This window comes from Papio anubis, chromosome 3 (genome assembly GCF_008728515.1).
Source record: "Papio anubis isolate 15944 chromosome 3, Panubis1.0, whole genome shotgun sequence".
Lineage (NCBI taxonomy): Eukaryota > Metazoa > Chordata > Mammalia > Primates > Cercopithecidae > Papio > Papio anubis.
The window spans coordinates 12,330,505-12,402,593 of record NC_044978.1 but is presented as its reverse complement, the minus strand read 5'-3'; the positions used below and the strand labels follow the sequence as shown (position 1 = coordinate 12,402,593).

Genomic DNA, 72,089 nt, shown 5'->3' with positions numbered 1-72,089 from the left:
ATAAAAGAAAAAGAAAAATAATTCACTTCTAAACAGATGGGAAAATACTAAATAAAATATTAGCCACATAAATTCAAAATGTATTAAGAATAATATAGTGTGAATAGGTAAGGCTTATTCTAGGAATGCTAGAAAGGTTTACTGATCAAAGCTCTATCAATGTAATTCATTACAGTAGAAGACTAAAGGAGAACAATTTATTATCTCAATAGATGTAGATAAAGCATTTAACACAATTTTATACTTATTTAATACAAAACAAAAGAAAAACTAGGAAAACTGGGAGCAAATGGGATGTCCTTTACTTGTCTTATGATCTGTTTCTATCCACAGGATACTTTTGGCACTGAATGTGTGGGGTTTGTTTCTCATACCAACCAATTGTGTGATTCTCCAGATACCAACTGGGAGTTCAACAATTCAATTCAACTTTGACACTAACCACCTAGGGTTAGAGCAGATCCCACAGTTTAAGGGCTCAGTCCCTCAAGACTGCCCCAACTCCAGATGCCAGTTGCAAGTCCCAGGTCTCCTGTACTTTCTGATGGCTATACATTAAGAATTCCCGTGACCTCCTCCGAATGCTTGATAATTTTCTAGAAAGGCTCACAGAACTCGGGAAGGCAGATAACTCACATTTACTGGTTTATTATAAAGGGCACAACTCAGAGTAAGGTATTGGGGGAAGGGTGCAGAGAGGCTGCACACACTCTCCTGACACCACTCCCTCAGGGCCTGGATGTGTTCACCAATCCAGAAGCTCATCAAATCTCTGTTGTTCAACAGTTTTCATGGAGTCTAATCTCATTTCCATGCCCCTTTCCAGAGGTCAGTGGGTAAGGTCAAAAGTTCTAACCCTCTAACCCTCACCTTAGTCTTTCTGGTGACCAGCCCCATCCCGAGGCTACCTAGGGGACCCATCCTAAGCCACTTAGAACCACTTATAGTAAACAAAAAGTATTTAACTTTTTAAGAAAAAGAAAACAAGATTGTGCTTACTGAAGAAATTTTTAACTCAACAAGACAAAGATATCATATATCTCAACTACTGTTCAAGGTACTACTGAAGGCCCTGGCCAACACAATAAGACAAAGAAAATAATTACTGACCTTAAGAATTGGACGGCCAGGCACTGTGGCTCATGCCTGTAATCCCAGCACTCTAGAAGGCTGAAACGGGTGGAACACCTGAGGTCAGGAGTTCAAGACCAGCCAGGCCAACATGGTGAAACCATGTCTCTACTAAAAATACAAAAATTAGCTGGGCGTAGTGGTGGGCACCTGTAATTCCAGCTACTAGGGAGGCTGAGGCAGGAGAATCACTTGAACTTGGGAGGAGGAGGTTGCAGTGAGCTGAGATGACACACTCCAGCCTGGGTGACAGAGTGAGACCCTGTTTCAAAAAAAAGGAATTGGAAAGGAAAAGATGTGACTGCCGTTGTTTGTAGATGCTAAGATGATCTCTACATAGAAAATCCAAGAGAAAAACCAAATTAGTGTATCTAATAAAAGAGTTAAGTAAAATTTCTAGATACAAGATAAACTTTAAAAATTATTAGTGTTTTTCCACACCACTAGTCTCAAAATATTAGTTCCTCTAAAAATTAATAAATAAAACTGTTAGGCTTGCTGTGGTGGCTCATATCTATAATTGTAGTGCTTTGTGAGACTGAGGCAGGAAGATCACTTGAGGCCAGGAGTTTGAGACCAGCCTGGGCAATATCACAAGATCCTGTTTCTACAAAAATAATAATAATAATAAATAAAATAAAATAAAAATACAACTTTGAAAAATATATAATCCTTATTTTTAAAAAGCAAGACAGGTTGGGTATAGTGGCTCATGCTTTATAATCCCAGCACCTTGGGAAGCCGAGCCGGGTGGATCACTTGAGGTCAGGAGTTTGAGACCAGCCTAGCCAACATGGTAAAACTCTGTCTCTACAAAAATACAAAAATTAGCAGGATATGGTGGCGAGTGCCTGTAATCCCAGCTATTCTAAGGCTCAGGAAGGAGAATCACTTGAATCTGGGAGGCAGAGGTTGCAGTGAGCTGAGATCGCACCACTGCACTTCAGCCTGGGCGACAGAGTAAGACTCTATCTCAAAAAAAAATTAATTAATTAAAAAGCAAGCCAACTCATTTTATGAGCCTATTATGACCCTGATATTTATTTATTTATTAGCTGCAATTATCTACTTCACATACAATATAACGCAGAGGCTAAGAGTGAAACTACCTTTGCAAAAATTATAACAGTGAGAAAAATCTAACCTAACTGACTCCATCTTGCTTCTAACCTCACAAGCTAATTGCTCTCACTCATTTCTGGGTGCAGACCAAGGTAAGTATGGAAGAAATTCAGTTTTCAGTTCAACTTTGAAGCAAGGATGATAATATTCCCTCCCAAAACTGACCCCCTCTGGGGACAGAAACTGCCTTTGGAAGAACACTGAAAGGCTCCAGGGTTAGGGTTATGGGAGGGGCCGGAATTCTGCAAAGATGTGGACATATTTAAATAAAAAGTAGCCATCGCTCCCTAGCTTGTTTTTCTATAATTCCTTACGGCTCAGGAGTCATGTGGCCAGATGTCCCTAGGTTTGTAACTTCTCTTGTTGCTCCTATAGATAACATTACTATTGATTGGTTTTTGAGATATTTTTCAGACTTTACATTCGGGCAGACCAACTGGTGCCACCTGGACCTGTGATTCATACCCAGAAACTGACTCAGCACATGAAGACAGTTTGGATGCTCTGATGATTTCATCCCCAACCAATGAGCAGCACCCGTTCCCTAGCCCCTTGCCTACCAAATTATCCTTAAAAATCCTAGGCTCCAAGCTGTTGGTGAGGCAAATATGAGAAACATCTCCCATCCTTCTGCTCAGCTGCCTTGCGATAATTAAACTCTTTCTCTGCTGCAACACTGCTGTCTCGATACATTGGCTTTAGCTGTGCAGTGGGCAAGAGGAAACCATTGGGGGTGTAATAAGAACAAGATTGCCCAGACTCAAATCTTGGTTGTGTCATTATCTGTATGAATTTAGGCAAGTTATGTATCCATTCCCTGCCTCAGCTTTCTCATCTGTAAAATGAGAACAATAATAATACTTATCACTTGGGATGCTGCAAGGATTAAGTGAATCATACTTGAAAAGCACTTAAATATTCATAGTACAAAGTCAGTGCCTCATAAATATTTTCTATTATTATAAGTATAGAGCTAAGTTATTAATCCATTAGGAACTACTTGCCTTAAAATTAAAATATTTTTAAGAAGAAAAAAAGTTTTTTAATATATAGAAATGCTAATATGTTTTTCTCTTCCCCAATTACATGTACACCTTTCGCATTGCAATCAAGTGCCTTTTATACAATTTAAAACAATAAAAATACAATAGAAAATAATATGGCACTCAATATATCAATCTATGAAATAACTAGGAATTAAGCCAATAAAGCACACCACATTCACAGAGAAACTTATAAAATTAATAAACTTCATCCAATGAGACCTTAATAAAAGAAGACACATTAACATTGTGAAGCTATTAATTTTTTCTTAAACTTATCTATAAATTTAATGTATTTATAATTAAAATCTCAGAAAAATTTCAGGAGGAATATGAAACTGATTCTAAATATAACCTGGAAGTTTAAACAGTCATAGAAAGCTAATATAATTTTGAAAAGAAAGACTAAAAGTGGGAACTCATTTTCCAAGATATGAAGACATATTATAATACCACTGTTATAAAAATAGTATTGAACTGGAGCAAGAACAGATAAACCAATGAAACTGAGGAGGAAGAACAAACAGACATATATAACTGTGAATTCTGCATGTAATGATGGCACCATACATAAAAGACCTAAATGTAAACATAAAAGTTTTAATCAAAGTTTTTTAGGTTTTCTGCATAAGAAACCATCCCAAAGTCTCAGTGGCTTCCAAAAATAAACTTTTCTTTTGAGATGGAGTGTCTTTTATGTATGTATGTATTTATTTATTTATTTTTTGAGTCAGAGTCTCAAGTCTCACTCTATTGCCCAGGCTGGAGTGCGGTGGCTCGATATCGGCTCGCTGCAACTTATGCCTCCTGAGTTCAAGTGATTCTCCTGCCTCAGCCTCCTGAGTAGCTGGGATTACAGGCGCCCGCCACCATGCCCAGCTAATTTTTTTGTATTTTTAGTAGAGTGTTTAACCAAGTTAGCCAGGCTGGTCTCAAACTCCTGACCTCTGGTGATCCACCACCTGGGCTTCCCAAAGCGCTGGGATTACAGGCGTGAGTCACCATGCCTGGACTAAAAATAAATATTTTATTTCTCACTCACAAATTTATGATCAGATAAGAGAACTCACATTCAATTGACTAAGGTAGTCAAATAGCCTGACAACAGTGTGGTGAAGTCTTATCCTCTAGAGAAAGACACATCAATGATAGCATTAATAAAACTGCTGTAAGGAAGCAAGTGAATGCGGGAAGCAATACTCAATTTAGCATAATAAAACTATAAAGTTTATTAAAACAGTGTGTATGAGGACATTTTTACGACATTGGTACTACCAAGGATTTGGGGGGAAAGAACAAATCATAGTATAAAATGTTGATAAAAATAAATCAAAAGTAAAAATTTATGTTCAGGATAGAAAAAAATAGCTGATATATGATAGAGGAGGAAAATAAATTAGCATTATACAAGAGATTATTTTCTAGAGTACGACAAAACCTCATATGATTCAGTAGTTTATATACTTGAAGAGAGCCGGAATTGTTATCACTATTATTTTCTGTATTGATCACTATTGTAGCTCCAGTGCTAAGATAAGTGCCTGGCAATATTGTTACTCCTCACTGTTAAACCTCCTTACTGTGTATCCTGTTTCAGGATTTGCTTCTGATCTATTCCTCTCTAAACCAGATATATTAGTTTCCTATCGCTGATGGAACAAATTATCACAAATTCAGTGGGTTACAACACCACAATTTTTTTCTCTTACTGTCCTGGAGGTCAAAAGCTCAACATCAGCCTCACTGGCCTGGAGTCAAAGAATCAGTAGGGCTGGTTCCCCCTGGAGGCAATGAGGGAGAATCGGTTTCCTTGCCCTTTCTGGCTGGCCAAGGTCACTGGTGTTCCTTGGATGGTGGCTTCTTCATCCTTCTTCAAAGGCATCAGCATAGCATCACCACCTTCCTTCACTAACTCTGCTTCTGTTTTCACATCAGCTTTTCTGTCTTTGACCCTCCTGTCTGCCTTTTATAAGGACCCTTGTGATTACATTGAACCCACCAGGACATCTCAAAATGTCTCAATAATCCCCCATCTCAAAATCTGCATGCAAGGACACATGCAGAGTCCTTGTGTCACATGAGGAAACATATTTACAGGTTCCAGAAATTAGCACTTGAACACTTTTTGGAGGCCCCTATTCTGTCAACCACCCCAGAGGATCTCAACCTTGGCACAATTGACATGTTTGCCTGGATAATTCCTTGTGATGGTGGCTTGTCCTCTGGATTGTAAGATATTTAGCAGCATCCCTGCCATGTGCTCCTTAGACATCAGTAGCACATCCCCATCTCCTAGTTGTGACCAAATGTCACCTGAGGGGCAATATTGCTCCTGGCTGAGACCCCTTCCTTTATCCTGTTCTAGTGATCTTTTTAAAAAGCAAATCCAATCATGTCACTTTCCTGCATAGAATTATTTGTTGCCTATTAGTTTCAAAACAATATTCACATTTCTTAATATATCATATTAGATTACTCACAATTGGGCTTTGCTCATTTCTCTTGGTTATTTCGCTGCCCTCTCTTTCCATCCTCTTGTCCTCCGTATATGCTTGCAGTTCCCCTGAATATGAGGTTCCCTCACATCTCCTGGCTCTGTAAATATCTTTTCCTCCATCCACCTAGAAAAGACCTTCTGTTGTTCATCTGATGAACTTTTACTTACTTCTCTTTAGGAGCCAGCTTAGATGTCTGAGAATCTAGGTTACTTTCTCATGTACGCTCTGAGCACGTTACCTCAATTAGAGAGCTAGTGTTTATTTCCTCCTTTCCTGGCACTAGGCTGTGAGTTGTTTAGATCTCTGACCATTATCTGTTTTTAAGGGTTTAACCCTCTTCCTGGAACATATTAGTTCTACAATAATTGTTTTTGGAATGATGGAGTAAATGGTGGATTTCATGTCTCAACTTGAATACACTCTCTGGTGGCTGAAACTGAGGAAGAATGTTGCTCCAAAATATGAACGGGTGATAACTTGCTTTTCTATTTTAAAATAGAAAAGAAATTAATTCTCCCATTCTCTTGCATGGAGAGAACCCCTCAAGAAGAAATGATTTTGTATTTTGTCACTATTTAGTTATTATTTTTTCCAAACTCAGAAGGTATTTTTCTTAATATGTTTGAATTTTTAAAAATTGGAAAAAACATCTCTTCCACCAAGAATTTGGCAAAAGAAAGCTAGAATTAACCACTGCAATCATAGATTTCACAACACTATGAAAAGGCTAGGTATGTCAGAGCAGTTTCCTGTATCAGGAGGGCATGGTTGATTTTGCAATTTAGATTTTTACTTTGCAGGCAGAAGACTGTCACTTGGGCACTTCCAGCCCTCACTGTGTAACAAAAACACTGATTTGCAAAGTCCCAACATTTGGTGTATGCTCCAAACAATAAAAGTGTCAAAATGGTTTCTGTGGCTGTGCATTTTAGTATTCTTCTGATAGCTGAATGTTAAAGTTTCTCTTAAATGTTTAGAAACTGGAGACTCTTTAGTAAATACCACTGAAAACACCTGCATAAAATGCTTGCTAATGAGGTTTCCTCACTTCAAAGCTCAAATTGAGAGGGTGCTGAGAGAGGATGGATGCTATCTCTGTACCTTTTAAATATATTCAGGTAATTTATGTAAAACGCCAAAATTAAAGGCATTTCCCCCATACTATACTTTTATCACTGCAGCTAAAAATCTGCCCACAGACACTGTAAGAAGGGTATAAACAAAGTTTTGTTGTCTGAAATACGTGAAAACATAATATGCTAAAAGAAGACTTAGATTGTCGTTACTTCCCATATAAGGCTGACTAAAATGTTTTCTTTTCTTTTAAACCACCTTTTTTTCTTTTAAACCACCTTTTTTTTTTTTTTTTTTAGGCTGTTGCTAAACATATTTGGTTGAGAGCCAGGGTCCCAAAATTGATGTTGCTGAAAATATTTGGCTAAGACTACAGCTTGCCTGGTTGAATCCTAACTCTGTAACCTTGCGAAAGTGGCTTCACCGCTCCATGCCTCAGATCTTTCATTTGTAAAATTAGGATAGCAATAATAGTTCCAGCCTCAGAACGTTACCGTAAGGACTAAGAGTCGATATTTGGGCCACGTTCCACGGCTCATGCCTATAATCCCAGGACTTTGGCAAACCAAGGCGGGAGGATCACTTGAGGCCAGGAGTTCAAGAGCAGCCTGGGCAACATAGCAAGACCCTATCTCTAAAAAAATATGTATTTTTCAAATTAGCAAGTCATGGTGGTGAGTGCCTGTAGTCCCAGCAGCTCAGGAAACTGAGGTAGGAGGATCACTTGAGCCCAGGAGTTCAAGGCTGCAGTGAAATATGATTGCATCACTGCACTTCAGCCTAGGTGCAAAGTGAGACCCTGTCTCTAAAAAAATAAAAATAGATTTAAAATAGTCCATATTTGCAAAACACTCCAAACCTTTCCTGGTACATGAAAGCACTAAGTAAGCCTCTGGGATTATTATTAGAGAAAACAGAGGAATTTTGTACTAAGGACTCTTTAAAGTGTTAAGAACTCAGCATCATGCAGGAAACTCTACCCACTTACTATGAGCAACTGTGAGATCCATTTGTTCCTTAATAAGAATAAGCAGATAAGGGGCCCAGACCACAGATCTTCATAGCCTAAAATGCAGCCCTGGATTCTGGTTAGTAAATGTATTAAATATTTCCATACTAAATCTGGGTTTCAAATTCAGTAAGAAGTTTTGTGAATTTGTGGGTTTGGGATCTCTACACTTGTTGAAAAATTTCATTGGCTGCGTATTATCCCAGGAAAATGAGTTCTACTTTCCTTGATTTCTGTTCTTGACAACATAGTTCCTAGGAGTTTTTTCAGCATCATCTACCATTACTTACCTACCTGACACTTCTGCTTTAATCATTGTGCCCAAATTATATCACATATTTTTCCACATTCCACTTGCTTAGAATTCCCTTAACCGACTTTTCTACTTCCCTAGAGTCCCCACTTCTGATGGGAACCCTCTTAGCTTCCATCTCTTCTCTGATCATATTTGTTAGATTACGTTGCTTCTGAGCGATCGGTTCCTTCGATGAATTCTCCTAGTATCTGTATCATTTTTTGCACATAGTATGAAATTCTTTTCCTTTTGTTACATTTTTGAACGCCTGTATCTCTAACTATATTGTAATTTCTTTGTGTACAAAGATTCCTCTATGTCATGTTGTACCCCAGGGCCTGGCTCTGTGCCCCAGACAGAGCAAGCATGAAGTACATTTTTTTATTAATAAAATCATTGGAAGTAAAATTTACATTTATTTTTAGCTCCCATCCATCTCCTTTTGGCAAATTGTTATCCCTTTCAACACTTTTTCCACTAGTATTATGTATTTATGTGCTGTATATTGCTTATTTGAGGTCTTGAAGAAAGCTATCTTTCCCAATGTTTTGGAAATTTTTATTTCATCAACACTTACCTGTGTTGTTAGTGAAAAAAGTACTGATCCAGGAGCAAAAAAATGTAGGTTATCTTAATAATGACTAACCTGAAATGAAACTGTTTCTTCATCTGTAAAATACTAAAGCTAATATCTTCCCTGACTACTATACAGGGTTATTGTGAAGACAAATACATACAAAATGCAGTCTTGTGTTGTGTGACAATATTTTGATAAACAATGGGCCACATATCCTACGGTGGTCCCAGAAGACTGTAACGCAGCTATTGCCTAGTGATGTCATCGTAGCTATCCTAACATCACAGTGCAATGCATTACTCATGTTTGTGGTGATGCTGGTGTGAAGAAACCTACTGCACCGCGGTCATGTAAACAATTATGTACAGTACATAATATTTGATAATGATAATAATTGACTATGTTGCTGCTTTTTATATATACTATACTGTGCATTTTATTATTATTTTAGAATTTACCCCTTGTACTTATTTAAAAAAAGGGTTAACCATGAAACAGTCTCAGGCAAGCCCTTCAGGAGGTATTCCAGAAGGCATTGCTGTAAGAGATGACAGCTCCATGCGTGTTACTGTCCCTGAAGACTTTCCAGTGGGACAAGATGTGGAGGTGGAAGACAGTGATATTGATGATCCTGATCCCGTGTAGGCCTAAGCTAATGTGTGTGTTTGTGTCTTCATTTTTTCAAAAAGCTTACAGGTAAAAAAAAAAAAAAATTAAATACAATAAAACTTATAGAATAAGGATATAAAGAAAATAGTTTTTTTGTACAGCTGTACGATGTGTTTATGTTTTAAGTTGAGTGCAATTACAAAAGAGACAAAAAGTTTACAAAGTTTACAAAGTAAAAAAGTTACAGTAAGCTAAGGTTAATTTATTACTGAAGAAAGAAAAATACTTTTTATAAATGTAATGTAGCCTAAGTGTACTGTGTTTATAAAGTCTACAGTTGTGTATAGCAGTATCCTAGGCCTTCCCATTCACCCACCACTCACTCACTGACTCACCCAGAGCAACTTCCAGTCCTCTAAGCTCCATTCATAAAAAGTGTCCTATGGAGGTGTACCATTTTTAAATCTTTTATACTGTATTTTACTGTACCTTTTCTATGTTTAGATATGTTGAGAAACACAAATACCATTGTGCTATAATTGCTTACAGTATTCAGCACAGAAACATACTGTAAAGGTTTGTAGCCCAGGATCAATAGACTATACCATGTAGTCTAGCTGTGCAGTAGGCTGTCCCCTCTGTGTTTGTAAAAGTGCATTCCATGATGTTCACACAATGTCAAAACTGCCTAATGACAAATTTCTCGGAATGCATCCCGTCATTGAGCCACGAATGACTGTAATGTACACAAATGACTGCACATACGGTTGGTCTTATTTCCTAGGGAATACATCAAGATTACTGGCTTGTTGCTCTAATAAAGAAAGCGTGTCACAGAGTAACTTAATGTATTACTAATTTTCCATAACATTTAGTTTAAAAGAGACCTTTGAAAACATCAAATCTGTATTCAAAAGAATGACAGTGAAGGCCTCTGGGAACAGATGGTCCAATTTTTCAACCTTAAGTTAATAATAATCATTCAATTAAACAAATATTTGTTGAATATCTATTATATACAAAAAAAAGCATCCCGGCTGCTATGGGAAGTGTAAAGATGAGCATCTCTTCTGTCTTTAAGGAATAAGAGTCTAGTTTAGAAGGAGACCAAAATGTACCAAATGTACACAAATTACTTTACCACAAGGTAACTTTGGTAAGTTCTTCGGAAGAACTAACTTCAGAAGATATGAGGTTAATTCTGACTGTATCAATAAGGTTTTTTTAGAGGATATCCATAAAACTGGGGCTTAAAAGTTGGAAAAACTTAGCTAGGCATGGTGGTCCCAGCACTTTGGGAGGCTAAGGCAGAAGGATCATGAGATTTAGAGATTGAGACCATCCTAGCCAATATGGTGAAACCCTGACTCTACTAAAAATACAAAAATTAGTTGGTTGTGTTGGTGCATGCCTGTAGTCCCAGCTACTTGGGAGGCTGAGTCAGGAGAATCGCTTGAACCCGGGAGGTGGAGATTGCAGTGAGCCGAGATCGTGCTACTGCACTCCAGCGTGGGTGACAGAGTGAGACCCCATCTCAAAGGAAAAAAAAAAGTTGAGAGAACTTCAACAAACTGGGAAAAAGAGGAGGTATTAAAAAGGCGAGAATAGGCCATCGACGGTGGCTCATGCTTGTAATCCCAGCACTTTGGGAGGCCGAGGTGGACGGATCACCTAAGGTCAGAAGTTCAAGATCAGCCTGGCCAACACGGCAAAACCCCGTTTCTACTAAAAATACAACAATTACCTGGACATGGTGGTGGGTGCCTGTAGTCCCAGTTACTCGGGAGGCTGAGGTGGGAGGATTGCTTGAACCGGGAAGGCAGGGGTTGCAGTGAGCTGAGATCACACCACTACACTCCAGCCTCAGAAAACAAAAACAAAAACAAAAACAAAACAAACATAAAAAAAACAGTGCGAATAATAGCATGAGCCAAAAAAAAAAAAGTACAAAATATATTCTGGGAATGGTAGGTACAATTTATCTTATGTTTTTAGAGTATTTCATAGTTTTCAAAGTGCTTTCACATAAGCTATGTTGTGTATGGAAATTAGAGCAATCATATGCAGGTGTATAGAAGAAGTATTATTTATTGTCCATATGAAGAAAGTGAGTTTTGGGAAACATGAATGACATATATATATATAGTTATCAAAGAGCACAATTTAATAAATTTAGCAAATTTGTTAAAATTAGTAAATTGTACTTAAGAAATTGTGAAGGTTCCTCTGGTAAGAGTGCACAAGAGAAACTGCAAGGAGGATAGCAGTTAGCAGGATCGTGCCATAGTCCAGCTGAAACGTAGCAAGCGTCTGCACCAGGGTAGGCTTGCTTGCAATGATGTGGGGAGTCTTTTTACAGACACTGTAGATACATAGCATATGCAAGTTTGCTTTTGATCGGATGTAAGAAGCGAGAGCAAAGAGATATACTAAAGGACTCAGAGGTTAGTCACATATAAACAAAATCTGGGCTGGGTGCAGGGGCTTATGCCTGTAATCCCAGCACTTTGGGAGGCTGAGGTGGGTGGATCTCTTGAGGTCAGGAGTTCAAGACCAGTCTGGCCAACATGGCGAAACTCGGTTTCTACTAAAAATACAAAAATTAGCCAGGTGTGGTGGTAGGTGCCTGTAATCCCAGCTACTCGGGAGACTGAGGCAAGAGAATCGCTTAAACCCGGGAGGTGGAAGTTGCAGTGAGCCATGGTCATGCCACCGCACTCCAGCCAGCAAAACAAAACAAAACAAAATCTGACTCGGCCTTTCAGTCACACCAGTGAAATCTCTTAATACCTTCAGTGTCAGTCCCCAACTCTTACTAATTAAAGATAGTATTTGACCCAAATGTGCACAGTACCCAACACCTTAAAGAGAAATGAGATGAATCAGATAAATGAACAGGTTGATATTTTTAAAATTTGTCCACAAACTCTTTGATATCCCTCCTTTCAAATCACAGCTAAATTCCCTTCCCCTTGTGTATGAACTGTATTTAATGGCTGGCTTCTAATGAATGGAATAAGGAGTAAGTTACCATAATAAACTAGGTAATAAAGGGTGACTAAGTAATAAAGGGCATTGCAACTTTCTCCTTGACTTCTCTCTTGGATCACACACTCAGCTGCCATTTCGTTAGAAGAGCCAAGCAGCACTGTAGAGAGACATACGAGGTGAGAAACTGAGGTCTCCTGCCAACAGCCATGAAAGCCACTGATCTCAGAAGTGGATCTTTTAGCTACAAAAAGCCTTTAGGGCACTTTACCCCTGGCTAATATTTTAACTGTAACCTCTTGGGAAACGCTGAGCCAGGATGACCCTGGCTAGTTAGACTATTGCCAAATTCCTGACCCACAGAAATTTTGAAATAACAAATGGAATAATTTATGAGGTAACAATAAATAACTAATACAACTCCGAAAAAGGAAAAGGTATATAGGACTTTTCTCCATCAAAGGACAGAGATTATTGAATTGAACAAGGGAGTAAAGTACAAATAGTCCTGAAATTGATCCAGCCAACTTTTGACCACTAATCTCTCCCTGCAAAGAGAAAGATTTAATACTTTTCAAAATTTCAAAGTCAAGTCTTCAGTATATTCAAATGCAAGTCTCTAGTATACAGATGCTCCTCAACTTATGATGGAGTTATGTCCTGATAAACCCGTTGTAAACTGAAAATATAGTAACTAAGTCGAAAATGCCTTTAATATACCTAACCTACCAAACATCATAGCTTCACGAGGCCCTCCTTAAATGTGCTCAGAACACTTACATTAGCCTACAGTAAGGAAAAATCACCTAACACAAAGCATATTTTATAACAAAGTGTCAAATAGTTTATTGACTACTGTACTGAAAATTAAAAACAGAATGGCTGTATGAGTACTCAAAGTACAGTTTCTACTGAGTGTGTGTCACTTTTGCACCATCATACAGTCAAAACACTGTTACGCTGAGTCATCCTAAGTCAGCAACCACCTGTGTATATGCTCTCCTGGTTTAACTGCAGTGCGGTGCTATGCTTCCGAAATCACTTAGAAATTGACATTCTGTTTTAATGTGTTGTATTTCAGTTTTCAAAAAAGAATACACTTTATAATTTATAAAACAATATGGAGTCATAAACCTCATAGATTTATATGTATGTATGCATCTTTGGTTAGGGTTGTGGGTAAATTTGAAAAGCTACGCATTACCCTCAAATTTATATGAAGCTCTATCTTTAACAAAGCAAACAAATGGGTGCATGTCGCCTAACAAAATGGGTGCATGGACTTGGGTAGGGCTCACTTAACTAATAATGGAGTTTTTAAATATAGACACTAGAATATATTCTGCTGTTTGTTCCAAAAACCCTCCTCTTCGTTTCTCTCATCCCACCCACGTCCAAATATAGCATACCAAAAACAGGGCCAAAAACTGGATTGTCTGTGACATATCTGTCCTGTCCCAGACAAGTACAGATTAAGAGGGCCAGATCAGAAAATGTGTGTATACTAAGTAGCTCAAAGACAAGGGCAAAACTTTAACGCACAGAAAATACATTCAGAACTTTCCGAGTCCCAATTTCCTCTGCTTTTACAGGTCAGCCTAGTTAGTTGTCCTCCACGCCCCACGCCCCACGCGCGTTTGCGTTTTCTTAATAAACTCATAGCAAGACCTAGGGCGGCGGCGGGGGGTGGGGTTGAGCCATAACGCATGCGCCGTAGGGAGCGACCCCCCCAACAGCTAGGACGCTGCTTCGGCGGGGCCTAGGCCGAGCCTGGGCCGGGCCTGGGCGGGGCCAGGCGCGCGCCAGATTTGAATTCCTCTGCGAGCAGTCAGTGCCCGCGCAGAGGTTGAGTTGCATAGCAGTACTCTCACCAGGTCCTGCGAGCAGTGGGCCACGGGTGCCGGCCACAGAGATGGTGGAAGGACCAGGCTGTACTCTGAATGGAGAGAAGATTCGCGCGCGGGTGCTCCCGGGCCAGGCGGTGACCGGCGTGCGGGGAAGCGCTCTGCGGAGCCTGCAGGGCCGCGCCTTGCCGCTGGCAGCCTCCACGGCTGTGGTCTCCCCGCAGGTGAGCTACTCCTGTAACCGGCCATGCAGTCAGCACGGGGAAGTGGAATAAAGACTCCATCAGGGTTCCAAGGTTTAAAGTGTCATCTCTTTGCTCTGGCCCAGGTTTCGTTTCCCAAAGTTTTTCGTCAATTTACTGGAGGGAGAAGTCTGTCCTAGGGCGCCTGCGCAGGAGAGAAGGGCTAGCGCTCTGGGCAGAAGCTGCCTGAGCAAGATGCCCTAGGGGAATCCAGTGAAGGTGTTTTATCCGAGTCACCTTACTTAACTCCTTTATGATACCCACATGGTTTCCCACGTCTACAGCTGCATTTTTTACTGTTGATAGTATCAAATCTCTGCTACCTCTGATTTGTTTTTTCGTCCCATTTTAAGCTTTTAGCATAAAATTCTAGTTTCTTGCTTGCCTAATATTCTGCAATTGGTAAGTATATCACAACTAGTATATAATTCTAAAACTACACGTAGAAAATGTAGCACTAACTTCTCACTCAGCTTCATATTGCCATCTAATAAAGGGGCAATGAAACCCAGTTCTGGTTCCCTTAAGTGAATTTATTTCTTTTTAAAGTAAACGAGCACAACTTTTTGCCACTCAGGCATTCATTGCAGTCGATGTGGTATTCATTTGGACAGAACTTGTACTAAAAATATTTTGATTAAGGCATCATGTTTTAAAAGCCCTTTAGATGTGTGGATGATTGTATTTCATGGATACATGGATACATGCAATATTGCTGTATTTCAATTTCTTCTGCAAAGCTTCCTCATAGCCTTTGGTCCTAGAAGAAAAAGTTGCCTGCTATGAAATTAGCATATGCTTACAACTTGAAAGAAATGAGGTTCTAAGTCTAAGAAAATATATTTTCAAACTTGGGAAAAAAGAATAAATTTTACATCTCCTTCCAATTGCCCTTTTGTTTATTTTGACTTGATATGCCAGTAAGTACTCTGTACCTATTTTTTTTTTATTATTGTTACAGTGTTTCTAAAATCGTTTCAGGGTACCAAAGATGGATTTTATATGGTTTCTTAAGAATATTAATATTTATGAAAATTACTCATTCAACAAAATTTGAGTACTCAAGGCACCTGGGGAGCAAAAACAAATAATTCCTCTTTTAGAGCCTATACTCTAGTTGGGAAGATACAAAGACATTCATTAAATAATCGCCTAAAGAAATATAAATTAAGTTCTGTGAAGGAGAGATACATGGTTCTTTAAGGGCTTGTAGGAGGATCAGGGAAGGCTTCCCCAGGGAAGTAGCAAAGCTGAGGTGTGGGCTGGGTGCAGTGGCTCACTCCTGTAATCCCAGCACTTTGGGAGGCTGAGGTGGGCAAATCACCTGAGGTTGGGAGTTCAAGACCCGCCTGACCAATATGGAGAAACTCCATCTCTACAAAAATAAAAAATTAGCCAGGCATGGTGATGTGTGCGTGTAATCCCAGCTACTCGGGAGGCTGAGGCAGAAGAATCGCTTGAACCCAGGAGGTGGAGGTTGCAGTGCACTGAGATCGCATTATTGCACTCCAGCCTGGGCAACAAGAGCGAAACTCTGTCTCAAAAAAAAAAAAGGCTGAGGTGTGCAGGGCGAGTAGCAGCTATACAGCTCAGAGACTGGAAAAGGAAAAAGAAAAGACTGAAAGAAAGCCAGAGTAGACACTGCCCTCTCATTTAGGAGACAACTGCAGAAATCCAGGTGACAAATTTGGTGTCAAGTGCTGGTGGTGGAGATGAAGACAAGAGAATCACTATTTTAGAAGTAAAGATGGGAGGGCTAAGCAGTGGATATGACATGAATATGCTTAGAGATATCATCATTTACATGATTCAACCACAGCGTATTTTGTGTTAGGTTTTATGCTAGCTCCTGTGGATATGAAGATGAGTAGGATATGCTTTCTGCTGTGAGAGTCAATGTTTTAAATAAATATCACCTCATTGGTATTTAGGAAAAATAGCTTAAACATTTCCTTTTAAGTTTTGTTGTGATTATCTCTGATGGTAAGGCATGAGATGCTCTTATATTTCATTCAGTCATGAAAAAGGATAACCCTATGATAAAGGATTAACCTGATTCTACAGATGAGGCATATGAATCTCAGAGTGAATTTAAATCAGTTTGCTCAAGATCACATGGCTAGTAAGAGGCTACACCAGGGTTTGATTTTTCTTTAAAACTCCAAAGCCAGGCCGGTCGCGGTGGCTCAAGCCTGTAATCCCAGCACTTTGGGAGGCTGAGACGGCGGATCATGAGGTCAGGAGATCGAGACCATCCTGGCTAACACGGTGAAACCCCGTCTCTACTGAAAAATACAAAAAAACCACAAAAAACTAGCCGGGTGAGGTGGCGGGCACCTGTAATCCCAGCTACTCGGGAGGCTGAGGCAGGAGAATGGCGTAAACCCGGGAGGCGGAGCTTGCAGTGGGCTGAGATCCGGCCACTGCACTCCAGCCTGGGCCACAGAGCCAGACTCCGTCTCAAAAACAAAAAAAACTCCAAAGCCTACCCTCTTAACATGCCGTAGCTCCTCTCAGCCATAAAAGATTCAGTAGGATCTTTATTGCTTTTTAGCATACAATGGTAGGAACACCATAATGCTCAGTATGTAGTAGTGGTTATTTATTAAATAGAGAAGTGCAACCTTGGATTTTTAGCTGTGTCTACTACCATTTTTAGTTTTGTTCGGTTTAGTGAAATCTCTTATGTCTATTCTGATAATTCTCTTCTAACAGCTTCCATCACCATGTTTGGATTGCACAAAAGAGTGCAGCCTGATGATGTAATACAAATGCTTCAGTACTGGTTAGGCAATTATTAACATCACTTGGCAGCAATATTCAGTAAGTTATACCCCACACATAAAAAGCCCGGCATTTAAAGGTATTATTTTTGATACCTTAATAGAAAGAGGCATTAAAAATTAGAATAGGTCTCTATGATTAGGATCAGGAATCTGGTTCTATGGACACTGGATTTTAAAATCAACATGGAAGGAATACACTCTTTGAGGCTGTTGGTAAACTTCTAAATAATTTACTATGGCTTCATCTTCTGGGGCTTTGATCAAAAAAAAAAAAACATAATTATAACCTTTTGTAAACATGAAGAGTCTTTTGCATTTTAGAGGGATCCTTAGTAAATTTCATTAAAACATGGTAGGTTGTCACAAACCTCTGGCAAGATCATTAGTGTAACAGATGATCCCATGTCTCCTAGGCATTTATGCCAAAGAGTTAAAGCTATTTAAATGTTTCTGCTACTGGCTTGCAATGATTAGTTTTCACAAGGCAGCATTTAAAAATAATTTAATAACTGCATACTGCAGTCTTTACAGTGCAGTAAACATGGAAAAAGTTACCAATGAGAGCTAAAGAAATATTTAATGGGCATTCAAAATAAAATATTTAAACCTCAGATAATCATACCAAAAAACAAACCAAAAAACACTACTTCAGTAGCTATTGCCGCAATGAAGTGTTACTCTGTCATATAGCATTCTTCTTTGTTCCAGTGTAAAGTTTATCGAGAACACACTTGAATGCATGTCTCCCTGTGACAACTGATCCTCATTTTGAGAAAACCTAGCCATAGAAGATCCCAGCATCTGCTAGTCATGGGTGCACTATATTATTGTTCTGAGTTATGATCCACTGTCTTGTCAGCATAAAATTGTGCAACAGTGCAAGCAAATTGCATAAAACTCTGCTGGAGATTGTGGAACCTTATGGTAAGAAACACTGTTGGAATATAAATGAACATAGCTGGTTAATGAGCTTTGAAAAGTCAATCCTTTGATTTTAATTGTTGGGTGGATACAATATTTTAGTGAAATATTTAATCTGCATGTGTTTTCAATTTCACAAAACAGGATATGAAACAGTTTATTTATAAGCATTCATTTTATTTGAAACATGGTCTGGTTATTTCCATCACTCCTTAAAATTTGGTACATGTATTTAATATGCCAGCTATGTGTCTTTATATATGCTTCACAGTGTCAGGAACTGAGGAGACATTTAATAAAAGTTGAATGGATGGAGAAGAGCAAGGTTTTGAATAGTGCAAAATGATTAAAGATTTAGAAATAAATTCCATTTGGAATCTTTCATTATGAGAATGTGTATATTTTGTTGTGCATGCTATATGGAAATTCCTACTACCAGAATATAAACCATGTAGTAAATTTTCCTTCTTCAAAGTGCGGGGAAAAAATCATGGCTCATTTTATTGCCATTATTTAAAGAAATGAGCTAATCTACAGAGATTCATTTTCCAGTAAAATGAGGCTCATTTCTTTAAGCAATTGAAGGGGATACCTAAATAATTTAGAGAGCATGCATTATATACTTCCTTACCTTCTTAAATGGATACTGATAATGATTTCTCCTTAATGACTCAAGATCATCATTATCAGTATCCAGAATCCTATGGAGTTATGAAACAAGGGATAACAGAGAACAGATAACATTCTTACAAAGGAGGAAAAAGGGGAGGTGATTTTCCATGGCCATTGTAGCTTTTTATCCAAGATGAACATATTTGGTATGCTGTAGAGACAAGAACATCTCTCATCTTGATTTTGAATTCCCATTTCTTTGTTACTTCCTCGTCTGGGGATGCTTATTGTCACATCTTAGCTTATTTGGTCAGGATTAAATTAAGCAGCATATAAAATTCTTAGCTTAGTGCCTAGCAAAATAAACATCCTGGGAATTGTTCCTTTTTCTTCTAGATCAGAGCTTTCTCACCAGACCCATTTATCTGAGGAACACCCTATTTTTATGAAGGGTTTGTAATCATTTGATGCCTTCGGATAAGGTACAAAGTCTTTAATCTCTCAGTAAGTGCTTGAAGGCCCTGCACTTAGAAAATTGTAGAATATGTTTTGATGACTAGGCCTGAGGACCCCTATTTTGGTGTTTAGAAATCATTTTAAAATTATGTTCTTTGATGACTTAGACTGGTATATAAGTGATCTCTGATTAAAAAGTGTCGTTGTATTGGGGGGGAAAGCATGTGAGGAAAAGAGGAGAGACTATGAAAGTAAATATGGTATTTTCTTCTCTATAGGGAAAATACTTAACTGCACTCGAGTTGAAACATTTATCTATGGAAAAGTCTTATTCTGCTCTGAAAAGTTTATCTTCCTTGTCCACCCATGGATAGGCAGGATAAATGGTAATCAGCACAATAAATCATGTGCTGTCTCTGAAAATATATGTTGTTTTGAAGATTTCATATTATTAAGCCACTTGAAAATGGGAAGATGAACCCTTCTCAATCATACTTAAAATTGTGTCAAAGGAGATTTTCGTCTTTATTTCAGAAAAAAATAAAAAGGATGAAATGTTCAAATAATACAGTAATGGATTATACGGGTCAACATGAGACAGTCAAGTGTATATTGGGCAATTGTCTATAGTTATAGCAAAGATAACAGGCTTATGGAAATTAGTTTTTGAATTTGGGCAGCAAAAGCTTGTAGAGAGAAGTGATAACCCTAGATTCTATGGTGGGACAAGTGAGTATCTTATAAATCTTAGGTTTATTGCAAAAGCCTTGCCCAATTTGTACACAATAGCTATTAAAACAAGTAGAACAAATCATTACCTGTATACCAAAATTTTACCTTAAGATGGAGTTTTAAAAGAACAGTGAAAGATCTATGCCGGTGCTTGCAATGGGCAATCATAAATTGAACATTTTATTTTATCCCAAGTATATTATCCAGAGCTGATTATTTTAGAAATGATAGAGTACCAGGAATCCGCTGACTTGGGTAAACCATCCGCATGATAGACAACTGAATAAAAAAATCTTTATATGACATTTCAAAACCAAAATTAAGCACAGTAGTACCACCTATCCACAGAAGGTACATTTGAAGACACCCAGTGAATGCCAGAAACCATGGATAGTATCGAACTCTATATATGCTATCTTTTTTCCTACACATACAATCTATGATAGTTTAATTTATAAATTAGGTACAGTAGGAGATTAATAGCAGTAATTCTTTATAGAACAGTTATACTGTAATAAAAGTTCAATGAATGCAGTATCTCTCTCTGTCTTAAAATACCTTATGGGACTATATATACCGCGAGTAACTGGAACTACAGAAAGTGAAACCTTGGATAAGTGAGAACTACTGTATTGGATTAGATCTTTTTAGAGCAACAATTTAAATGCTAAGTAAACATGTCAAATAAAAACCAGGCATTCTAGGACTGGTGGCTAAACACAGAGGAACTCCTCCCTAAACCTTCCCATATGGTTCTTTTAATTTTATGGGAAATTCTGGTAAGTAGAGTATTTTACTTCCGTTAAGACTTTTAGTAGTCATGAGAATTTGGTCCCCTTATGTTCTCACTCCATTACAGGTAATTAGAAAATAAGATATTGGGATGTTAATGAATTTTAAAAGGAGATTAAGTAGATGGTAGAGTAGAAGATTTTGCCAAGATATCTTGGGAAAAGTCAAGCAGGATGGGGATGGTGGGAGGGGAAGCAATAAGTGTATATTTTAAAGTCACACTTGGTTTTCAGAGCTAAAGGAGGAGGCATCTATTTAATCCCACAAATGTTCACTGAACCCCAGGCATTGTGTAAAGCCATCGAGGATATTAGCTAAACTTGTTACTGTCCCCAGAGAGCTTATAGACCGATGGGGGAGAAATGCCAGTCACAGACAAATAATAATTCAGTATAGTAAGTACTATGACAGTGGTTTAGAAAATACTATGTGAAATGTGGCAGGTAGAAAGCCTCAAGATTATCCTGCTGTCCAGGTGGGGAAACCCTAGCCCCAGAGAGAATTACAAACCATATATGTGAGCAAGGGAGAGGTTTTACTAACGTTTCATTTTAATACTCAAACACCATCAGGTATGAAAAAAGGAATTCTTAAACATATTCAAGCCAAGGTCATATAGCATCTGGAGCTAGAAGAGTTTCTGCTGCACTGAAGTCATTTGATATTTTTAGGTTAATGTTTTTCTATAAGTTAGTATCTACCTGTGAATTCCTTCACTTGCTCTTCTGTCAACACGTATGTTACAATATTAACATTCATCAGGCAATAAACCTCTTTTTTCAACATTTATAATTTCAGAGTTTTGATTTTTTTTAAAGATTGTATCGTATGTTGTTTTTAATTGCAGAGAATAGAGTAAAACACCAGTAGAACAAACAAGACATGTATTACACCTTTAAGACTTTAGTTGGAGGTTCTCTTTGAGTCTCTGTCAGCTAGGACAACATATGTCAATTTCCATTGACAGCCATGTGAAAATATATAATGGTCTCATGCATTTAAGTATATTGGGGGCTTTGTATTTTTGACTCTTTTTCCTTTCACAAGAGAATTTATTTACAAGGGAACGTATTACCTTTCTTCTTGTTAATAAGTGGTCCAGTAACCATAAGGTTTGAAGCACTGTCCACCAAAACTTTGTTTGCTAAATGGCCACATCATTTTCCACGGTTAGAACTTTTTTTTTTTTTTTTAGATGGAGTCTTCGCTCTGTCACCCAGGCTGCAGTGCTGTTGAGAGATCGGCTCACTGCAGCCTCCACCTCCTGGGTTCAAGCAATTCTGCCTCAACCTCCCAAGTAGCTGGGATTACAGGCATGTGCCACCAGACCCGGTTAATTTTTGTGCTTTTAGTAGAGTTTTCATCATGTTGGTCAGGCTGGTCTCAAACTCCTGACCTCAGGTGATCCGCCTGCCTCAGCCTCCCAAAGTGCTGGAATTACAGGCGTGAGCCACCGTGCCCATCCACCATGGTTAGAACTTGCTAAAATCTCTGATAGATGACAGCAGATTTGCAGATATAGTTGTCTGCTCCAGGATAACCTTTGATGCCTTGAGGCATAAATCCTGGAAATAAAAACTTTTTAAAAAAATGCTTATCCCCCAGCATTGGTTATGGGAGATGTTTCAGCTGTGCTTTTCATAAACTGTACATGGAACCATATTCCCCACAGTGTAGATTCTACAGAATCTTGAGGCAGGACCTTATAGGCTCATTTATCACATAGGAATTCCCTGGGGGAAAATCTCTGGTAGAAATCAGGATGGCTGGTTTTGTGTCTCTTCCTAATAAACATTATTAGGAGTCCTAAGCATTTTAATATTGGGGTAAAAAGAAGTTGAGGTTTCCATTAAGAACCCTCATTTTTGTCAGGTTTTTCCTGTTTGTTTTTTCAACTGATCTCACCTGAAATGTATGTCATATGGTGGTCTGAGGTTCAATGGTTCAAAAAATTTTACACTTATTATTTCTGTAGATATTTTCGTTTGGCAATTACAACAAAACTCAGTGGGGCAGTACTGCTGAATTCGATTTGGGTGTTTTGATAATGGGGTAGTTGTCTTCATGGAGTAGAAAATTTCCCCGGGAAATTGGCAGAGTTTTCAGAACTGATAGAGTAAAATTAGAAAATCTGTCTACTACTCTTCCTCTTGCTCTCTGGGCCATGCATAGCAGGGCCTTTGCTCTGTCATTCCTTTTGCCTGGAGCATGGCTCACTTATTTAAAACTTGCTCAAATTTCAATTCCTTGATGAAATTATGATTGCTCCTTTAAAATTGCAACCTGTTGCACCCTCCCCCAATCTTGATCTCTCCTTTACGTCTCCATCTCTTTTCCAAATGTCCTAACATACTGTGTTATTGTATTTATTGCCTACTCTTTTCCCTTACTAGAACATAAACTCCATGAAGGCAGCTGGTTTAGTTGTTTTATTTATGGATGCATCCCGAGCCTCTAGAACAAGGCCTGAGACATAGTGGAAGGTCAGTAAACTTCTCTAAAATGAGTTTATCCAAGTAAACAGCCATTTTTAACGGGGAGGAGGATCATCTTTCCAGATGTCACGTGCCACTTTTGTTGTAGACAAAGCCAAGTGAATAACATGAACTGTTATAGGTGTTGACTTTTGGTGTTTTTAACTAAATGGTGTAAGTTCTTGCCAAAGTTGTTAACTTGGTGATGTGAGCAGACTTCACATGAGACATTTGGGACTCATGTACTATCTTATTAGGTGTTGTGACAGCACTGTCTACTTCACGGTTACTTCTCTACTTCTCTGCTAGCAGCCATTATAAAACCTGGTAAAGTCAGAACTAAGTAGTAGAAAGAAGGTCCAGGCAGGGAGAAGACAAGTAGTGAGTGCAGGCCAGCCAGATAGTTTCCCATCTTGGAAGAAGGGAAGTGAGCCAGTCAGGTGCAGTGAGAAACAGTGATGTGGCAGCTGACACAGAATTTCATAATTGGCCTATCAGACATTAGATAGATGTTGAGTTTCAGCTTTAACTTTTTTAAATTTATTATTTTTATTACAGTAGGCTTCTGGGGGAACAGGTGGTGTTTCGTTACATGGATAAGTTCTTTAGTGGTGATTTCTGAGATTTTGGTGCACCCATCACCCAGGCAATGCACACTATACACAATGTGTAGTCTTTTATCCCTCATACCCCTCTGTCCCTCCCCGCAAGTCTCCAAAGTCTAATGTGTAATTCTTATGTCTTTGCATCAGATTTAACCTATAAAACTTGAAGGGGTAAAGGAGATTAAAGCACAGGAGTGGCAGTAGTAGCAAATTCTTTCCTACCCAAGAAGTAGGGAATGCTACTATATATGAGAGAGAGAGAAGGGGGTGTGTGTGTGTGTGTGTGTGTATAAAATGGGTTAACATTCATCACCTGGCCTCTGCTGGGAGCTCTAAGAAAAACTAGAAGATTTCACAGGGTATGGCTAAAACAAGTTGCTAGTAAAGAATATTGGGAAAAGATAAGAGATTGTTGACATTGGAGTGGTGGGAAAACAAGGCTCTGATCATTGACTTATAAATGAGGGTTCAAAATGTTAATAAGAACTTAAATCTGAGATCCTGAAAATGTACAACCTAATCTATATTGAGACGAAAATCTATATCTGCTTTGTATATCATCATCTTAAAAGTGTCCTGGGTAGTTTATAAGAACTTTTTACATACTGATTGGTTGTCATGGAAACCTACCTTAAAACCCACTATCATAATCTATACTTGGCCTGAAGTGTATTTGAGTGACTTAAAGTCCCTTGTTAGGGAGAAAAGCATCAAGATTCTTGGTGCTTCTCAATTCAGGGCTTTAAAAGATTGACTTATATGAAAACAAGGCAAATGTGTTTTTTCCTCACTGAGTGCTCAAGCCTACCTTCCCAGTGCTTGATAATTATTGATAGGTACTGGAGTTCATCCCAGAAAGGGAAACCAAAGACTGAGCTTTGAGGACATGGTGGCAAAAACTTACGTCTCCAACAGGTTCTTTTTTGTGCAGAGCAGGAAGTGATTGCTGTCATTTTTAATTACTCCTGTGCATTTATCTGACATTCTAAGCCAGTGATTGATTCTCCAGTCCTTAAACAAAGAAGGTTTTATATAAAGCTAATCGACTGAACTGTAGGCAGTTGGAAAATTCTGGCATTGACTGTAGCTATTTCAACCTTGAGTGGGTTTAGTGGAATAATGTCTCTCATCTCTATCTTTTTTTCTTTATCTCCCTGTTATCTCTCTTTGAGCTAAATACTGTGATTGTATCTTAACAAAGTCCAATTTAGTGAAATAAAGAATAGAGTGGACATGCCATCTTAAGCATTTAGAATGACAAATGTCTGTAAAACCAAAAGTTTGAGAATCACTGAACAATATCATTTCACTTTAAACTGAGGAAAAATTGTGACTTGTTTCTAGACTCTATATCTAAAGCTGTTTCATAATTATATCTTGACATTTCCCCACTCCCATTGCCTACCAAGGTTTCATTCAGAATCTTCTGAGGATCCTTAGGCCCATTAGAGAAAAACAAAGAAGAAGTGAGAGGTCAATGCGGATATTACTTTAGATTGAGTTAATACATAGATGTAATTCTGTGTACCCTGTTTTATCTTATATGATAGTTATGCATGTCTTAAGTTTTACATTTTTTATTACATTTTGAGTTTAAGTTAAATAATGTTTGTAAAACATATCTAAATAATAAAAAATAATGACATAAGAAACACCAGTATACATAACACCCAGTTTAAGAAGAAGGGCATTACTAAAATCTAAACCAAACTCCCTTTCTTTTCTTCTCCCACAGAAGAACCTGTATTTTATATTTTTGTTTTCTGTTTATTCACATTTATAATTTCCTCAAATATCTTATAGGATTCTGCATAGGTGTTGTAATTCTAACAATGTATTGTTTGGTTGTGCAAGGCTGATGGGGGAAAGGGAATATGAGTTGATTTTTTCTTTATTCTTAACATTGTGGTTGGAAGAGGACAGGTCTCAAATTAGATACCCTTACTCAGGGGGCCCCAGGTTTTTATCTCTGATCTCCTGCACCCTCACAAGACATAAAGATTGAAGCTCTCATTCCTTAGTTTCAATCAATGCCCTTAGGGTACATGCTGGCTTCAGGACTCTCCCTACTACCTCTCAGGGTTCTCTCCCACTTTTAGGTTTTGACCTTTTATTATCTCATACTAGCTTAACAGTTCACTGGTGTAGTTAAAAATACTTTGTTTTCATATTTTATCATCTATCATTTGTAGCTGTTTTTGTCTTTGAGGGAACTTGGCTATACTTCTGGAAATGGAAGAACCTGTATTCCAATTTTTCGTTTTAAAACATTCATGTTGTATTCCTGTGCTTTCTTTTCATATGCACAGAGCTGTATGGTCCTGGAAGAAACTTTATTTTGATTGTCTGCCAATTACTTTTTTTCACTTAATTTTTTTGGCCTCTCTCTCTCTTTAAATGACTGCATAGTAATTTGACAAAATGTATGTAAACAGCGGATTACATTACCTGACTTGTTGGAGATTATTCTTCTCATTGGAATGCAGCTGGGCATGAAGTAATATAAACACATTTAAGAATTAAATTATAATTTTGCTTAGAGAGTGTGTGTGTATGTGTTTATGTGTGTATATGTATTTTCTACTAGGCTTCTGCACTGAATAATAATGATGCCAGCAGCCTGTTTAATGGGTACGTTTACAGTGGCGTGGAAACTTTGGGGAAGGAGCTCTTTATGTACTTTGGACCAAAAGCTTTCCGGTAAGATAAGCCTGTACAATGCATCTTATCTCTCTAAGTTTAAAGATGCGTAGAAGGCTAGATGGAGCTTGCTGGGTGTCACATTTAATCATATAGGAAGTACTGTGTTTTTAAGAGAGTTCCAATATGAGAGGTTGCGATTCTATCATGGAAATCAATAAGCAGCCGAAGAATAAATTCTGATGTCATCATTACTTGGAAGACAGTCATTTTACAGAGCTTCCCAAGATGTAGTAGAGCAACACATCTGTTTTGCTAGTCCCCAAGCTCCCTATACCACAGGTCTCTCCTTGTTTTTACCAAATGTTTATTGCATTCAGTGACATTGGTTACTTTATATTTGTGACAGGCCCTAGTTTGGTTTAAAAGTATCACTTGATTTTTAAATATTTTTCTGGCTCCTTGCTTTCTCTGAAGCCTTGAATGGAATTTGGAAATTTACTTGAAGAAGGTAAAAACTTTCCAGAGAAATAACAGGTTCTCCATTGTTTCACAGTTCCCATGGAAATTCATGGCTAATATACTGGCAGAGAAGGACTAGCAACCTACTTCCTTGGGTGACTTAATGGTAAAAAAGTCAAAATATATGTAATTGTGATGCATGATGACATATTTAATTTTTGCAGGAAAATGAAAGCTGCCTTTGAGTTAATATGTCTACCCAATCCGATTCTGTCTTTTCTGAGTTTAGCCTAAGCTTTTGCCAACTGTAAAAACTGGTACTGCTTCCTCAAATCGTTTTTAGTGCTGTTTAAAGATACTGTCCACAGTTATCACCTTCTTAAAAGACCCATTCTTGAACCCGATGCTAACCAGAGGTGAATAGTTGTCACAAAGAGATGATACTATATGATTGTTCTTTGTTGCATCTCATCTACCACATATGTAGAGGAATCCAGGGTTTATGTAATTGCTTTTCCTTTGAGGTGTTCTCTTTTCATTGTCAGCAGCTGCTGTCCTTGGACAACATTGTCACTTCATGGTTTTTCTTAGTCTGGAATTGATGACATCAGCATATGCCTAGTTGTTCATGCAGGAATGATATATTGCAGGTTACATTACTGCTGTAGTATATTGATGTGATTGAAAACTCGTAGCTCTGGATAGAGTAGTACACAATGGAATCTGTGCGCGATAGTTGAAAACATTGATATGTTATTGATTCTCTGGTGTTAGGTACAGATTTATTTCTGTAAGATGATGGGGGTTTTTATCAAGTGCTCTCCACCAGACTGATAAGGGGGAAGTCATTTCTCAGTACAGGGCTGTCAGTAAGTGTTCCATGAAGTTCTAAACAAGGACAATCACTTCTTCAAACTCATTGAACTAGTGCCATCCCTGGAGAGTACCTATGTCAGTATATGGGTGGGAAAAATGCAGTGGCTTGCTTCCTTTCAATTTCCTGCAGCCATAACAACTATTGGATCTAACAATTCAAGGTCAGTGGCAGATCTGCTGTTGGAATCTGAACCTAAAATCAGTTGCTCCCCTTTCACAATGTAGCATAAGTTCAAAAAATGTACTTCCAACTGGTGCTTCTTAGAGGAATGGATAACTCTCTCAAAGAAATATGATCTCTTTGTGAGGCTGCAGGTCTGTGCACCTGCAATAGAAATGTAGTCTTCATTTTTGACTTCTGCCTCCCTCCCACCCTGGCTCATCTGCCTTTGATAGAGCATATAGCAGGAAACATGTTTAAAGGTTGCTCACAGTTTTCCCTTGATACCCAACTTTTCACAAGCAAAATTGCCTGCAGAGTTTAGTTATAAAGTATGTGCATCTCACAGGTCGGGCCATGAATCTCCTGGGATTCATTTGTTAATGAAAGTAGAATACAAGCATAGCCCTCTAAAAGAATCTGCCCTGTAAAAACCCGCACATCAGAAAGATACATAATAGAGAGTGATTACTTCTCTACCTACTAAGTGATATATTTAAGTGCTCCTAATAGTGCCAAGGAATACTAAAAATTATTTGCTATACATTTATTTTAGGAGCCCTGTTGTGGTATTATGTGTGATTAATACCTGTACAACTTCTGAGCACTTTCCAGTAACCCTTCAACTAAAACAACACAAACGTCACTTGAAGTTTTTGCTATAAATGTAACAAGTACTCAGTAGAAAAAACTGAAAAATAATGAAAAAATAAGTGTAAAATAATACATTCTCAATCCCACTACCAGGTATAATCTTTATGAACTTTGGATGCATATATTGCCACATTGCCAGTATAATGTGTGCAAATATTTATATGCATGTTCACCCAGCTGCACTCACACTTAAGCTATCATTTTAATCCAAATGGACATAGCTGGGCATTTTGGACTAAAATTCAAAAAACAGATAGATAGATAAATAAATATATATTTCCAAGACCTTTTGCTGTTTCCAGTTTGTGATTTACTCCCTCTGGCTTTTGCACTTATATGTGCTCAGAGACCAGAAACTATATTTGAGATATTTTGGAGGCTTTGCCATTTTAGAAATGCCTTATACATGATTGATTTTATAATTTATTGGGGTTTAAGTGAGTATGAACCTCAAATCAGTTATGCAAGAGATAATATAATGATTCTTTTTAGTTTGCTGAAATGTCTTTATTGAATCCATCATATACTACTTATAAAATAGTTTTACATCTTCAACATAGTTTCTGTACTGTCACAAAACATGTTAGGGGAAATGGAAGTGTACTTCTACTCTGTATAATACTTTAAGATTCATTCATATTGTTTGAAGTATCAGTGGTACTTTCTTTTCTTTTACTAAGTAGTCTCCCATTATATGAATGTACCATATTTTGTTAATTCATTCATCAGATGATGGACATTTGGATTGTTTCAAGTTTTTAGTATTAAAATTGCTATGAATATTCACATACATATGACATATATGTGTGGACATATATTTTCACTTGTCTTGGATAAATACGTTGGATTAGAATTTCTAAGTCATGGCCGGGTGCGGTGGCTCACGCCTGTAATCCCAGCACTTTGAGAGGCCAAGATGGGCGGATCATGAGGTCAGGAGATCGAGACCATCCTGGCTAACACAGTGAAACCCCATCTCTACTAAAAATACAAAAAAACATTAGCCGGGCGCAGTGGCGGGCGCCTGTAGTCCCAGCTACACGGGAGGCTGGAGAATGGCATGAACCTGGGGGGCGGAGCTTGCAGTGAGTGGAGATCGCACCACTGCACTCCAGCCTGGGCTACAGAGCGAGACTCTATCTCAAAAAAAAAAAAAAAAAAAAAAAGAATTTCTAAGTCATTTGGTAAGTAAGTATATGTTTGACTTTAAGAGGAATTGCCAATTTGTTCTTAAAAGTGGTGGTACCATTTTGCATTCTTACCAGCAGAGTATGAGAATTTCAGTTACTCAGCACCTTTGCCAGCATCTGGTATTGTCAGTCGTTTTAATTTTAGCTATTCTAATAGGTGTACAGCGTATCTCATTATGATTTCAATTTTCTCCTCCCTACTAACTAATGATATCTGATGCAAAGTGTTTATCTGCTGTTTGCGTATTTTGTAGGGTGACGTGTCTATTAATTTTTTCTCTTTTTATTGGATATATTTTAGTATTACTGAGTTATAGTATTCTTTATATATTCTAGATGTAAGCCATTTATCAGATACATGTTTCTCAAGTATTTTCTCCCAATCGGTGGCTTTTCTTTTCATTTTCTTAACCATGTCTCTTGAAGATTAAAAACTTTTAAGTTTGATGAAACCTAATTTATCAAATTTTTCTTTCATGGTTCATTCATACTTTTTGTGGCCAGTCTAAGAAATATTTGCCTAATGCAAATTAATCAAGATTTCCTTGTTTGTTTTCTTCTGGAAGTTTTATTGACTTAGTTCTTCTGTTTAGGATTATGATCTATTTTGAGTTCTTTTTTGTATATGATACAAGGCAGGAGTTGACTTTGTCTTTTTCGTGTGTATTTTCCAGCACCATTGTTGAAGAGATTATCCTTTCTCCATTGAATTTCTTTGCAACTTTGTTGAAAATTAGTTGACCACATATGTGTGGGTCTATTTCTGAACTCTCCATTGAGAAGAATATCAGATAAAATGATATTCTTTTATCATTTTTTGTGTCTGTCCTTTCACCAATAATACACTGTCTTAATTAAAGTAGCTTTAAAGTCAGTTTAAATTAAGTTGTGTCAGTCCTCTGACTTTATTCTTTTTTTTTTTAATTGTTTTTGTTATTTTAGTTATCTTTCTACATTTTAGACTTAACTTGTTGATTTCTACAGAATTCTTTCTGGCATTTTGATTGGCCTTGTGTTGGATCTATAGATCAATTAGGTGATAATTCACATGTTAACATTATTGTCTTCCACTCCATGAACACAGTATATTTTAAGAACTATTTAGATCTTCCTTCATTTCTTTCAGTATACATTAATAAGTATTTAGATCTTCCTTCATTTCTTTATCAGTATTTCATAATTTTCAGATTCGGATGTATTTTACATTTGTAACTAAGTGAGTTTTTTTGGTGCTATTGTAGAGGGTACGTTTTTAAAGTTTGACTTTCTAATTGTTCTTTCACAGAATATGGAAATACAATTTTTGTGTGTATATTGACCTTGTATCCTGCAACCTTGCTGATATGATCTGGCTCTGTGTCCCCACCCAGATTTTATCTTGAATTGTAATCCCCATGTGTTGACGTGTGGGTGGCATGTAGTCCCCATGTGTGGAGGGAAGGAGGTGATTGGATCATGGGGGCAGTTTCCCCCATGCTGTTCTTGTGATAGTGAGTGCGTTCTCACTAGATCCTATGGTTTTTTAAGGGGCTCTTCCCCCTTCTCTTTCTCTTCTCTCTCCTACTGGCATCTGAAGAAGGTCCTTGCTTCCCTTTCACCTTCCACCATGATTGTAAGTTTCCTGAGGCCTCCCAAACCATGTGGAACTGCAAGTCAATTAAGCCTCTTTCCTTTATAAATTATCCAGTCTCAGGGAAGTTCCTTATAGCAGTGCAAAAAGGGACTAATACACTTGCTAAACTCATTATAGTTCTAGTAGCTTTTTCTTGTATACTTTTAGCATTTTCTATGTAGATAATCATATCATCTGTGAACTAAAGCAGTTTTATTTTTTCCTTTCTAATCTATATGCCTTTTTTTAAAAAAAAATATACTGGGCAAGTTCTAGGTACATGTGCAGAATGTGCAGGTTTGTTACATAGGTATACATGTGCCATGGTGGTTTGCTGCACCTATCAACCTGTCATCTAGGTTTTAAGCCTCGCATGTATTAGGTGTTTGTTCTAATACTCTCCCTCGCCTTGTCCCGCACACCCTATATGCCTTTTATTTCTTTTTCTTGTTTTATTGCACTTGCTAGGAACCCCAGCATGATGTTGAGTAGTAGTGGTAAGAGCAAATAAGTTTGCCTTGTTGTCTATGATATTAGCTTTATTTTCTTTTATTAAATCAAAAATTTCCCTTTTATTTCTAATTTGTTGAATTTTTCAAGTAGTTTTTCTGCATCTATTGAGATCTTCATATTGCCTTTCTTCATATGTTTATTTGTGGAATTCTACATTGATTGATTTTTAAAGTTTGAATGAGCCTTGCATTCCTGGAATATACTCCACTTTGTCATGATACATTATCCTTTCTATATGTTTGTGGATTCGATTTGTTAATATTTTATTGAGGACTTTTGCATGTGTCTTCATGAGAGGTATTGCACTATAGTGTTATTTTTCTGTTACTGCCTTTGTCTAATTTTGGTATTAGGGTAATGATGGCCTCCAAATGAGTTTTATCTGATATTCCAGAACATTTGTGTAGATTTGTTATTGGTATAACATCAACTGGTCTAACGTATTTGGAGTTCCGGGAAGGAAAGAGAAAAAAACAAAACTGAAGACATTTTTAAAAGAAGTAATGGCCAAGAATTGTGCAGGATTAACAAAGCTATGGAACAAGGTTACATAATTTAACATTCTTGTAACTGTCATCCTAGAAGAAGGAAAGAACAGAAGACATCTTTGGATTTAAATGGCCAAGAATTTTCTAAACAAACCACAGGTCCAAGAAGCAAAAGAACCTCAAACCAAACCAAATGTCCCTTACACATACCTAGCCAATGTGCTAAAAACCAAGGATGAAGAGAAAATGCTGGAAGCAGAGAAACATTACATATTAATACAAAGGAATGAAGCTAATACATACATTTACAGAAATTGTATAAGACAGAAGACAACCGAGCAATGTTTGCTGAAAGAAAAACCTCTCAACTCAGAATTCTAAATGCATCTAAAATGTCTATTAAAAATGAAGGTATAATAAAGACTCTTTCGAAAAAAAACAAAGAAACTAAGAGAATATAGTACCAGGAGACCTTCAGTGCAAGAAAAGTTAAAAGTCTGTCCAGCATAAGGGATATAATAACAGATAGAAATCTGAATCTACAGAAAGAAAAAACTGGGAATGGGAAACTTGGAAGTAATTTTAAAGATGTTTTTCTTTTATGTTCTATATCTAAAGCAAGCATAATAACAATTTATTGTGGACTTTATAACATATGTCAGAGTAAAATGCATTGCAACAGTAGTACAAATAATGAGATAGGAAAATGATGGTACACTACTTTAAGGTTGTTGCAATATACGTTTTGCATATCATTTGAAGTTACACTTACCACAGTGTAAGATGTGTATTATAAAACCTAGAGCAACTACTAAAAAAAAAATTCAAAAAGTGGTAAAAGTAGTAAGCTGCTAATGAAAATAAAATGTAAGTTTTAAAAATGCTCAATCCAAAAGAAGGCATTACAAGATGAACAAAGAACAGATGGAACAAATAGAAAACAATAGTAACATAGTAGATTTAAATCAAAGCATTAAAATCACATTAAATGTAAATAATCTAACCATCCCAATTATTTGGCAGAAATTAACTAAATAAAAACACAAGACCCAACTATAACATGCCTATAAGAAAACCACTTGAAATATAAGGATGCAGGTTAAAATAAAAGGATGGAAACAGAAATACTATGGAAACACTTATCAAAAAAAAGCTGGAGTAGCTAGAATAAAAGCAAAGTAGTTATCAGATCAAGGAATATTACTGGGGGTAAAGAAGGACATTAAATAAAGATTAAGGGGTTAATTCATCAAGAAAATATAGTAATCCTAATAGAAATTCAAAAGACGTAAAGCAAGAACTGCTAGAATGGAAAGGGCAAAGAGAAACTAATATTGTTGAATAATTCAACACTCTCTTGTCAGTAACTGATAGAACAAGTGGGCAAAAATCATTAAGGATAAAAGACCTGAGCAACACTATCAGCCGCCTTGACCTACCTGACAAGTAGAGAACATTCCACCCAACAATACTGCTTTTCAAGTGCACATGGAACACTCAGCAAGATTGACCAGATTATGGACAACAAAATGAGTCTTAACAAATTTAAAAGTATTGACATCCTGAAAGAATCCTGACTGCAACAGAATTAAACTAGAAATTATTGAGATACCTAGAAAAATCTTTTTTTTTTTTTTTTTTCTTTTTCAAATGCAGTCTCGCTCTGTTGCCCAAACTGGAGTACAGTGGAGCGATCTCAGCTCTCCGCAGCCTCCACCTTCTGGGTTCAAGTGATTCTCCTGCCTCAGCCTCTTGAGTAGCTGGGATTACAGATGCCTGCTACCATGCCTGGCTAATTTTTATATTTTTAGTGGTGACAGGGTTTCACCATGTTGGCCTTGCTGGTCTCGAACTCCTGACCTCAGGTCATCCACCCACCTTGGCTTCCCAAAGTGCTGGGATTACAGGTGTGAGCCACTACACCTGGCTGAAAAATTTTAAGTATTTAGACATCATTGTGCTTCTAAACTCATGTGTCAAATAAATCACCAAGGAAGTTAGAACATACTTTGAATTGAATGAAAATGAAAACACCAGATCAAAATTTGTAGGACACAGCTAAAGCAATGCTTGAGGGAATGTTCTAGCATTAAATGTTTATTATAAATAAATAAAATTCTCTAAGATTTAAGCTTCCATATAAAAAACTAGAAGAATAAGAAGTAATTAAACCCAAAACAGACAGAAGGACAGAAATAATCAAGATAAGAACAGAAATCAATGGAATTTAAAAATGAAAGCAATAGAGAAAAAAAATCAATGAAGCAAATAATTGGTTCTTTGAAAAGCGTAATAAAAATGAATGACACCAAAAATTGGTTCTTTGAAAAGTGTAATAAAAATGATAAACTTTTAGCTCAATGCAGTCCAGTGTAAACATGGGAGACATATATAATTTAAAATCTTCCAATAGCCACATTAACTAAAGCAAAAAGAAATCAATTTTAATATTGTATTTTATTAACCTATGCAAAATATTTCAACATATAAACAATATAAACAATTATTGATAAGCTATGTAACATTCTTTTTTTATACTAAGTCTTCAAAATCTGTGTATTTTATAATTAGAGTACACATTAATTTGAACTAATCACATTTCCGGTGCTCATTTGCCACATGTGGGTAGTGGCTGCCATACTGGACAATACAGCTCACAAATAAACGCTATGAGGAATGACAAAGGGAGCATTACTGCAGATCCTCAAGTTGTTATTTGAATAGAAATAGGACACTGTATATTACATAACAAATTTATGTCCGTGAATTCAACAACTGAAATAAATGGACAGATTCCTTGAAAGACACAGATTATCAAAACCTACTCTAGAAAAGTAAATAATACGAGGTTTTTTTTAAGTTTTAAATGAGTTAATAGTCTAAAACCTGTCAAGAAAGAAAACTCCAGGCATATTTAAGGAACATGCTCTGTTTTATCTTTTTCATCTTTTTTTTCTCTTTCTTAGGTTTGGATAATTTCTATTAATCTATATTCAAGTTACCTTATTCTTTCCTCTGCTCTGTGCAGTCTGTTGGTCTGCTTATTGAAGAAATGTCTTATCCCTGCTGTCATGTATTTTTGTTTCTCTGCTGAAATATCACACCTGTTCAAGTGCCTTTATACTAGATCCTTACATGTGTTAAATCATTAACATATTAATAACTAATATACAATATAAAATTTGATTAAGAATCAATATTTTAAGATTAAAATTAATTTAACATTACTTTTAAATCACCTGTCTCATAGATCTGACATCTGGTGCATCTTTGGGTCTGGCTCTGTTGACTGCTTTATCTCTTGATATCTTTATCTCTTGATACTTTTTTAATCTTTGTGTGTATATATGTGTCTTATAATTTTTTTTGAATCCTAGACATTGTCTATAGAAGACGAAAAGCTAAATCCCAGACACCATGTATAGACAAATAAGAGCTAAATAATATTTAAGCTCAGAAACAGTCATGCTTCTTCTATCAGTCATTAGTGTCAGGGATTGAGTGAGTCTAGTAAAGTAGTTGACCTTGGTTTGAGTTTTGCTTTGTTTGGGTTGTCTTCAGTGCACCAACAACTTCAAAACTCCAGCTGCTACTGCTACTTTATGCCTTGTGCGTGGACTGGGTTGGCAGTGGATGGTTTCTCTGTTGCTGCTCGACTGTCAGCTTTCAGTACATCTTGCATATTCAAGTCACAGAGAAAGTCTCTCCACGTTCTTACCTCTCCACCATGTAGGCTGCTGTTGCTTGTGACTCAGTGGGAGGCTCATGATGGAGATAGTGGGGATTTTTACTTCTGAACTAGCCTGAGACTTGGACAGGCCTTTGTTTTCTTAGGGTTACTGTCACTTGCCCTCCTATGGCAGCCAAGCTCTGCCTTGCATCTGTGGGTGTACTTGGGTCCGAGAGCTTCCTCCCTCTCTTTTAGTGGGAGCGGGTTTCTCTTTGTATCATCACAGTATTTTGTGCCAAAGCCGATTGTCTGTTTCAACTCTAGGGACAGATGACTTTTGCTTCTACCTCACCCTCAACAGGCCAGGGTACCTTTGCCTAGGCTGGGTGGCCGAAGGGTTTCCTGCTGCTCTCCTGTGGCAGACTGCTTATGGTTGTTATTCAGTATAAGACATATTGTCTGGGCAGAGGAAGTTTCCTGTTCCTCCCTCAAGGACAGATATGATCTTTGTTTCTACCTCTCCCTTGGCCCCAGAAGCTTAAAGACTTTTTTTTAAGACTTTGGCTTCATCTGAAAGAAGTGTCCAAGAAGCAGACAGTTTCATGAAGACAGAGGTCATGCCAGCATGAGCAGCTCTTTCAGGTCTCTTGCTGTCACTCAAGTCTTTCACATGGGCCCACGAGTGTATACTCTCCTTGTGTCTGGGGTTCCAGGGATTCTAAACTGTCACACCAGCCCACATTCGGTATCTAAAAGTTTGTTGAAAATTGTACAGTTTTCTGCTTTCCCATTTGTATAGTAGCCTTCTCTTCCTCTTGTGCTCTGCCATAGGTGAAGCAATTTGTGTATTCTGACTTTCCTTTCCATGGAGGGGCTTGTCACATTTTGGAATGTAGCTTACCTGGTTGCGTTGCAATCCCATGTCTCTGATGGGCTTAAGAAAATGTATGATTTTGTAGATAATGTGATTTTTTTTTTATCCTTGTTGGAGTGGTAGCTATGTTCACTTTCAGCCTTCTGTATTCTAAGTAGAAGCAGAACTCCTTTTTTTTTTTTTTTTTAGCTTTGTTAAAACTGTATCTTTTTACATTCTCTTTTTTCAAATTCCCAGCGTAGGTTTTACACTATTATATTCTACATTTTACACTCTTTATTACCCTTAGGACACTTCTGACCACTTGAAAATTTTTATAGGCAATTGCCTTATTTGCAAAATGTAGTTGTCATTAATGTGAAACTGTGGCAGTACTGCTTTGTTTGTGCTGTTTGTGCTTGCTTAAGGATGTTCAGATTATTCTGACAGTGATAGCTGGGAGAATACAGCTGATCCTTAAAATAGGATCAGGGCTTATTTACTAGTTTATTTAGGAAGCTATTTCTAATGAGAGGAATTTTCTTACTATTAATTGAATTTTTAGTTTGGGCACAATTTTCATATTAGAACTTGGTTGCAAGTGACAGAAGCCCAACTCAAGCAAATTCAATAATTATTTATTAACTTTTGTTGACTTTGGTACCAAAAACTTTTTTAAAATTTAAAAAATCATATGGAGTATCTTACAAAACCTGAAGAGAATACAGACAGGCTTCAAGGAGAACTAGAGCAAGCAAAGACTAAAAGCCATTAGGATTCTCTTCATTTCTTCACTCTGTTCCTCACCGAAATCTTCTGTAGTCTTCCTCTCTGCAGAGAGACCTTCCTTTGCTTTGCTGGGGCTCACGTTGGGAATCATTCCCAGAGACAGCTTTCATATTAGATCTCTTAATGCTAACAGGATCTCCCTGGGTCCTGCATCTTTAAATTTATCAGAAAAACTGATGAATCCAGCTTGGATACTGATGGATCTCGCTTGGGACAGGTGTCCATTTCTGAATCAACTGTATCAAAGGCACAGGATCTGAGAAAACGGCAGAGACCTGTTCAGGATAAGCCTAATGCCCACCCTTGGACCAGGCAACTGTGGTTGGCAGGTAGACTTCTATTACGCAGAATGAATTGTCTCAGGTAACCTTTTACGTTGGTAGAAGGAGCTTGAAATAGAAATAAGGATCTGATAAAATTTTCCTGAACTAATTAATTATGAGGAATCTTGAAAAGCAAATGAAATCCTAAAAATGTCTTTTCTTTATGTAGTATGGGCCTATGTACTGGTTTTAAAACAGAAATCAGTATCAATTGTTGTTGCAGTATAGATGTTTACTCTGCCTCAAATATTTTCATAATACTGATATATTTTTTGTAGTTTAAGATCAAAGGTACTTAGTAATAAACCCACGAGATGTGTTGGTTTATTGGTGCTCAATTATAATATCTAACTATTGAATAAAACAAAATAAATAAAAATAAAGTAAACATTTTATGCACTTTTTTCCTAAAAATGAATAGATTTATAAGACAGAGCCATACTTATTTGATCTAAGGTTCTTGCTGGGGCTACTCCTGCATTTGAATTGGGTCTTAACCTTTGAGATTTTTTATGTGGATGTGGTTTCATTATAGAAAGTGATTTAGAATCCACTTTATGAGCCATGCAGCTGAAAAGATTTTAGATATGATGGCTTCTGGGCATGACAGTTGTACACCTTTCACTGGGGTTGCACCTCCGTAAGCTAAATTATGGAGTACTTACAGGCACACATTTTTCCTGTCAAGAACTATGGGGCATGCAAAATGCATTTATGATTGATAGCAGGGCACACAGAGTTTAAAACCCACATTTTTAAAGTTAGGCTGGTTAACCTTGTACAATACTATAACATGGTGCTTCGTAATTAGAAGCACAGAGCAGTAACATTTGCTGCCAAAAGAGCCGTATTTATTAACTCAACAAAGCTATAAGGAGCAGGATTTGAAAGGTGGAACACAGTATTTCATCTTGAGAATCATTTTTGATCTTCATCATCAGAGATCTTACAGAACTACTTTAAAAAAAAAAAACTGGACATGCTAATCAATCCTATAAAATCTGAAAGGTTATGAATTTTTCATCACTGCATTGTGGCTTTCAACTTAACCGTCAATATTTATAAATCTCCTCTTCCCAATACATATAAAGGTAAAAGAAAATGAAAAGAATTGAAGACAATAGTATTTTGACTTGTTCTCTCTCTTTTTTTGATACATAAGATTTTGCAAAAATAAAAAAATTGTTTCATTTCTTAGTGCAAAACAAGGGGGGAGAGAGTGTCTTAAACCATAGATATTATTTTGCAATAGGTAAATATTTCCAGTCCACTGTGGTTAGAAATAAGGAATTTGAATATTAGTGGCTTTGTAGAATTTATGAAAACACAAACTATAGGCAACTTAAACTTAGCCTTATCTCATCCCAAGCCTTTGAATCTGAGAAAATGCCAAGAGATGCTAGACTGTTCCGTGAATAAAAGATACTTCGTCTGACAAGAAAAGAGGAGCAGGGGTGTATTTTCTTGGGCTTAGTGTTGGTACCTTATTATTTCTCTGAGAAGTTATTTTACTTTTGACTTGAAAAACTGATTGTCATGTCTTCTATCTTTATAAGGATACAAAGTCATGAGAAAAAAATAGATAATAAGCTTACTACTGGTTTCTGCCCTTTAAAAGTGCCTATCCTGACTAACATTTGTTTGCTTATAATCCAGAAAAATGATAGTACAAGGAAAAAGCTTGATAAATGATATACTTTCTGCCACTCAAAAATGGGTTTGATTTTGTTTCAGGATTCATTTCGGAATGAAAGGCTCCATCATGATTAATCCACTTGAGTGTAAATATAAAAATGGAGCTTCTCCTGTTTTGGAAGTGCAGCTCACCAAAGATTTGATTTGTTTCTTTGACTCATCAGTTGAACTCAGGTAAAAAAAGAAATAAATGAAAGTACTTAAGCTGCAGTACTGCAGAGCATGGTTTGGGATGTCACATGTGTGACTAAAGAAACAAATAAATAAATAGTTTGTAATTGATGAAACCTCATTTTAAAGAAGCCTTCAGATAATATAATTTGTAAGATCTTTGTTGTTTGCATATCTAACTCTTATACCCTGATTAACAAAGTGCTTATAGCAAAGTTCGTTTTAAATGACACTTTGTGAAATTATAACCAGACTTATGATTAATGTGTTTTGTATTCCTTTCTATAGAAACTCAATGGAAAGCCAACAGAGAGTAGGAATGATGAAAGAATTAGATGTATGTTCACCTGAATTTAGTTTCTTGAGAGCGGAAAATGAAGTTAAGAAACAGAAAGGCCGGATGCTAGGTGATGTGCTAATGGATCAGAACGTATTGCCTGGAGTAGGGAACATCATCAAAAATGAAGCTCTCTTTGACAGTGGTCTCCACCCAGCTGTTAAAGTAGGTTTTAAGTATTTTTTAAATTATCTCTTGAGTTTTCAGCACTGTGAAGGAACCAATGTGGAAGCCTTAACTCTGCATTGCAGTAACACAGTCTCCACAAACTTCAGGTGTCCCGCTTCCCATGTCTACCCAGGTCAATTTCTCGGTGCAGCCGGCTCTGACCACCGCACGTACAGTAGCCTTGTGCACACCCTCCCTCTCCACATTTCACTCTCTCAGTCTTCCTTAACTTGCCCTGCTTTTTGTTCTCTCCATACCAGGTATCCCTTTCAAACATAACCTATTTACTTATTATCCTGATGGTTTAAAAGCTGTCTCCTTCTCCTAGAACACAGTCTCAAAAGAAAACAAGGCTTTTGTTCACTGAAGTATCCCAACATCTAGAACGTGGCCTGTGGTGTATGGTAGGCATTACATATTAATATTTGTGGAAGATGTGAATGAGCTAACTCACAACTTATTTTCTCTCTGGCATATTAAGTACATGTTCTGCACACATTCGTGTATTCCTGATTACAGCTGTTGCTGACATTAGAAGCTGCTGTTGTAGTGTAAGGATAGCAGTGGAAGGCAGGCAGCAGGGTCCAAGGAATAAGTGATCAGTGAGGAAATGGAAACAAAATGCAGAGCCCTTGTTCACATAGGCCAGAGTGAAGGGAAAATATTGACCTGCTAGAGAGGATACCAGGACAAGACATGAGTTTGTTACTTTGTTTTTTTCTTGTTCTACAACTGGAGAGACTTGAACTTATTTATATGTTGTAAAAAAAAAAAAAAAAAAAAAAAAAGTGGTTGAAGGGCAGAGGTTCAACCTGTAGAAAAGGGAATGGCGACGAATACGGCAATGTTCTAAGAGGGTAAGAGAGGTGGGAACCCAAACCCAGGTAGAATACGTACATTTTTTTCTAGGAAAGACCTCTACATTAGGGCTTTTATCAAGACCTGTTGTTACTAACTAAATTAATTTTTTAGCTCTTTTAGCTGAATTATTTTGTACATAATTCACTCTATTAACTAAATTATTAACTAAATAAATATTTACATAAACACTCTATTAACTAAATAAATATTTACATAAGCCCAGGTTATTTGTTTACTTTGCATAGATACTTACTAGATAGTTTTAGTCATACCAAAATTAGTAGGAATTAAGCTTTAAAAGAAGCCAGTTAATGATAGGTCTAGATTAGATTCTGCTTTTTGATACTTGGAACAAGTGAGTTCAGTATGGAAGTAATGAAACAGAACTTTAACAAGAGTGAGCTTTTTAAAAATCACTTAGACCTCAATGAAAGATGTTTTTGAAAAAAAGAACCCAGGGTATTGTTGTTATCTGTGATGCACGGATAATTTACTTTTTATCTCTGCATCCAGCCAGCCATCCGTCTAGGAAAAGATAATTTACCCATAATGCCTGGGGGTTTAAAAATTAATGACATTGACCAGGCACGGTGGTTGACGCCTGTAATCCCAGCACTTTGGGAGGCCAGGATGGGTGGATTACAATGTCAAGAGGTCTTCAAGACCATCCTGGCCAACATGGCGAAACCCCGTCTCTCCTAAAATACAAAAATGAGCTGGGCATGGTGGCACACGCCTGTAGTCCCAGCTACTTGGGAGGCTGAGGCAGGACAATCACTGGAGCCCGGGAGGCAGACGTTGCAGTGAGCAGAGATCACACCACTGCACTCCAGCCTGGCAACAGAGCGAGACTCTGTCTCAAAAAAAAAAAAAATTCTGAAGTTTAGCTATTGGCTTCTTAAAAGCACGTGTACAAAAATTACTGAAAAAGTGCAGTTTAACCTTTCAAGGTGTGACTTAATACAGTATGTAAGATATGGAAAGTAATAAATGCTTCGGATGTATGCGAGTTTTAAAGTTTAAGTGAACAACTGAGGAATATTTATAATACTTTCAGGATGACTATGTTGATTAGATTTTCACTTTTAGAGTCACTGATAAATGATTTTCTTTGTACATGTATGTGTCTGTTTATATGCAGCCTTCCCTCGGTATACACGGGGGATCAGTTCCAGTACTGCCTTTACCAAATCCACCATACTCAAGTCCTGTAGTTGGCCCTAGGGAGACTGCTATACAAAAAGTCAGCCCTACGCTCATGCAGGCTGCACATCTCACAAATATTATATTTTTCATCCATGTTTGACTGGACAAAATCTACATCTAAGTGGACCTGCTCAGTTCAAACCTGTGTCGTTGAAGGGTCATATTCACACACAGACAACAAGCACGAGGCATCAGACGGTTTCTTTTGGGATTACCATTGACAGCACATGTGCCAAATAATAATTCTACAAGGGTAACACTGAGATTGATGCTAGGCTGTGTCAGAAAAAAGTTCTTCAGTAAGGTCTGTGTCTGAGCTCTTCTATGTGTTAATAAGTACTTTGATATTAATGCATGTATATAAATGCATATCTTTTTTAAAGCTCGATCGTGACCTTGGTGGTCATCTATTCCTGTGCCTATTTTCCTTTCCCTTCTTTCTGTTTTATATTGTTCTTGGTAATTTTTTTTTTCGAGTCCAGCAAGACCTTTCAAGGTGTCTGATAGACAATGCTGAGACTTTGAAGGCGTCTCATACAGAATAAATATTCAATAAATGCTTGAATTTATAATTAAAATTTATAAATAGGAATCGTATTTTTGTCAGTAATATTATCAGTTCAAAATAAAATTACTGTTAATGATACTAAATAGATCCGTGAGAAATAGAGCTCTAGAAGATATGCATATACGATTGACTCTTGAACAACACAGGAACTGGAGTGCTAACCACCCCCCATTGAAAATCTATGTACAATTTTTGACTATTCAAAAACGTAACTACTAATAGTCTACTGTTGATCAGAAGCCTTACTGATAACACAGTTCACACATATTCTGTATGTTTTATTGTTACATATGTATTCTTACAATAAAGTAAGCTTGAGAAAAATTGTTATTAAGAATATTGTAAGAGCCAGGTGTGGTGGTCTGCGCCTGCAGTCGCAGCTTCTTGGGAGGCTGAGGCGGAAGAATGGCTGAATCCAGGGGTTTGAAGCTGCAGTGAGCTATGATGGCGCCACTGCACTCCAGCCTGGGCAATAGAGTGAGACCATGCCTCTAAAAAAAACAAAAGAATATCGTAAGGATTATATTTACTATTCATTAAGTGGAAGTCGGTCATCATAAGATCCTCCTCCTCATCATCATTACATTGAATAGATTGAGGAGGAAGAGGAGGGGTCGGGTCTTGCTGTCTCAGGGATGGCAGAGGCGGAAAAAAAAAATCTGCGTATAAGTGGACCCTCGCGATTCAAACCCATGCTGTTCAAAGGTCAACTGTATTCAAAATCTATTTACAGTTCTCTTTCACAGAATTGGCAAGGCATATTATTTCTTACAGTAATGAGCAAGTCATGAAACTGGGCTCCACTGTTTTTTCCACTTTAAGGTTTGTCAATTAACGGATGAACAGACCCATCACCTTGTGAAAATGATACGTGATTTCAGCATTCTCTTTTACAGGGTAAGAGCAAAATTTTTCAACCATGTAAAATGTCAAATGTCAGTGGTTTCCTTTTGGATTGCACCAAAAAATGTGAAAGCTGTATATAGCCATCTAGTGGAAAGAGCATGGAGGTGCATTAAGGGAGAGTGATATTATGTGGGTATAATTAACATCTTCAAATTCTAGGTCATAGGTCAGTTCAAACTTGACTAACTATAATCATATTCAATTATCTTTATACCAGTTGGGAGCAGCCATGTTAGCATTTTACAGACCCTTTTCTATTTTTGGATACATAAAATATAGAAAGTCTAGAAAAGCCGACCTACAGTAACACTTTCAGATAACCTTAGTTCCATCAGGCTTTGCCACTGACTGTAGACCTTGGTTCAGTCAAGTTTGCCACTTAACTATCTGTGTGGTTTAGATTATTTGGATAACTTTATCTAAGTTTAGTTTCTTCATCTGTAAGATGGGATAATAATGTTTCTTTGTCTACCACAGTTTTGAGAAGGAAGTACTTGCTGACTTGTAAATGTGGAAAGTTATATATTATATGCATATATAGAATTCAATAAACACATTTTATCTTTTAAGCAAAGTATCACAAATACGTCTTTTCTTCACAGTCCATTTTCTGTATCCAAAATTTTCATTTTTACTATGTTCAGAAAGGCAGGTATTGTAGCATTCTTTATTAATTGGCCTAAAATGTGAATGAACCTCTTGCTCTGCAGATCTGTCTTGAGTAACTATGGCTATTTTTTAATTGCATCTGCTTATTTCTTCCTCCAGAAAAAGATGACCATAGAAAACTGCCCATTTCCACCCAGATTAAATTGGGTCTTCCAATACTTTCCTTAAATTAATATAAATTGTGTAATTTTCAGCTCATATATGGTAAGCTGTATTTCTGGGCTTTTAAACTTTCACACTGCTGATGGAAACCCAAGATATTTTCTTTGCAGGAGGCTTAAGTATTTGTGAGTGGAATGAAACTCACAAAGTATATCAAAATATCTTTTGAAGTAGAATTTATACCAAAATGGAATATATTCTCTGCTAGGATGGTATTTGAATGTTTATTTTCTTTCCTTCTTTTTTTTTTTTTTAACTGAATCTCTAAGGTTAAAAAAGAAAAAAAAAAATGTCCTTTTTCAGGTTAACAAAGAAAATACTCTTATTGAATTTTGTCCCCTAGAAGTAAGTTTTTTGGTTGTTGAAACTGAGTGAGCAGTTTCAGTCTTCTAAAAATAACCAGATTTAAAGCTAATCTAGCCTTTTCCCTTTAACTATAGACTTATGGTTAATTAAAAAAGCTTTAAAAGTGTAAAAGACATTTTTAAATATAGAATTTTTACATCTCATTTAGATAAGAGGATAAAGCTATGCAAAGAGCAATTTTGAATACTAATGTCATAAATGACTTATTTCACACAAATTTTATTTGACAAATATTACCAAATCTTGTCAATACCTTTTTCTCTGATGAAAGAAAAGATTATATTGACATATGTACAAACGTATGTAAATTTTTAACAGATGATTTTCAGAGATGACCTTTGAGACTGTTTCTTTGGCTCCTTGGCAGCACTGTTTTGTGGATAACAGAATTTTTTGGTTTTTTTTTTTTTTTTTTTTTTTTAGTGCCGTAAAGCAGGACTTGCTGTCTCTAAACACTATAAAGTTTACAAGCGTCCTAATTGTGGTCAGTGCCACTGCAGAATAACTGTGTGCCGCTTTGGGGACAATAACAGAATTACATATTTCTGTCCTCGCTGTCAAAAAGAAAATCCTCAACATGTTGACATATGGTAAGATATTGAATTTAAAGGGATACCATTTGCCCTAACCATCTAACTAAAAAGCTAATAATCAGAGAATATAACTGAATAACTGTCAGGCTATTCAGAAGAGAACATAAATCAAAAGTATTTTAGTCCTTGGAAGGAAATAGTAAATAACGTCACCAAAGAACCCGAAGGAGCCAAAGGTGATTTATGGACCAGTTCTGAATTTAGATAGAAAATCTCTGGCTCAGGGAATAATATGTAGCCTTTACCTTTAACCTAGTTTGTAAAGTGAGTACCTGGAGATGTCAATAATTGGAAAAAAATGCAACTACCTTCAAAAGTCTCTGCTTCACTTAGAAATAATATTATAAAACACGAGCAAGAGCTTTTTACAGATTGTATGTCTTGTTGGTGAAATAATAAGACCACTTACTAAACTCATGTGTGGTGGTTCTGCCAGTTGCCGAGTGTCTCTTCCAATGATACCTTCCAGAACTGGAGAAATAACCGCAGGACAGGTTTGAGGACTTACTGTGAGAGGTATTTGAGCTAAAACTCCATCCATCACCTGACCTGACTGGTGCTGGATCACAGTGACATTTTTGTCTCCTGGAATTAGTGCCAGTTCAGAGCCAGTGTCCAATAATCCTAAAAGTCTGATTGTTTCCTTTTTCCCCAATGTACAGTTACCTTGGTAACAGGCCATAGGACCTTTTGGGGAAATCTAAGAGAAAGATTATACAGTATAAAGCAGCTGCATAGCAGTATGTGATTATAAGCCAGTAGTACCAGTATGATATGAAGCACATCAAATGCTGCACGGGTTCAGGGATATTAGAGGTTTCCATGTGCAGGAAGGTTGGGAAGATCTCAAAGAAAGCATCATTTGAATGGAGCTCCTTGTTCCCACTCTTTCCCCCCTTCTCCCTACTGTACTTTTTAAAAAAGTATCATTTGAAATTTACTTTTAAAAATAGAATTTTGATTAAATGATAAAGCAAACAGTATTTAATTGGAAAAAAGGAGCATGGCCACAAACCTTGAATCATTAATAAACATGGCATGGTGGAGGGATGATGAGAATACTGGCCAACCCCAACAGAGGCTCCACGTTGTGGAACAGTAAAAGCTAGTTTTGCAGGGAGGATGGGATCAAATGGTGGTGGTCATTAGCAGTTTGGGGAGTGGTGTTAACGATCTTTCCTAAATTAGCGCATTAAGGACTTTTAGCTGATTGTAGCAGTTAACATGGAAAACAAAGAGACTGAAAACACATGTAAAGAAGCTGGTGCAGAGTAACAGGCAAACGATGGTTACCAGCCTGGGGTCAAGACACTGGACATAGTACCCTAGTAAAACTTTTTAAAAGTCAACAAGGACTGTGGCAGATTTGATAGGTAGGAAAATGCAAAAGTTTTCAGGACCAAATGATAAAAATATTCACATTGTGGGTCTGGGAAAATGGGCTGCAGCAGTGCAGATGCAGTGCGTGTTAGATATGGGAAAGAACCGTGGAATATCCAGGAAGACGTGTCTTAGGGGCTGCGATCCAGGATGAGAGAGGCTGTCGGCACAGTGCTGTTGATTGAAGCATTCCAACTTCTCAGTTCACTAAGAATGGAAAAGGAAATGAGCCAAGGTCTGAGCTTCAGCAAATACCTATAACTACAGAGTGGGCAGGAAAGAAAAAGCAAAGGAAACAAAACCGTAGGATTGGACATAGGAAGAGACTCAGGGCACTACTAGGCTGTGGGAAACCCAGGAGGTGGGAGGGGCCATCATGTCTGTAGAGCTCGGGGACAGGGGAGGGAGCTGGCGTGCAAAGGAAGCCCCAGCTTATGTCTTCATAAATATGTCTAGAGCTGCGTGCTTTCTCTTGGTGTCCTTGCGTTTTATTTTCTGCATCACTCTTCTTGTTCTCCAATACGTTTATCTAAACCACTCTACATCTTCTTCTACTCGTCTGCTTCACCCCATGTTACTATTATAGACATCTGAAATAGATTTAGATAATTATATATATATATTAAAAAAATACACACTTATAGTTTTTTAATTTTTTATGAACATTCATACTTTTTTTAGGAACAAGAACTTTCATAATTTTTTATGAACAGGAACTTTTTTTATAATATAGGTATACATTTATTTGACCAAATAACTAGATACTGCATTGAACACAATAGCTGGCAGATACAAGACCTTCAATATATGTCTACTGAATAAATGATTAATGTTCTGTATTGGTTTTCTATGAATTGATATCTTTTGAGATTAAAACAATTATCAAATAATTATGTCATTTATCATATAAATACTTGTCAATGTCAAAGGTTCTTTTGAAACTAGATTTCAAAGACCCCACAATTCCCCAAAAGAGACCTATGAGTTAGGGAAGGCTGTGCTCAAAATGTTCTGGGCCTTGTAATCCCTCTTCCCTCCTGACCTGATCTCTTTTCTACATTGGCCCTCAGCTTGGAACTTTGTTTGATAAACCAACTATACACTGCGAAATAAATGTTTACATATTTTAAAAAGCTTGAAAACTGGGATGATATGCCCTGTTCCTAGATTTTTCTGTGAATAAGTACATCCCATTTATTTTCTGGATGAGTATTTGAACCTTTTTTATGTTGACTAAATTTTCTCATTTTAATGTAAAGTCATTTTAAGTTAAGTTGAAGAAGTCTGAAAAGGCCACTACCAATTATTTAAATCCTCCTGTTTCTTCCGTCACTGAAAGCTTACTGAACTCCTCATGAAGTCCTCCCCCAATTTTCCAGTTTCCACTGATCATATCACACTTTAAATACTGATACTATTTATTGTTGAGTTTTGTTTGTTTGTTTGTTTGTTTTGAGTCGGAGTCTCAGAGTCTCGCTCTTGTCACCCAGGCTAGAGTACAGTGGCGCGATCTCAGCTCACTGCAGCCTCCACCTCCCGGGTTCAAGTGATTCTCCTGCTTCAGCCTCCCTAGTAGCTGGGATTACAGGCACCCACCCATGCCGAGCTAATTTTTGTATTTTTAGTAGAGACGGGGTTTTGCCATGTTGGCCAAGTTGGTCTCAAATCCTGAGCTCAAGTGATCCAGCTGCCTTGGCCTCCCAAAGTGCTGGCATTACAGGTGTGAGCCACCATGCCCCGCCTATTGTTGGTTCTTAATTATTTGCTAGCTAATATAATTTATGTATGTGAGTATTATTTCCTTTAAAGAAAATGAAGGAGGTAGTCTTTACCTTCCATTAGGGACTTTACATTTTTTTTGTTATTTACTTTATTTATTAGGGCCTACTATATGCCAGGTACTGGGAATACACAGACAGAATAGAACACAGCCTCTCAAAGTGCTCAAGGGCTAATGTGAGAAGTAAATGGTAAATAGATAAAGCACCCGTGATGGAATTGCTGTAAAGGGACTTGTTTATCCTAAGGGGAATGGAAGTATGGAGGAAGAAACATTTAAGTCTACCTACGAAGGACAAGGAATTCTTTTTGAAAGAGGCAGTCTTTGAGTTTAGTATAGAAAGAAATAGTAATTCATCAAAGACAAGAGGTAGGAAAAGGATTTTCTGAAAGACGAAACAGCACATGGGAAAGTACACAGGGAAAACATTTGGAAAGCTGCCCACAGGGAAGATATTTTGTTCCTTCAGGAGCACATATTCAGGTCTCTAGAAACCATCTAGTTTGGAAATGTGGCAATAGTTGGTTGCCAGTCAATGAGAATTTAGTGCTGTCTGCAAACCACTCTTTAAGCATGTGTAACCTGGCAGAAATTTTTGAGGGCATGGAGCAGTTAGAGGGCACTTGAGAGACATAAGAAAACCTGTGATGGGTTAGTCTTGGTAGGATAAACTTGTTCAGGGGAAAATCTGATTGTGTAGTTGTCATGTTTAAAACGTAATTTGAAGGTCTTGACTACAGTGAAACCCACCTCAACGTCTCATAAACAAAAATGGCAATTTATGGGTCATGTAGCCAAAATGAATATTGGAGTAATTCACAGAATTAATGGAAAAGCCGTAGGGACCAGAGCCTTCGAGGCTGGAACCCATGAAGGTGACCTTGGCTCTCCACAGACAGAACAAGTAGAGAAAAGGTGGGTCTAAGCTGCTTCCTGTTTAAGCCCCTTACTGCAAGCTTCATGATAATAAATTATTTCTGGTTTCAGCAAAAGAACTATATTCTTGAGGGCTTCTGGGAAGTTTTGGTGCTCCAAGAAGGATTCAAAGTAGACTGAATGAAATAGCAATCATATATTGATTAAATAGAAGCTGGACAGCAGCTTTTTATTCAAGCCTTTAAATGTCACTTTATTTTGCATAACTTCCTTTTTAGTTTTATTAACATTTATATTGGTTTTTTTTTTTTTTTAAATCTACTTTGTTTAGACAAAGAAAAATCAATTGCTTCCCATGCCAAGGACTTGTTTCCACTGAGAAATGCAGAGATACCTTAGAGCAGGGGTCTCCAACCCCCAGGTCACAGAACGGTACTGGTATCAGTACATTAGCGCATGAGCTCCGCCTTGTGCCAGATCAGTGGGGGCCTTGGATTCTCATAGCAGCGTGAAACCTATTGTGAACTGTGCATGCGAGGGATCTAGGTGCCAAGCTCCTAAGCCTGCTGATCTCCCCCACACCCCACCCAAGCCCACCACGCCGATGGAAAGATTGTCTTCCACAAAACCAGTCCCTTGTGCCAAGAGTTGGGGACCGCTGCCTTAGAGGCACTGCCGTTCCCCACTTGTGTTTTATGCCCCTCCCCATTTCCCATCCTAGGGTAGTCTGAGATGATAGCTAAATCTGATAGTATTCGCGATCACTGGGAATGCATGGAGGGAGGCAGAAAGGTCCAATGGAGAGCCTTGCTGTTGCTTTAACTTTGATGATCAAAAGAAAAGGATCCCATTAAAGAGAGGTAGAAGAAACAGAGCTGTAGGCTCAAAGATGGGAAGTGATGGAGAGAATTAAATTCAACTGAGTCAGCTGGCACGGTGACTCATGCCTGCAATTCCAACACTTTGGACAGCTGAGGCAGGAGGATTGCTTGAGGCCAGGAGTTCAAAACCAGCCTGGGCAACATAGCAAGACTCCATCTCTAAAAATAAAATTAGCCAAGCATGATGGTGCATGCCTGTTGTCCCACCTACTTGGGAGGCTGAGGCAGGAGGATCACCTGCCCAGGAGTTCGAGATCACAGTGAGTTATAATCACTCCACTGCACTCCTGTCTTTAAAAAGATTAAAATTTTAAAAATTTAAAAATAATTCAGCTGAGTTAGAGAGGGTGAGGCTTGAAGAAGGCTATTTTATTGGACCTCTGGGAAATAGGTGATTTTCAAGAAAGCAGTTGTAATCGATATGTAGGGGCAAAATTTGTTCATTAAGCCTATATTTATTGATTATTTATAGAGTGCTATATTCCAGTGGGAGGAGATCTTTTTAAGAAAAACTTGGCCAGGTGTGGTGGCTCACACCTGTAATCCCAACACTTTGGGAGGTCAAGGTGGGTGGATCACCTGAGGTAAGGAGTTCCAGACCAGCCTGGCCAACATAGCAAAACCCCATCTCTACTAAAAATACAAAAAATTAGCCAGACGTGGTAGCATGTGCCAGTGATTCCAGCTACTTGGGAGGCTGAGGCAGTAGAATCATTTGAATATAGGAAGTGGAGGTTGTAGTGAGCTGAGATCATGCCACTGCACTCCAACCTGGGCAACAGATTGAGACTCTCCAAAAAAAAAAAAAAGGCCGGGCGCAGTGGCTCATGCCTGTAATCCCAGCACTTTGGGAGGCCGAGGCAGGCAGATCACGAGGTCAAGAGATGGAGACCATCCTGGCCAACATGGAAAACCCCATCTCTACTAAAAATACAAAAATTAGCTGGGCGTGGTGGCACCTCTAGTCCCAGCTACTTGGGAGGCTGAGGCAGGAGAATTGCTTGAACTTGGGAGGGGGAGGTCGCAGTGAGCCGAGATCGCGCCATTGTACTCCAGCCTGGTGAGACAGCGAGACTCTGTCTCAAAAAAAAAAAGAAAAGAAAAAAAACTGTCTCTACATACATGTATAAGCCACGAGGCAATGATAAGTGGTGATTAGTGTTCTCAAGAGCATCAGCCACAGTAGCAGATAGTGACGGGAGAGGGCTCATTTTTGATAGGGTGGCAGATAAGTCCCTGGGGAGGACATTATTGAAAAGATCTGATGACCTGTAGCAATCTGAGGGTGGGAGAGAAAATTCAAAGACGGTAACCCAGAAAAGCATGAAGCCTCTGAGTTGTTCAAGGAAGAGAAAGAGGGCGTGTATGACTGAACCAAGCAGAGGGAATGAGAGACAGAGGGAGCCTCTCTGCTTGGGAAGGACCAAGGAGCATGCAGTCAGCTTGGCCAAGGAAAGATTCTGAGTAGAATGGGGAACCTTTGGAGGGTTTTGAAAGGGCGTGAAATAACTGACTTACGTTTGAAAAGATTAATCACTCTGGCAACTGTTGCCAGTACTTTGAGCTGGGAAGCCACTGGGAGATTTTGAGCAGGAGGGCAGCATGAACTGACTTGGGTTTTCTGAGGATGATTTGGGCTGCTGTGTGGATTAGTGACTGTCGTGGAAGCAGAGTGAAGCGGCAGCATTGAGGACTCTCAACAGTAGTGCAGGTGGTACATGCTGGTGACAGGGAAGAGAGGAGGTGGTGGGGAAAAAAGGTTGAATTTAAGATAACTTTGGAAGTTGAGGTACGGTTAAGGCCAGAAACTTGTATAATTTAAGGGGCCTTACTTACGAAAAACAATGAAAAATTATGACTACAACGTTAGGTCCTAATGTGAATATTTAGAATAAGAAATCACAACAAATTATATTTTTTAAACACCACAAACATCAGAAAAATGAGATATTATTAGTTCACTGCCTGACACAGCTGTGTAATTGTGTTCCTTCATGTTTTTGGCTGCAAACTCCTTGATTGCCTTTTCATATGACCACCAACAATATCATTAAATCTTTTATTATGACTAGATGAGAAAACTTTTAGCTTCACAATTGGCTGTTGATAGTGACACATCTCCAGCTTCCTCTATCTTTTCTTTAAGCAGTACTTCTTCTCTGTAAGGAAACCCTGAGAGCAGTGCCTTTCAAACTTTAGGGTACCAGCATTTTCTGAAGGGCTTGTGAAAACACGGATTGCCGGGCCCCACCCCCAGAGCTGGGGATTCAGTGGGACCGGGGAGGGGCCTGAGAATCTGCATGTCTAACACATTCCCACATGCTGCCCATGCTGCTGGCCTGAGGACTTCACTTGGAGAACCCCAGCCCTTTGATCTTCCTCAGGTGCCTCAGGTCCCCCCCTCTGCCAGATTGTTTGTGAGTTAGGGTGGGAGGTATTAGGGGTAGGGTGGCCTGGCAATCTGGATTACAGTAGCCTGTGGGCACGGAACGATGCCATATCTCTTGTTCAGGTCCTTCTCAAGCTTCAGGGCAGAGTCCACCTGCTCCTTGAGGTCACCAGGGCAATATTGTCCCTGGGCACTGAGCAGATGTGAGGTGACGCTGGCAGCATCCAGGCACCGGGACTACCGCTGCCTGCAATCCTCTGAGACCCCAGCATGCGGTTGAGTTACAGCTCCCATTCTCCATGCCGCCCACCCCAGTCCACAGAGGACACATCAAGCCCTGGAAAGTTAAAGTTTTTTTTGCTTCATGTAAATTTGCATCTGCAGCAGATCCCACAGGATTTGCTGATGGACTGGAAGTGGGGTGTGAGGAAAGGAAGTGTTAAGGATGACTTCTAGGTCTGGGCCCGATGAACTGAGTGATGCTGATGCCATTTCCTGACGCGAGATGGAATAGTAGAATTGCAGATTGGTGGGTCATGAATTTTATGTGTATTCGTTTCCACTGGCTGCCATCATAAATTATGACCTTAGTAGCTTAAAGCAACAGAAATGCATTCACTCAAACGTTGGATGCCAAAAGCTCAACATCAGTTTTATTGGACCAAAATTAAGGTGTGGGTAGGACTGTGCTCGCTCTGGAGGCACTGGGGGGAATCATATTCCTTTCCTCTTGTCACTTCCGGTGCTGCCGGCATTCTTTCACGTGTGGCTACATCACTGCAACCTCTGCCTCTGTGGTCTCCTCACTGCAACCTCTGCCTCTGTGGTCTCCTTGCCTTCTCTTTAGTGTGTATCAAGTCTCCCCCTGCCTCTCTCTTATAAGGACACTTGTGATTGGGTTAAGGGGCCACCAGCTAATCCAAAATAACCTCTCTATGTCAAGATCCTTAATTACATCTGCAAAACCCTCCTTCTTTACAAAGTAACTTTTATAGATTCCTGGAATTGTGCCCTATGTCTTTGGGAGGCCATTATTCATCCTACTACAACACATTAAGTTTGAGATTCTTCTTACACATTCAAGTGGAGATTGGGAAGAATTTATTATGAGTGATTAAGAAATGGAGCAGTAAGAAAAGGAAAGAATGTTTCCAAAGCCTCCATATGTAACAATAAAATTCTCCTTATGATCAGGGAAACTTATAGGACAGAAGAAGATGAAAATAGGGAAAAGTTGGAGCCCATGGAAAATGTAAAAGTCATTTAAATTGTGTTTAATTATAGATAAATGCATCACGCTGCCTTTCAAAGTAAGTTAGTAGAGGACAGAGATTAGGTCAAGTAAACAAATTCTGTAGAAGATCTGATGTTCCATAGGGATAATAAATACTGAGTGGCATTAAAAGTCAAGGTAAGTAAAGATAAAAGAATCCTAATGAGATGTATCTTACTTTCAGATTTTCTTATTCTATTTATTATTTTACCAGACACACCTGAATTTTAAAACTAGGGTAATTATATGTAAGGAACAAAATGTCACAGGAGACAAGGTTACCTTTGAAAGGCAAAGAACTCATGTTCTGAAATGTAAGATACACAGCCTTTACCTGGAAGAGCTTTTTTCGGTATTAATGTTTGGGATCATGAAGGGAATCCGTGATACTGCCATGGTTGCTTAACCATGTGACATGCTCTATATTCAGACCTATAGCTAGCTGTGCATTAGAGAGTAGGACTATGTCATAGCCATATAAAGGCATTTTGTGTAAAAATACATGTTCAATGAAGGACTTCAGATGGAGAATCATGATTTATGTTTGTGGCCAAAAATCAGGGTTTTATTGTTTGCTTGCTAATCTAATAATTGGCTATCCACCATGACACAGTTTTACATGAAGGGAAATAACACAAAGAAATATGTTTTTTCATCATTATGAATTAATGAATTTACATAGTGCTCAGCAGATATTGTAGAGAAATTCTAGAGTTTCCTGAGTTTTCTGTGCACATGAAGTAAATATAAAACTTTCACATCTTTCAATCCTCTAATTTGTGCATAGGTGTGTTTTCCCACAATTTAATTGAATAAAGGTATTTTCATTTTGTTTGGGAAAAAGTACCAATTACTTAAAATATTATTTGAGAAATACTTCCTAATGTGATATCAAATATTTTTAGTTGGTTAAAAAAAAACTACTCAATTATTTGACTCTAAATAACTTTTATTTGATGTTTCTTACTTTAACAACAATTAGCGGGGTCCAGGTGAAAACATTTTACCCTGGACAGGTGCGGTGGCTCACGCCTTAATCCCAGCACTTTGGAAGGCTGAGGCAGGAAGATTATTTGAGGACAGGAGTTCGAGACCAGCCTAGGCAACATAGCATTCCAGCTCTACTAAAAATTTAAAAATTAGCCAGGCATGCTAATGTGCACCTGTAGTCCTAGCTACTCAGGAGATTCAGGTACAAGGATTGTTTGAGTTCAGGAGTTCAAGGCTGCAGTGAACTGTAATAGTGCCACTGTACTGCAGCCTGGATGACAGAGCAAGACCCCATCTCTACAAAAAAAAAAAAAAAAAAAAAAAAAAAAAAGACTCTAAGATACAGTTCTAACTTCTAAGCAATAATAAAGAGAGAGCATTGGGGTATTAATGGTTCTGTAATCATTTCTTAAATACCCAGACAAGAATAAGGCAATAACAACAACATTAATGATTAATTTAAAAAAATTATTTCTATAGCAGGCTACCGACTAGAAATACTATAATCAGTTGGACATCTAGCAGGGTGGATCATGTTATGGACTCGGTGGCTCGGAAGTCTGAAGAGCAGTGGACCTGTGCGGTGTGTACTTTAATCAATAAGCCCTCTTCTAAGGCATGTGATGCTTGCTTGACCTCAAGGCCTATTGGTAAGACTCAATTTTGATTTTGAGTTTGTTACATTTCTAAGAGGGTTAATTATACAAAGTCAAGAATATATCTTGCTCCATCTTGATATTCCATAAGTAAATAAAATTTCTTTCTCAAAAGTATAAAGGAATTGCCAGTTTTCACATGTAAACCATGCTAATATTCTGTTGAGTAATTTTTTTTAACAGAGAGGGAAAGCATGTTTGTGCTATAACAGTATGTGCCTTTGTATCTCAAAAAAACGGAGATGATCACATCTGTTCTCTACTGTTTCTAATGAATTATTCAATAAAGCTTTGTTTTATGCAGATTTCAGCAACTTTCGAGTTTGTTATTCAGTGCAAGTGTTTCATAAATTGAAAGGGAGGGTTTCTGTAAGAATATCTTTGCAGGTGGAATAGAAAAACGCTGAATTTTTTATCTTCTGTATCCCCTCTACCCTTGTTATTAAAATCTTTACCCAGACAATTGTACTGATTTCATTGAAATCTTTCAAAATAACTCTTCATAGCTCACGATTTCATGCGTTTAGAGCATGTAAAACCTAAGAGGAAACCTGTGATTAAGAGCCATCTCATTGCTGCGGCTTCTATTGTGTTCTCAAAGTGTTATTTCTTTCTTCAATTAGAGATGAGAAAGTTCATTCCTGACTTATGCACCCCCGCATTGTGTCAACTGTCATATCGTGGTTTGTTCCCTGGGCCGGAAAGGCAGACATCACCCCTTGCGTAGCTTTGCTGTGCTGCATCTCCTATTTCTACCTCTCCTTCTTCAGTATCCTTCAACAGAGACAGAGCCCACGGAAAAACACAATCTTAGGTTGCCACATTGATTTCAACGTTCTGAAATGCATTTATATGTCTCATTAACTGTTTTCTTGTTAATGTTTCTGAGTCAGAAAGACATCTTAATGAAAATATAGAATGTATTATAGTACATGTTCCAAAATCCTAGGATACTCTGTTGAAACGTTGTATTTAATAGATGTTAAGTCTGGCCCGGTGCGGTGGCTCACGCTTGTAATCCCAGCACTTTAGCAGGCTGAGGCAGGCGGATCACAAGGTCAGGAGCTCGAGACCATTCTGGCTACCACGTGAAACCCGTCTGTACTAAAAATACAAAAAATTAGCTGGGTGTGGTGGCGGGCACCTGTAGTCCCAGCTACTTGGGAGGCTGAGGCAGGAGAATGGCGGGAACCCGGGAGGCGGAGCTTGCAGTGAGCCGAGATCATGCCGCTGCACTCCAGCCTGGGCGACAGAGCAAGACTCCATTTAAAAAAAAAAAAAAAAGATATTAAGTTTTTGTAATTCATCTTTACTTGTTTTAAATAAGCCTTTCACTTTGTCTTGTCTTTCCTTGCCATTCCTGGTAGTCTAGAAACAGGTCTCTAACTGCTGACCTAATGCTTTATAGGATATAATCTCTTAATTACCACTTGTTAATACTTTGCCTAATATTAGCAAAACTGATAGCTGAATCACCTTTAAATGCTTAAACATAATAAAAAGCAAATATAAATCTGTGTTAAACCCATGTCGGGGTTTCTATAAGTCAACATTTTGCATTTTACATAATATTTCATTTCCTAGCCAGAAGATGATTAATTCTGACTTGTCTGAGCTAACTTGGTGTTATTAGTTCTATATATTAGTTCACTGTAATAAAGTGAAGTAAATGTTTTAATCAAATAAAAAGATGTTTCACATAATCAGTATGTTATATTTATAGGACTATTGCAGAATTACTTATCTCTCCTTCCAGATTCAGTGCTGAAGAATGAAGAAAATTCTACTGTCTTTAGCCACTTAATGAAGTACCCGTGTAATACTTTTGGAAAACCTCATACAGAAGTCAAGATCAACAGAAAAACTGCATTTGGAACTACAACTCTTGTCTTGACTGATTTTAGCAGTAAATCCAGTACTCTGGAAATAAAAAAAAAGCAAAACCAGACACTAGATAAGGAGTTTCAAAACTCTCCTCCTACTAATGTCTGTTTGAAGGATACACAGCACCCCTCCAAGAAGAGAACAAACAATATAACTCAACTCTCCAGCAAAGTAAACATATCACCTACAATCAGTTCAGAATCTAAATTATTCAGTCCAGCACATAAAAAACTAAAAACAGCCCACTGCTCATCACCAGATCTTAAAAGCTGCAGCCCTGGATATTCTAGCAGGTATGATGCTTTTAACCTTGGTCTTTAAGATAATTGCTTTATTTTTTTTTTTTTTTAAAGACGAGGTCTCTCTGTCTCCTAGGCTACAGTGCAGTGGTGTGATCTCAGCTCACTGCAACCTCTGCCTCCAGCATTCAAGCGATTCTCCTGCCTCAGCCTCCCAAGTAGCTGAGATTACAGGTGCCTGCCATCACACCTGACTAATTTTTGTATTTTCAGTAGAGATGGAGTTTTACCATGTTGGCCAGACTGGTCTCAATCCCCTGATCTCAAGTTATCCACCCACCTCGGCCTCTCAAGGTGCTGGGATTACAGACATGAGCCACCACGCCTGGCCGGTTGCATTAAGTTTTAAGAGGACAGAAATTGTCCCTTGCTAAGGAAGTTGAATTACTTTTGGTAACATGAATCAAACCCTAAAAGACTATTATAGTAGTCTGCCTCTTTTCCCTTCTCTAGATTATAATGTTAGAGAAGGGAAGGAAATAAAAAACATGATTTCCTACATGTATAAAAAGTTGGGTTTTTTTTTTCTGATAATAACTATACACATGATCAGTACAGAATATTTGGAAAATATTGTACAGCATAAAGAAAAATATTTGTCACCCATAATCATACTGCTTATCAATAACCAGTTAGCATTTTTTAATATTTCCTTCCAGTGAAAGATAGTCTTCCAAAAGGGGAACTATTTTTTATAAAAGTTTAGTTAGTATACTGTGTTCTAAAAGGAAGGGTCTGAGATACCTCTGGTGACCTTTCTGTTAAAGAACGTGGATGGATCTCAAACAGTCATGCGAGATGGTGTTTATTTTTATTTTTGTTTTTTTCTTTGAGACAGCATTTCGCTCTTGTCGCCCAGCTGGAGTGCAATGGCACAATCTCGGCTCACTGGCACAACACCTGGCAAATTTTTTTTTTGTATTTTTAGTAGAGACAGGGTTTCGCCATGTTGGCCAGGCTGGTCTCGAACTCCTGACCTCAGGTGATCTGCCCACCTCAGCCTCCCAAAGTGCTGGGATTACAGGCATGAGCCACTAGGCCTGGCGTTGCTCTTTATTTTAACTGAAAGTCCTGAAAAGCCTGCTTGCTACTTTGTATCTGAAATTCAAAAGTTGTAATTGTAACTAATAAATACTACCAGAGCAGATACATTTTATAGGACTTCCAGCTACATGTCCAGGAGAACACCCTCATTTTTGTGGCCTGGGATACAGAAATTTGAATACATAATGTCATCCTCTCTTTTCCTTAATGATGATTGGCAGCTCCTGAAACAATTTTCTATTGACCCTCCTTCCCCCTTTGTCTGGCCCTCCCAGTCCCTTTATCTGCAATTCCTAACTATGGCAACCCGATGTTACATCTCCAACAGAGGACACATTTCTCCACCGTGTTCTTTTCTGAGCTGCTTTCTTTCTTCCTTCAGAAAGCAGCTGACATACATCCAGCATTTTTGAATAGAGGGTCCTCCTCCCATGTATGTCTTTTCTTGCCAGTGGGAGACAGGCAGAGAAAGAGTTACAGTCATCCCTCGGTATCCTCAGGGAATTTGTTCCAGAACCCCCAGGATACCAAAATCTGCAGATGCTCAAGTCCCTGATATGAAATGGCATAGTCCTTGCATAGAACATATGCACACCTTTTCATATATTTAAATCATCTCTGCATTACTTCTTATAATACTGAATTCAATGTAAAGACTGTGTAAATAATTGTTATACTGTATTTTCTTTGTATAATTTTTTATTGTTTCATTTTTATTATTTCTTGTTTCCAAATATTTTCGATCCAAGATTGGTTGAATTCATGGATTGGAAACCTGCAGATGTGGAGGGGTGTACTTTGGTTGGGACCTAGAGTAATCTCAGGTGGAATTGTGAGATTCACTGGCTTTTCCTCTTATTAACTATGCCTTTACTGATGGATAGATGCCTCTTGGCAGTGGGATGAGGGTCCATTTGGTGTAAACTCCTAGAGCAACCTGTAGGAATCCTTAAGCTTATTTCATAACAAATTCGGAGACAGTCTTTGCTCAATAGATGTATTTACTCCGAGTTTCCTATTCCAACTCTCATTTCATCATCAGTTAATCCTGATGATTTATCCTTGACTGGCTTTTTTAATGTTTTGTTCATAATCATTTAGAGCTTAACTTTTGTTCATATGCTCACATTTGAATTAAGCTATGGGGGCTGAACTTTTAACTGACTGGATAAATTCACCACCTGTTCACTTTAACCCCAATTAATGCCTCATGGTGGAAGTTCATGAAGGAGTTAATTAAGAATGTTTGAGTTGGGAGGCTGTCCTGGAGGAGAAAAGCATTTCCAAACAGTCTTTTCTGTTCCGTGGCTTAAGTGGATAGTAGAAGTGATCATCTTAAAATATTGTGGCATTCGTTGTACCTGGATGAAATATCTTGGCATATTTTTATTCCCTTAGTGCTTTGTAGAAAATCTCAGACAATTTCACTAATGAATTAGGGATTTAAAAAAACATTAATGTAACCTTAAATTTAAATGATTTCTTCATAAGCCATTAGTAATAGGATCATATGATCAATCACAGTGCACCGCACTCCTTAGAAATGCTGCAGCCTGTGTGTGTATTGAATATAAGAACACCAGGACTGAGACTCCACAATCAATCAAGATCAACTAGCAGAATAAATGTCAAGTGATGAAATAAATTCACCCAGCAGCCCTTCTGCACCCAGCTACTTTACAAGGAATAAATTGCAAATTACTGTCATTTATTTCATTTTTCTCCTTGTCTGGCAGCTATAGTGTTCATCTTGTGGACAAGATGCCTAGCAGAAGCTCACAACATAATACTATTAAAGCAGGTGGTCCATTCATAATTTATAGCCAGTTTATTTTTTCTTTAATATTATATGATAATTACTTTGACTTTTGTTCTCTTAATTACAGTTCTCATTACCACACAATCCATGCAGCGTTGATGAGGCATATTTTCTGATTGGTCTTGAGATAGATGTGCATTCCATCCAGTTATTGGGTTATAAATTAGATGACTGAACCCATTTTTAAACAGTTAAGAATAATTACTAGAAACAGTTTAAGTTGTCGATTCAATTATTGTAAACACAGAGCAAAACACAGTGATGCATTTTCAAAAAATGCTTGTGTTTTAGGTTGAAATTTTTCCTGAGTTGATGCAAAGACTCACATAGAAGGGTGAAATGACAATAACAAAATCATTAATATTGTCTCACGTTTGCTGCCATCAGGGGTGTTGAAGATTTGTCTTAATCACAGTGCAAGTACTGACACCATGTCCTTGTCTCTGGGTTTGCTTCTGGGAGTTTTCAGTCTAAGGATTTCAGAACCACCTGGGACCATCCGGAATGAGTCATTTCACTTTTGTTTCAATTCTTGCAATAATCCTGTATGACAAAATCCACATTCATGAGACCGATTAATCCAAACAATTCACACAATATTTTCATTATAATGAATCACCCTATCTATAAAATGAGTTAAACCAAACTTGTCCAACCAAAGGCTTGTGGGCCGGTTGGCTTTGAATGCAGCCCGACACACATTTGTAAACTTTCCTAAAACATGAGTTTTTTGTGTGATATTTTTTTTAAGTTCATCAGCTATCATTAGGGTTACTGTATTTTATGTGTGGCCCAAGACGTTTCTTCTTCTTCCAATGTAGCCCAGGGAAGCCAAAAGATTGGACACCCCTAAGTTAAACTGTGATAAGTTGACCATGAAAAAATAATATTCACTTTAAAATTACAGACCTGTGCTTAGTAATGTCTTCCTTCTTGATGATAGTTTTTGTCTGGTCTCTTCAGTTTTATTTATTAATAAGTATTGAGCATCTATTATGCCTCAGGCATTGTTCTTGATTCTAATGACATGTACATGAGCAGACTATAGCCAGCAGGGCCAACTCCATCCCACCACCTGTTTGTGTAAAGCTTTATTTCCATTTGTTTAGATATATTCTGTGACTGCTTTTCGTGATGACAGACTTAGACCATAAGACCAGCAAGCCTAAAATACGTTATCTGAAAAGGTTTGCCGGCCCCTGATCTATTATATTAATAGATCGTTTATAACCCAGCGTTAATATTCAAAATGATGGCCATGATCACTAAAATGAATGATTCTGTATGCTACGTTTAAATAAGAAATCTGCTACATTTTAGAAAGTTTTTAAATGATTAAAACAAAGAGAGGAACTAAGATGTCCTCAGTTAATCAGAACATTTAATTATCCTGGATAATGCTTTCTATCATAAAATTAAGATTAGCTGTGAATATTTAGAGCCAGCGTGATTACAGGTGGCATCAGTATTTTGGTTATATTACTTCAGTGCTTCGTAACTTAATGTGCATACGAATCACCTGGGAATCCTGCTAACATGCTGATTCTGATTCTGCAAGCAATCTGGCGTAGTAGCTAACAAACCCCGGGGGATGCTGATGCTTCTGGTCAGTGGACCACACTCTGAGTACCAAGAAGTACCAAGATTGAACGTGGCTTTTTTTTTTTTTTTTTGAGACGGAGTCTTGCTCTGTCACCAGGCTGGAGTGCAAAGGCGCAATCTCAGCTTACTGCAACCTCTGCCTCCCGAGTTCAAGCAATTCTCCTGCCTCGGCCTCCTGAGTAGCTAGGATTACAGGCATGTGCCACCACGCCCGGCTAATTTTGCATCTTTAGTAGAGACAGGGTTTCACCATGTTGGCCAGGCTGGTCTTGAACTCTTGACCTCAGGTGATCCTGCCGCCTCAGCCTCCCAAAATGCTGGGATTACAGGCGTGAGCCACTGCACTCAGCCTGTGGCCATGTTTTTTACTTAATTTTTAAAGAAAGAAATGGAGTGGAAGGCAGAAATGAAGGCAGAGAGATGACATTTGGGCCTCTCCTTTCTACCGTAATCCTGCCTTCTACCTTGGCCCTTCTCCCCAGAAAAACCTTAAAACAGAGAATCCAAACCTCTCCCTGGATATGTGGAACCCTGGAGCTCTCTGGGTTGAAACAAGTAGGTTAGAAAATGTTCAACCGTTATCCAAAACAGCCACCTCTAAAATGGTACATAAAACTGTTTTTATGTCCACACGATTTTTAATAAGAATGCATCATTTCATTAATTTTGTTAATATTCTTAATCTTTTCTCCTTTAATTTTGTTTAAGCATTGTTTATGAACCACTTGCTTTAATTGTGAAATCTGTTGACTTCTCTACAACTGTCCAGATTATCTGGCTTCTCTTGAAGTTAAATGTTGGAGGAGATTGGTGAACTGAAAGGTTGTGGAAAAGAGAAGTCCTTTGCCTCTCAGCTTTCCTATTTCTGATTTGGTATTACCCATGACTCTAAAATACAACCACCACCCCCTACCCTGAAAAAGGTACCATCAAAACAGTTGCTGGTGAAGTATTTAATGATAACGATGTATTTAGCAATGCCTACAGCTGCTCGTTTACAAATGGCTACTGAAGAAACCTTCAAAAATTGCCCTCAGCATGTTTGAGTTCATCCCAGCAAACATTTTCAAAGCAGTATATTTAAGCATGTTATATAAATGAATTTCAGTCAGTTTCATCACAAATAAAAGATTGCTTTCTCTGAACATTTCAGTTAGATATAATGTATTCAGGCATCATAGAAACAAGTGTATAAATGCAGTTTAGGAAGCAAGGAAAAAGAGAAATCACCTTTGATTTTTAAGTATTTTCAACAATTATTTAAGAATGATATTTTTGTTCTTTAGATATTTACCAAAAAGATGAGAACGGATTAACTGTTTTATCATTAAAAAGTTTTAAAAAATAGGAATATTAAGAGGGGGACTTCTGGTTTTAATGAATGTGAACACTTTCTCTTCAACCAGTTTATTAAAAAACTAATTCTCATAAAGGCCTCATTAAAATATGTACAACATAGAAAATGTAAATAAGCTTCTTTTCAAAAAGAAAATTCTGTTTATACAGCTACAGTACAAGGCCAGCTTCTGGCCTGTGTACACCGGGTATGAAGACAACCTCCAAATCCTCTTGATCCTAATTGTGGGGGAGAATAAAGCTTCCCTGCTAGCTTTACCAAATTCACATTTTTGCTCTCTGCCAGGCAGCCTGTTTCTTGCAAGAATATGATTGCGACTATTAGAGTAGCCTTGATCAGAGAAAAGCATAGAAAATTGTCTTTAAAGTAGACAGCAGAGAGAGTGATTTCTATGGCCTTGTCAGAGCCATTGATGAGAGTTTGCTACCGATGAGAAAATAATTAGAGAATATTGTGACTAGCCACTTTGGGACCAGTGGGAATGGAGAACCTGGACTGGAGAATAGTTCAGAGGAAATAAAAGTGGCTACCGTGTAATACTGAGTAAGAAAAGAACAGAATATCAGAAATGAAAAATAAAATTTGATTTACTGGATGCACAATCCAGCTGCTTTTGTTCTTTAGAAATTTAAATTACGTGTTTTAGGTACATAGGTAACTTTGGAAATAAATTAGAATTACCTGGGAAAACAAAGAATAAAGACAGCATTTGCATAATGACCTAATGCTAACGTGGTCCAGTTTTTGATAAAATTTCTTTGTACAAGTGAAATTCTGACATGTGGGGCAAAGTGGTGTGAATGGTCCTTTAGCACTCCTATGCGGTGCTTACTTTGTAGCCTGTCATTACAGTGAACTTCAAATTAATGTGACAGATGGCCCTGGTACCTTAAATTCTGACGGCCCTCGCTGCAGTAAACACAGCCGCCTCTGCATTCTCCGAGTTGTGAGGAAGGATGGCGAAAACAAGGGCAGGCAGTTCTATGCCTGTCCTCTACCTAGAGAAGCACAATGTGGATTTTTTGAAGTATGTGTAAGATTTATCTAGCGTACTACAATGTAATGAAATGCTTTGGTTATTCATGTATAACAAATAGCAATACTTTCCTAGTTTTACCTTTTACCTTTAAATTTGAAATAACCATATTGGCATTCGGTCTAAAGCTTGAATGTTGAGTAGCTTAAAATTCAGATGTTCAGCCAAAAGAAATTTAATAAAATAATAGCTATTGTATTGTTAGAGTATATCATATTTATAGTCACAAGTCTAGAAGTGTTGCCCTTAGCTTGTAAAGTTAGAAAGACGCTGAGTGACTAGCAAATACTAGTAGTACGTATGTGGCTAATAATCCAGGGTGAGAATTTGTTCTTCCTGACTTCAGTGCTACATCAAAACCTTTGCTTTATGCATTGGATAAAGGTTTATAAGAAAAACAACTTACATGCCTGGGATTTGCAGTAACCTTATCAAATCCTACTTAACTGACCCAAAAGAGTGATGGCAGAATAGCAAATTAGCTACAGGCGATTCCTCATGCCTTCCCAGTCTGTGGCTATGTCCCTAAAGATGAACCTAAGATAGGAGATCAGAACCTCAGGTCCATTTAGTCAGTCTCACTTCCAGTATTCCTCAGTGTGAGCATCTCATCAGGCTGAGTGGGATTCTAATGGTCAGAGATACATATTTTTTTCTAGTTACTCTTCATCTGAAATAGAACTGAAAAAAAGAAAATATTGATATGTTTCAGTGCTGGAGCAAAGATTTTCTGGTTGGACTTTTTGAAAAATCAAATGTCTGTCTTCAATGTGATACCTCCTTAAGGAATCTCCCAGGGAAAATTGGACAGTGATCTTAGACCTCAGTCTCTGAACACAATGTGACTCTACCCTACAAAATTCACAGATTTCCTCCTCAAGAAGCTTTTATAGATGTAATGGGAAAAGCAATATTCGTAGTATTGCTAAAAATATAATAGCCTTTTTTATATCTCTCTTGAGGTCAAAATTAGTAAGAATAATATAATAGAATCTGTCTAATTTAGTCTGGGTAAGTCTTTATTCGATGCTTTTCCTAAGGAAGTTTAATATTAAAATCATGACAAATCTTTGATCTTACAGGGTTTCTTGTTGTTGTTGTTTGGTTGGTTGGTTGGTTGATTTCTTTTTTAGAGACAGGGTTCTCACTATGTTGCCCAGGCTGGTTTCAAACTCTTGTGCTCAAGCTATTCTCCCACCTCAGCCTCCCAAAGTGCTGGGATTAAAGGCGTGAGCCACCACACCTCGCCTGATCTTACAGTTTTAACTGAAACAGACCTATGGCAGGGATATTGGTGATTATAGCAAGATTTTGATAGTTTTCAATTATTCTTAATAAAGTGAAGAAACTTCTGTAAATAAACCTTTAGACAAAGGGAAGCTCAGAATTACGGCCATTTTCTGCGTGATTCAAACAAATTTGTAAGAGACATGCTTCTTTTAGGATACGCTTCTTTTAGTTAGACATGCTTCTTTTAGTTGCCTTTTTTAAAGGCAACGACTAATGACTAGTCTATTTTACAATGTCAAATTAATGATAACAGCAGTGAAGATTATACAGCACTAATCGCATGTGCCTAGGGTTAGCCTGTACATCATGATAACTTTTATATAAACTTGTAAAATTTACCTTTGTTTCCTGCAGTGGGCAGATTTGTCCTTCCCATTCTGCAACCATGGCAAACGTTCCATCATGAAAACAGTATTGAAGATTGGACCTAACAATGGAAAGAATTTTTTTGTGTGTCCTCTTGGGAAGGAAAAACAATGCAATTTTTTCCAGTGGGCAGAAAATGGGCCAGGCATGAAAATTATTCCTGGATGCTAATATCTGTAGATTCTCTGGCATTTAATCTCTTCAAACTGTATGTAATGTTTGGTCCTCCTCTGTTTCATAGAAAAGTTGTAGAATATCTATGATACATTGAAAAGTTACTGCAATATTTGAGAACTGTTCTTTTTTTTTCCTTTCCATCTTTGGTGCCATCTTTCCGTCATTGGCTATGTGTTTTCTTTTTGCCTTGATGAACGTTCTATGTGTTTCATCAGATACAGAGCGTATTCCATTTAGGATGTGTATTTAATGCATTTAGTGATGACAATAAAGTGTTTTTAGTATGCTCTTAGTCTCTTGTAACTGTGGAGAAGCAGAGTTTGTTTTTTTTTTAGGAAAGGATTATGCAACACAATAAAATAAGATATTCTGTCTGTAGTAAATATATTTCTCATGTACAACCACTATTTATAATATATAATTAAAGATATTTCTTGTTTTATTAAATAAAATTTAAGAAATAAGATCTTCTTTGTGAACAAGTCTATTTTTAAAATTCTGTGCAACCAACATTAAGTTGCTGTTAGATGCTAGGGCTATGCCAAACCTTGTATGACTTCAAATTTGTGTTCTCATGTAAAGTGATGGGGACGCAGACTGTAAAAGTAACATCTAAGAAAAGAAGAACTTGGGTGTAGGTGTTTAAAAGAGAGGTTGATTTGTATTTTTCTAATGCCCTCTCCCCCCTGCTTTCATTTAAATTTTAGCACAGATCGCAATGATTGTTCCCCCTCAATAAAAAGTCACTTGTAAGGTGTTTTTGCATGCTTGTACAAAAAAGTCCTTTCAAAGCTGGTTGAATCTTTTTTTTTTTTTAAAAGGACAGCATGAAGGTGGCTTGAACTACTTTCCCATTCTATCACTAATTTTTTCATTCAGAGCTATAGAAGTTAATAGCATATGAAATTATTGGCAAGAACAAAACATATTTTATAGTTTTATAAGTATTTTGTTTTGACTCTACACTGAAAAGACAGGACCAACCTAGGATGAATGATCTTCACCCAAATTGCTCAACAGGGCAGTGACTCTACAGACCAGGAGCTGGACTGGACAGTTGACAGTCTTAGCTGCCCTGATGTGAAGTACGTAGGGAGTACATTAAGAAGGAAACTGCAAGCTGATAAACAGGAAAAAAGGTCTACTGCAAAAAGGACTTCCATAAAGTCTGGTTTCCAAAAATGTGCATATTAATTACACAGAAATGTAGGTAAATGAAACAATAGGTTATACAATAAACTTAGATCCTTATCCTAATAAGAAATGTTCAGGATCTATATGAGGAAACTATTTTTTTGAGACAGGGTCTCACTCTGTCCCCCAGGCTGGAGTGCAGTAGCATGATCTCGGCTCACTGCAGCCTCAGTCTGTCGGACTCAAGCGACCCCCTAGCCTCAGCCTCCCAAGTAGCTGGGAATACAGGTGTGTGCCAGCATGCCAGGCTAATTTTTGTAGAGATGGGGTTTGTCCTACCGCCCAGGCTGGTTTCTTCTGGGCTCAAGAGATCCTCCCACCTTGGCCTTCCAAAGTGCTGTGGGATTACAGGTGTGAGCCACCACGCCTGGCCTGAAGAAACTTTCATCTGAGGCCCAAAGAACCAGATGCATTCTAGTTCAAACAAGCAAAAACAAGTTCTTGTTTGGAAAGAATGAGTGTTTAAATGACAGCATTCTTTCAGACTTCTATTATAACGAAATTTCTCATAAAAAATCGCAGTGGGGGTTTCTGCCTCCTTGTGTCCTGGTGAGCTCCAGCTGAACCCAACCTTCCCACAGATAACTCTAGATTCTGGACCAAATCAAAAGCACCGCTGGAGAGTGAACTAAAGCAGGCGGATTCTTGAAGGCTGTGAAATTTAGAAGAAAGAATTGACTGGAGGTGATTTCCCATTTTTTACAGCTTTTGTCCTGAGGGCAGAACAAAAACAGTATCAAGTAGGCCAGCCAAAACTTCAGTATAAAACCTGAAGTATTTCTCATCTGCAGAATCAGCAGGCAATTTTGGCAGCCACGGCCACTGGGAAGTAAGGGAGAAATCTCAGAAAGGACATGGAGAGGGGAGCCCCACATTCTGTGAAGCTCTGCTGATGTCATTGACCACTGAACCATATATGCATGGGACAAACTGAACACAGCAAGCTAAAGATAAAAGCTGAACCAGCCAGGCACAGTGGCTCACACCTATAATCCCAGCACTTTGGGAGGCCGAGGCGGGCGGATCACAAGGTCAAAAGATCGAGACTATCCTGGCCAACATGGTGAAACCCCATCTCTACTAAAAATACAAAAATTAACTGGGCGTGGTGGTGCATGCCTGTAGTCCCAGCTACTCTGGAGGCTAAGGCAGGAGAATCGCTTGAATCTGGGAGGTGGAGGTTGCAGTGAGCTGAGATCTCATCATTGCACTCCAGCCTGGCGACAGAGTGAGACTCCATCTCAAAAAAAAAAAAAAAAAAAGCTGAGCCGAGATATGATCTGCCATGCAAGAAAGAGATTTTGTAGTTGGAATCTAACCAAATTAATCTGCTGCTGAGATAAATACATCAACACTCTTTAGAAGCCGACAGCAGGTCCTTGAATAACCCTTCATTCGACATCATTTTGTTGTAACTATGAGAAACATATCACTTTCAGCCACGGCCACTATCTGTGTGGAGTTGACACGCTCTCCGCATGTCTGCATGAGTTTTCCTCTGGACACTGGGTTCCTCCCACATCCCAAAGACGTGTGCTTTAGGTGAACTGGCACGTGTGTGTTCATGGTTCCAGTGTGAGCGTGTGTTAGTGTGAGTTGCCCTGTCACGGGAGGGCATCCTGGCCAGGGAGAGTTCCCACCTGGTGCCCTGAGCTGCTAGGATAGGTTCCCACCACCTGCAACCCAGAACTGGAATAAGTGGGTTGGAAAATGAATGAATATGAATTGCAGAAAACTAAAAATCTGCCAAGTATACAATAATCATACAAATGCACAACAACACAGTACGAAACATTTGCAAACATTTATTCTGTGAGTTAACTCATCACCACTACTACAATCGTCAGTCACTCCAAAATTCGGGTAGCTAAGGAAAAAAAAAAATTACTCTGACTGCAGTGTGGAGGGTGAATGAATTCATTCACCAAAATTTGAGTAAATATCTTGTTTATAGTAATCTTTCTTCAATATATTTACAGCTCACATTTATTTCGGTGTTTAACATTAGAAGTCTATTTAGACGTTCGATGATGTTTCTCTGACCAGAAATATGCTGTAGGAACTTAACTCTGGTTTATATCAATTAGCCTTTTGGAGAATTAGTTCTGTTTTACATTATTTTGCTTAGAGTCATTGTTTCCATGAACCTATCAATGATGTGAAATGAGAACTTACTGCATGCCAAATCCAGAGTCTTCACCGTATAATACCTATACTATTCAGGATACAGTCCAAAACTACAAACATATGAACAACCAGAATGATGCAACCCAGTTTTAGAGGAAAGACAATCAACAGAGACCCACTCTAAGATGACCCAGATGTTGGACAGTAAGCAAAGATTTTAAAGCAGCTCTTATAACTATGTTCATTGAAGTGAATTCTAAAGGGGAATAATACCAGGTAGAAATCCAAATATTTATTCAAGAGGCAATAGAGAAAATATGAAATCGCAAATACCTAAAGGAATATAAAATATTTTTTCCTTTTAGTTTCTTTAAAACATACGGGACTTTTAAAGCAAGAAATGGGCTTGTGAAATTTACAATACAGGTAGATATATGTGACAACTATATCATAAAGGACGGAGAGATTGAAGGACCTATTATATGAGTTTTCTACATTTTATGTGAAGTGTTACCATATTGACTCTAATTGTACAAAGTTAATTATATATTTTAAATATCTATTACCAAATTTTGGGAGTTTTCAACCATTATCTCTTCCAATACTTTGGCATCTCACTCTTGTCACTCAGGCTGTAGTGCAGTGGTGCGATCTCAGCTCACTGCAACCTCCGCCTCCCGCATTCAACCGATTCTCCTGCCTCAGCCTCCTAAGTAGCTGGGATTACAAGCATCCGCCACCACACCTGGCTAATTTTTGTACTTTTAGTAGAGACGAGGTGTCACCATGTTGGCCAGGCTGGTCTTGAACTCCTGACCTCAGGTGATCTGCCCTCCTCGGCCTCCCAAAGTGCTGGGATCACAGGCGTGAGCCACCGCGCCCAGCCCCCAATACTTTTTCAATCCCGTACTCTTCCTATTCTTCTGAGACTCCAGTGACACAAACGTTAGATTATTAGATTGTTATTGAGATCCCCAAGGAACATAGCCCAGATCCCTGAGGCTCTCTTCATTTTTTCCAGTCTATTTTTCTCTCTCTTTGTTCCAATTGAGTAAATTTTATTGATTTGTCTTCAAGGTCACTGAATCTTTTCTCTGTCGTCTCTACTATTGAGATCATTCAGCAAGGTTTTATTTCAATTACTGTATTTTCCATTTCTATTACTTCCACTTGGTTTTTTTAAAAATATAATTTCAGGGGTTTTTTTGCTAAGATGTTCTAGTTTTTTCCCCTTTGGTTTCAGGAGCATATATAATTGATTCTTGAAGTATTTTTTTGATATCTGCTTTAAAATTCTTGTGAGATAATCCCCAAATCTGACGAATCTCAGTGTTGTCCTCAGTTGAGTATCTAGTCTCATTCAGATTGCTGTTTTCCCGGTTTTTGGCATGACAGGTGATTTTTTTTTTCCATCATATCCTGGATGTTTCAGTTATGTTAGGAGAGCTTAGATCCTATTTTAATCTTCTACTTTAGCATGCCATCAGCCTGTTTAGGTTTAGTGTGTAGGTTCTGGCCTGCATTGTAGGCTTTGGTTTCAATGACAGTGTTGTTTCCAGAGCCCTTGCAATGCAGTTCTGGTCTCCTTTCTTCTGGTGTTGCTGTGGCTCCTTATCAGTCCCGACTGGTGCTATCTGCGGACACAGCTGATCCCCTAGGTTGCCTGCTGTTTCTGGAGTTGGGGAGAGCAGTTGTCTCTGTGCCTGTGTTTCCTTGTACCACTCGGTGGAGAGAAGCAGTTGCTATTGTCCCATATCAACTACATTGACTCCCACAGCAGCAGAACCTGGACAGGGTTGTCAGATTTCAGAGCCTACATCTGTTGGTCCTTGTGCTTAACTTGGGAGATGCTGTGTGGTCTGCTGGTATTCACCTCTTTGGAGTTTATCTGCCCATTTCCTGGTATTTCAAACCAGTATCACAAGAA

The 72,089-nt window shown here is 38.0% G+C and overlaps 1 protein-coding gene across 1 annotated transcript; it reads left to right on the top strand.

Moving 5' to 3' along the window:
• Positions 1 to 14,136: 14,136 nt before the first annotated feature.
• Positions 14,137 to 67,320, top strand: NEIL3 (nei like DNA glycosylase 3). The gene is made up of 10 exons (XM_003899387.5): positions 14,137 to 14,414; positions 26,398 to 26,510; positions 39,775 to 39,909; positions 40,195 to 40,408; positions 43,869 to 43,943; positions 45,573 to 45,739; positions 55,792 to 55,961; positions 57,724 to 58,144; positions 64,825 to 64,999; positions 66,653 to 67,320. Exons 1-10 carry the CDS (start codon positions 14,259 to 14,261, stop codon positions 66,833 to 66,835), a joined length of 1,809 nt encoding a protein of 602 aa, XP_003899436.2. The 5' UTR covers positions 14,137 to 14,258; the 3' UTR covers positions 66,836 to 67,320.
• Positions 67,321 to 72,089: the final 4,769 nt, after the last annotated feature.

Coding starts and splice junctions, on each gene's coding strand:
- NEIL3 (XM_003899387.5), top strand. CDS start 14,259: ATGGTGGAAGGACCAGGCTGTACTCTGAATGGAGAGAAGATTCGCGCG. Junction 40,409..43,868: donor GTCTCCACCCAGCTGTTAAA/GTAGGTTTTAAG, acceptor TTCCACTTTAAG/GTTTGTCAATTAACGGATGA. Junction 65,000..66,652: donor CACAATGTGGATTTTTTGAA/GTATGTGTAAGA, acceptor TGTTTCCTGCAG/TGGGCAGATTTGTCCTTCCC.